Source organism: Danio rerio, chromosome 24 (genome assembly GCF_049306965.1).
Source record: "Danio rerio strain Tuebingen ecotype United States chromosome 24, GRCz12tu, whole genome shotgun sequence".
Classification (NCBI taxonomy): Eukaryota; Metazoa; Chordata; class Actinopteri; order Cypriniformes; family Danionidae; genus Danio; species Danio rerio.
In genome coordinates, this window is record NC_133199.1 from 26,995,463 (window position 1) to 27,067,551 (window position 72,089).

Here is a 72,089-nt window from a genome sequence, read left to right on the forward strand (position 1 = left end):
TTGACAAACACGAAATAATATGCCAAAAGTAATTTGATTTTCCCTAAATCAAGCAAAGCAAAATAACCTTCTCTCAAAATGAAAAACAAGATTATTTTGCTTAGCCCATTGGCAGATTATTTTACTTGTTTTTAAAAAAAATTAAGTTTAAAATTTCTGAAAACAAGACAATAGTTTTTGCTTGTTTAAAAAAGTTTCTTTTTAGCTATTTGTACTAAAAACAAGACAAAAAAATCTAAGCAAGAAAAGCATTTTTTGCAGTGTGTATATAAATTGTATATAAAGATTTACAAATTTAATGCATAAAAAACTAATATTATGTTGTGTTCATTTGTTGCTAATTCTAAAAGTAAAAATGTACACTTAAAAAAAGTGTTATTAAAAATAGAGAAATTTTAACTAGTTTTAAAGTTGACTAAATTAAAATGTTTAAAATTAAAAAATTGCTATTTGAATTTTGATTCTTCAGTACCTAAAAAAAAACTATGATGCTGACGCTGATGAAGCGTCAAGCGCGAGTTATCTACATGATAAGTCTGCTCGAATGAGGCAGCATGAATGATGTAATTCGCGCAAATGAAGCACCAAGTGTTAAGTGTATTGCGCGTAAACCTTACAGGTAAAGTTTCTGGAGGAGTTGATTAACTCACAGGTGCACCTCTAAAATCAGGACCTAGGGGACTCAGACACCGCACCAAACAAATATAAATGCTGGTTTTTAGCCTTCAAAAAGTAAATAAAGCTCAACTACTTTCTAAATAATATACATGTTAGCAACTTAGCAATGAAGCTAGAGTCACCATAGACAGAAGGCCTGACCTTGATGCGAATCCACATCTATTGTGAAGTGAATTTGACACGTAAATAAAGCAAGTAAACTCAAAATGTTCACGCATCTATTTATGCACGAATATAATGATTTATTCGTACGTTCTGTATCTGGTGTGAACACAACATAAGAAGAAGAAGAAGAAGAAGAAGAAGAAGAAGAAGAAGAAGAAGAAGAAGAAGAAGAAGAAGGTTTTCTGTATGTCACTCTTTCCTGTGAGCAGCAGGGGCTGACGGGTAACATGAGCAGCATTGAACGCCTCAGGATCTCCATTGCAGAGGCCTCAGTTATTTTCTCTCTACTCTGATGTTCACTAACTTCAAGTGGACAAATGATCTTTCCCATCTCTTCTCTCTAATGGAGTCCAAGGTCGAGCAAGTAAAACACTGGGTTTTGTTGTCTTTGACATCTTATTAATTTACTGGCGCTCATAAAGAGGAGAAAGAAATAAGAACGATCTCTTCAAAAAAATCCAAAGAAACCAAGCCTGAGAAATCAAAACGAAACTCTTGCTGAAAGCATAAATATCAGACAACGGCGAAGGGAGGAGCTGGTTCAAACCAAACTATTAATGTTATTTGTTCAGCTGCGCTAACGGAGGAACTTCTCTGGAACAAAAGCTATTATTGTTCGATGCATTTTTTCCCTCCTCCTCTCCCTTTTTTCCAACAGGAAACAGACAGTGGCGAAGTTACAGTAGTTCAACATATGAGATCAGAGAGAAGCGAAACAGAACCAGATGTGGAAAGCGTAACGGGACCCGTGCAGAATTTAACGTCTGTTTTGTTTGCCTAAGCAAGATAAAAGTGGCCGAGATTAATTGAAACCCATCGGCAAGCACTTATGTTTGCCTATACATATATTTATTCACAGGGGTCGAGAGGTTAAACGGACGCTTGTTTGCGCAGCCGAGGAATTAAACGTACATCTACTTGGTCTCAGGGAAAATTAGGTTAACCCATGTGAAGCTTCACACTTGGACATTTCCACCCGTCTTCATCTGATATTCATTTAGAGGGGAAAAAATAAGACGACAGCTTTGCTCTGTTGAGACAACACTTAAAATACCGAATCCTTTGCCAGTTAGGATTTGACAGAGCCGCGCTGTTTTCTTTCTACACAAAGCGAGTCCTCTGTGATTACAAAAATACGGTAACGTCTGCGTTTCAGTGCACGCCAACACAAATACAAGCTGTCTCTGAATGGTGAAATTTAGATAAGACACTGTAAAATTTGTGTAATAGACTTCTAAACAACACAACCTGGGAATTCAGCATCACAGGGGAGGAAAGATGTTCAGACGCTTTTTTTTTTTTCGTAAAGAAGGGACGAGAGCAAGCGAGAAAAGAGAGAAAGTCACTCTTTTTACCTTCTTGCCAGCTGCTTTCCTGGTGTCTTTGAGAGTTTGGCTTGCCCTACTTAAAGCCTCCCGCTGCTTGAGAATTTGATCTTGCAGCTGTTGAGATTGTTCTGTCTTTTCCTGTAATTTGGACTTGAGCAAGCCGACTTTTAAGCCTGGGATATTAACGTTCTCCTTGCTGGCCTGCAACTGAGAGAGAAAGACAGAATGAGAGAGAAATTAAATTCCCTTAAAATCAACATTTCAATCCTTTCAAGTTAATGTGGTGAGGTTAATAAAAATGAAGCAAAAAAGATGTTAACGTTAGAAGGTCACATAGTGTAAAACCAGCATGAGCACAAAGAGATTCTTACAAATAAAAGTTCCTGAAATTAAACCTTAAAAGTAGGGCTGCACAATTCTGGCTAAAATCAGATTCCCTCTTGCATATATAGGCTAGAGTAGTTAAACAGACCCAGCAAACATTTATTTTCATGCACATGCACAACACTTTGAAAGAAAAACATATCAAATGCTTGTCGTAATCTTAACTCTATGCACTTCACTTTCACTGCCAAGTGCACTAATTTCAAGGCTGCCGTCATTTTGAGGACAAAAAACACACACATGCAAATCACATTTCCCGCACAGCTCTCAAACGATCACTCTGTGCAAAAAACTGAAAGTTAATTACAACTTTATTACTTGTTATTCACAGCCTATGCAGGTTTATGCTAAAGAAGATATCACTGGAGAGCACTCGCATGTCCTCTCGAAAGTAAACATCAGCTGATGTGTGATTTCGTGGCCGCAAATACATCATTACATTAAGACAGAAATTACATTTTTGGTTGAATTATACGTTATACATACAGTACGGAACACTTTTAACGCAATTTGGAGACGTCCGTGTTGCTGAGCAACTTAGGCTAAAACAATGTGAAGACTTGTGCATTCGCCAACGCTTCTCTCCTGACCTTGAAAATATAACTGGCTGAATCGTAGAAAAGCTGAATTAAGATCTTGTGTGTGGTCAAATCGAGATCTTTTTTTGATTTATCATGCAGCACTACTTAGAAGCCTCAAACCACTTTTTCTTAGTGTGAAGAGCACTTATAAAATGTAAAGAACCTTTGCGGAACGTTCAAGCAACTTTAAAGTCTGTCTGAAATAAAAATGTACAATCTTTATTTTGCAAGTGCACATAGTTTTTCCCCCGGCTGGGTCAGTTGGCATTTCTGTGTGGAGTTTGCATGTTCTCCCTGTGTTCGCATGGGTTTCCTTCAGGTGCTCCGGTTTCCCTACAAGTCCAAAGACATGCAATAGTTGAATTGAATGAACTAAATTGGCCATAATGTATGTGTGTGAATGCAAGAGTTTATGAGTGTTTCCCAGTGTTGGGTTTTGGCTGAAAGGTCATCCACTGCGTAAAACATATGCTGGATAAGTTGGTGGTTCATTCTGCTGTTGCGACTCCTAATTAATAAACGACTAAGCCGAAAAGAAATGAACATTGTTTTTCTTTGGGTGAACTATTGACATGTCCATTTTAATCCTCTGGGAAAAATAAAATGATATTTGTTTTGGTAACTTTCAATCAAATCTGACCACATGCGTCTGCATACTGTATGTCAATGACAGTTTGATGGCTTCAGCCACAATATTTTCAACCATGTCCCTTTTACCATTAGTTTTCTACAAGGGGAAGATTTGCAAAAAGAAAGACATGAGCTGATTAAAGAAAAATTGAAGACAAATGTCTTAAAATACAACATCTGAAGAATATCTTTACGTGCGGTAACTATAATATAAGCACAATAAGTAACTTCAGTTCATTGAATGATTAGAAAATAATTAGATTAGATTCAACTTTATTGTCATTACTCATGTACAAGTAAAAGGCAACAAAATTGTAAGGTCTAACCAAGAGTGCAATAGCAGCAATTCCAGGATATAGCTATAAGTGCAATTGTAGAAAAACTATAGTGATATTTACAGATGGATGTAATATGAACATCATATACAGGTTGTATTAACTATGAACATTCATCTACAATAGATGAATATATTTATAGATTGCTGTTAATAATCAGAGGTATGCAGATAGATGAGTATAATTACAAATGTATATGTACAGTGAGTGGGCGAGGTAGTGGCGCAATAGGTAGTGCTGTCGCCTCACAGCAAAAGGTCGCTAGGTCGCTGGTTCGAACCTCGGCTCAGTTGGTGTTTCTGTGTGGAGTTTGCATGTTCTCCTTGCCTTTGCGTGGGTTTCCTCCGGGTGTTCCGGTTTCCCCTACAGTCCAAAGACATGTGGTACAGGTAAATTGGGTAGGCTAAATTGTCCATAGTGTGTGAATGTGTGTGTGGATGTTTCCCAGAGATGGGTTGCGGCTGGAAGGGCATCCGCTGCGTAAACAAAACTTGCTGGATAAGTAGGCGGTTCATTCCGCTGTGGTGACCCCGGATTAATAAGGGACTAAGCCGACAAGAAAATGAATGAATGAATGAATGTACAGTGAGTATGTACAATTCACTGTATGCACACTCACAATGTAATGGCCAATCTGCATCACCAACTTGGATGTCATTACCCATGTACAAGTAAAAAATAAAATAAATAATTCTAATAATTAACTAATGATTAATTAATCATTAATAATTAACATTAATAACTAATAATTAACTAATATTTATTATAATTAACTAATAACTAATAATTAACTAATAATTAACTAATTCTAATAATTAACAAGTAAAAAAAATAAAAATAATTCGATTAATTCAACACCTTGTTATGTTTTATTCCCTATGTAGATTATACGTGTGCAAAGAAGTGAAAGTTTCCAAACTGACCAAGGACCAAATTGTGAATATGTGCAAGCTAGAATGTGTTGCAATAAATATGATATAAACAAAAACTGAGTAAATGAGGATCATGCACGCTGTGAGCTTCTTGTGGAGAGCAGTCTAATGCCAGGGAGAAAACACATGCATATTGATCTGATTGCAAATTACTCATTGTCCATCTTGATATTTATCCCTTCTGACAGCGATTAACTATTAAAGATCATCATTATTTATTAACTGGATCTTGCTTTTGTGATTGCATTCTGATCTTACATTAGCGATTAATATTAAAGCAAAGACCCCACCGAGAAGCTGAATAGATAATGAGTGAAATATTAAATCTGATCAGGTGAGCCGAGGAACTTTAACAGTTGGCTAAAATCAGATGACTTCTGTTTTCTCAAGGGCAAAATGTTTGGCCACTCTAAATGAGTTATCCCATCATGCACCGGTGGAGGAAAAATCTGCAAAAAAAAAATGCTTAAAGGAAAAACCCAAAGCCAATTATATTCATCATTAGTATGCTTCCTTAATGTTCTCATTTATTATTCAATGGAAGTCATAAAACGTTAAATTCAGTATTTCACATCTCGGCTCTAAATGACATTCAAATGAAGCAAAAGTCCTTCATTTACTCTCCACAAACTCTCTGTGGATGCAGGCCGCTCCTGGTTTTGGGTTTATACAAAAATAAATGGCATTGCTGGGTTTTTTTGGAGCACACGCTGCATGTTGGCACAACTCTGAAGTTGCTAAAGCTAAAGGTGAGCTGAGGGACACTGACACAATTGATTAATACACACTCAAAAAATAAAGATTTGTGCAGCTTATTCAAGCTACTTGTTTAAATAAGTATAGACAACATAATTTTTGAAATTGTTTGACCATTCATTTTATTTTTTGTTCAATCCACTCAAGTATGAAGATACAATAAAAAAATCATTAAACTTAATTTGGGGTGCGTTTCCGAAAAACATTGTTAGCCAAATAAGGTCGCAAGTTGTGTCGTTACAAACATAGTTTATTGATTTGGCATTTCCCAAATCCATTGATTCAACAAACATTCACAAACTGCGTCGCAAACTTGTATGCTTGCAACTACACCACTAGAGCTGTAGTTAGCAACATAGCTCCTGGCTGTGTTCTATTCCCAGTTATCCCCCCTATGCCTCCTACAACCATTTAAACTTGGATTTTTTTTTTTTTTTAAAGCAGTCAACACTCTTAGGTGTAATTTTGCTTTCAAAAGTATTTTCAAAGTATTTTTACAATTCAGTTTTAGCGATCTTCATGTTTACAATTGTGCTCCCTTCGCAGTGCACTTTGAAAACATTGATGTCATTTTAAACAGCCGTGGCTTATGGCGAAAGTTATAGGTGACCCATTATTTAAAAGCTTGTGAAACCAAAAAAAACATTGCATTCGTTAATTTTTATTTATTTATAGTAGGTTATTTAAGTATCTGTACTGTTTATGACATGGGCCTGTTGGTTAGAACATTTCTGCAGTGAAATTGTAAAAGTAGACTTTTCCAAAAATAAAAATTAAATAAACAGTATTCTACTAAATAATAATAATAATAATAATAATAATAATAATAATAATAATAATAATAATAATAATAATAATTATCATCCTCATTAATATTATTATTGAAGTAGATTTTTTTTTCATTTCCTAATGAATGTAAAATTTAATTTCTTAATAAATAGCCTTATCATTTATTTATTTATTTATTTATTTATTTATTTATTTATTTATTTATTTATTTGTTTATTTATATGATTTATACATGATATTAGATTTAATGTTAGCTTTTGTAAGTGATTTTTATGTTTTAGAATAGATTATTTAATGTTCTCAATAATATTTGTAAAGGAAACAGGCCCTATATGTGCCACTTACAATTAAATTTTATAAATATATACATAAAGCACATGTATCATGTATGGCCATATACGCAAATCGTTTCATAATCATGAGGGGGGTCTCTCCACATCACCACCAGTGTGCAGCATCCACTTGGATGATGCGACGGCAGCCACAGGACAACGGCGCCAGTGCGCTCACCACACACCAGGTACAGGTGGAGTGGAGAGACAGTGATAGAGCCAACTCCGTGGATGGGGTTAATTGGTAGGCTATGATGGTTAAGGGCCGATTTGGCCAGGACACCAGGGTTACATCTCTACTCTTTACGAAAAGTGCCATGGGATTTTTAATGACCACAGAAAGTCAGGACCTTGGTTTTACGTCTCATTCGAAAGACTGATTAAGTGGTAATATCTAAATTGTATTTATCTTATTAAAACATATCTAAACAAATCTGGTTTAAAATGACAGTTAGATCTAAAAAATAACTTTTTGGTGTAATATGAATTTAAAATATATTTAGAGTAATATTTTTTAAGTAAAAGATTGTAGAAATATTTATTCCTAATTTAAACTCCATCTTGCACATTGATGCAAAACTCTTACCATAATAAATACATATGTTGTAATGAAATAAAAACAAGTTTTTATATTACTTTTAAATGAATTGTACAACTCGAAAATCGAAAAAAAAATACTTAAAGGTGCTAATAATTTTTAAATGATTTTTAAAAAAAATTAAAACTGCTTATATTCTAGCCGAAATAAAACAAATAAGACTTTCTCCAAAAGAAAACAATATTATGAGACATACAGTTAAAATGTCCTTGCTCTGTTAAGCATCATTTAGGAAATATTTAAAAGAGAAAAAAATTGAAAGGGGGTTAATAATTCTGACTTCTACTGTATATTTTTTTTTTGCGTAAAGCAAAATCCTTTTCATTTTCACAAGGTATATTAATATTTCAGTATAATGCAGTATAATAATATTTTGAATCTAATAAAAATGTTAATTTAGATGCTATTACTTTAAATAATACAAAACATTGAGCAAACATATTTACAGTAGCACATAAATTAAATGAATAATTAAAAGTGTAAACATGTCAGAAAAAGTAATAAACACAAAACTGCAGCAAACAGTCAAGAGAAGAGGAAAAAAAAAGTTTTGAGGCACTCAGATTAAGGAAAGCTCATTCTAGTTTACACATGTAGAGCATGTTGACAAATAACCCATGAGTAAATTCCCCATCACTGTCAAAACACAAAAGCCAGACTGTTTTTAAAGATAGCAGGCAGACTGGGGAATTCTGGGGAAACAGAGTTTACAGAGGAAAAATCAGCTTTCAAACGCCTTCGACTCGGAGAACGGCTTCTTCCGAAAGCTAAAAGCCCAAACCGTCTTTGACAACAATGAGTGATTTTGAACACCTGGCTCTTTTAAGTCTGCGGCAATGACAAGCGCATCTGTGCTGAATGCGAGATTAAAGCTGCGCGTTTCGCTCTGTCCATTACAAACAACACTTGTGGGAGCTGCTGGAGAAACTCTGTTACTAATACATGCTTCAGGATTTGTATTTGCAACAAAGGCTGCCTTTTAAATCGCTGTCAGAAAACATACGGCTATCAGTCTGTCAGTGCTGCGAGAGGGCAAAATGGCCGACATTTCATTATAGTGAGGAGAGGAAATTGAACATGATCATTATTTAAAAGAAAGACTTTAGAGTTTCTGTTGTAAGCTTTTATGTAATTTAAATACAGAATCATGTGAACAAAGCTGGGTCATTCCTGTTATAAGGTACAGTATCTTTTCCTTTAGATATAAATAGTACTTGTGTTGATACTAATTTGTCATTTTATCAAATATTGTGGAGGGTGCAAACAAAAAAAGCATAAAAGAATAACTATTAAAGTTGTGTTGTGGTTTTCAAATAAACAAACAAACAAATAAATAAATAAATAAATAAATAAATAAATAAATAATGATTTTATTGTTTATTATTATTATTATTATTATTATTATTATTATTATTATTATTATTATTATAAACATATTTTGGGGATTTATTGAGGGTATTTTTTCCATGTAAGTGAGAATCATAAATTAATTAATAAATTATTATTATTATTTTATTATTATTGTTATTATTATTATTATTATTTATAATTTTAGATTTTTACTTGAATGGAAAGAAAATTTCGATAAAAAATTATAAATAATAATAATAAACTATTATTATTTATTATTATTATTATTATTATTATTATTATTATATACATATTTTGGTAATTATTGGGGGGATTTATTGAGATTTTTACTCTATTTAAGTGAGAATCTAATAAATATATAAATAAATAATAATAAATCATTTAATATTATAATATTATATTATTATTATTACTATTATTATTAATAATATTATTATACACATCATAACAATAAAAATGAGCATTATAAAGAGATTATTCCCAAATAATTAGATTAGATCATTAGAAGTAATCAATATTTAAATAAATCTAAAACCTTACACTAAAAACATGTTTCATATTTAAAATAAAAGAAACACCTATAAATTCAATAAATCAGTTCCATAAATAAACTAAAATAAATAATTTGTTCACATTATTTTCATAATTAAATTGATAAAAGAAAAAATATATCAATTAAAGTTATGCATTTAATATTGTATCCAATTTCTTACATATTTTACTCAACGTACATGTTGCAAGAACACAGGAAAGGCCCAATTTAGCTAAATAGTAACGAACTGTTAAGTTCATAAATGCTTTTGCCTGGGTGATCTCGCACAGATCTCTGTGTTTGAGCAGAAAGTGCATTAAAGCGGTGTGATTCTGCAGTGTCATGAGGCAGACTGAGGTTTTATTCAGACAGAGCAGATGCGCCTCAGGAGCTTCAGCAGCAGACAGAGACTCCAGAGAACATTCTGGGGCATTGTGGGACATGTGAGGGAGTTTTTACAGTCTGCTCCTCACACACACATACACACACACACACACACACACACACACACACACACACACACACACACACACACATACACACACACACACACAGAGAATATACTGTAACTGCTGGATAGATTTAGTCAGCATAGATCCAGAGTAACATTGTAAAATTGTGGAAAAATCCCCTCACTCAGATCCACATGATATTCAATGACCAGACAGTTATCCTGTAAAACTATTTCACGCTGAACCAATAATATGCATTTTTAGAAGATTTAAGATTTAGTTGATTAGTATTTTAGTAAATCAAAAAAAATTGTTAAAAAAATCAATAATATAATATAATATAATATAATATAATATAATATAATATAATATAATATAATATAATATAATATAATATAATTCCGCCCAAAAAACAGAACAGTAAAAAGCAAGTTCTTCATTTTAAGACTGAAGCTTGAAAAAATATGTAAAATACAACAATAATGTAACTGACAGGATTAAATGTGTATAAGAAACAGAAATGAATTCATAATTAGAACAATATTCCCATTTAGGACAAAAGAAATTAAATCTTTTTGAATTTACAATTATAAAAATACATTTCAAAAAGTGTAATTTAAATAGTTTTTAATAATTTTAATGCTGTAAACAAAATTATATAATAGCAAATAATATGATTACATGTAAATGTATTTAGGTTTTGATCACGTCTTGTCTAGTAAAATAAACATATAGACAATAAATGAACTCACCAGCACAGCACACACTGTCTTTCAAGGTAAAACAAAAGCACAAGCCAATTAATCTACCAGAGGCAATTAGAGCCATTCTTGAAAGAGCATCAAATGAAAAGCTTCGTAATTTTTACCTCAGGTTTCATCAACATGTCTCGTGACTGATGGATAAGAAAGTGCAAATGTCACTTTGGAAACTGCTACTTCTTTCTTTGTGTTTCTTTGAAAAAAACGAAGGGTTTTGACTCTGCTCTCTGCAAATTTTCTCTCAGGCTATCTTTACACTAGTGTGCTTTTTTGGTTTAAAATAAAAATGAATCTCGTCCATACTGAAATTTTTATTTCAGAAAAGCTCTTCATCGATGCTGCATGGTCAAACTTAAAAGTCAGATGCTAGAAGTAGCTATAAAATCATAGTACAGTACAGTTATTTTAGAAAACACCATTTAGGAGTTTTCATTATAAACAAATAAAAGATTAATAAATTACATGTAGAAAAAAAGAAAAAAACTTACATTTAAAGAAAAGTTCACCTTTTTGTTTTACTCACCATTTACTCACACTCAAGTGGTTCTATTTAATTTGTTTGTCTTTTACATAAAACCAGATATCTTGAAGATTGTTGGAAAATATATATATAGAGGTCATAGGCTGTTTTTCCAACATTACTCGTTATATCTTCATTTTTGTTCAAGGAAACTTAAACAAGTCAAGAATAATTAAATTATTATAGAATTGTATGGGGTGGAGGGGAATATACCATTCAAGTAAACAGCAAATGCTTTACCGGTGTTGAGAAAGGAAAGGGACAAGTAAATATATAGTTAAAGTACACAACTATACATATACAATATGCATCTAGTATTAAAAAGTCATTAGTTTAGTTTTTTTCTTCTTCTTCTAAATAAGGATATTTGTTGTGTGCAAGATTCAGAATCATCAGACATAAACACAATGAATATAATAAAAACATACCTTTTTTGAAACATGTATTCAGAGGACACACGACCACTATCATCTACCACTGCAATTTACCCATCCTCAAATTCAAACACAACAGCCCACGAGAAAGCGGCCTTAAGTAAAACGTGTACAAGGCTGATTCTGAGGTTAGATACACAGTAGTGATAGGAAGTTCGGGTCTTTAACATGAACTGACAATCCTCCCATGTTTAGACTCAACATATCAAAAATATGTAGTCAGCAATCATAATTTCAGTCAGTTAAAAACCTTACCATGATCTGAAAAAAATCTTACAGTTAAGTTTTCCAACCAAACTGTAGCATGATTGACCACAAGTTTAAATTCCATTATGACTTTCTGTTATGAAATAAACTTACGTTTATTCGCCAGACCCTTTGATTTAAGTCCTCAGCTTACTTCAGTTACAGCAGGTTGTCATGTACTGTTTGTATTTGGTTCACCATCAATCACGCATGTGCATTATTAACGGTTCACCGCTTCTCAAATCTGATCTCAGTGTGATGTTTTAATGACTGAATAACATTATATATAGTTTATTTCGAGTCAGAAGGGGTATTATACGTGTTAAAAGGTAACTTGCTAGTGGATAAAAGTGCTTACTGGAGACGCAAATTGTTTTAAATGATTCAGTTTGATTTGGTGAACTAGTCATGGTGAACTTGCCACAGCCATATCACCCTGCAGCCCAAGACCGGTTACTCACTGAAGCTAAGTAGGCCTGAGCCAGGTCAGTATCTAGATAGGAGACCACTAGGGAACACTAGGTTGCTGTTGGAAGTGGTGTTAGTGAGGCCAACAGGGGGCGCTCAACCTGTGGTCTGTGTGAGTCCTAATGCCCCAGTAAAAGTGAAGGGGACACTACACTGTCAGTGGGTGTCGTCTTTCGGATGAGACGTTAAACCGAGGTCCTGACTCTCTGTGGTCATTGAAAATCCCATGGCACTTCTCATGAAAGAGCAGGGATGTAACCTCGGTGTCCTGGCCAAAGTCCCCCTTACAATCATGGCCTCCCAATCATCCCCTTCCACCGAATTGGCTCTTTCACTGTCTCCCTACTCCACCAATAGCTGGTGTGTGGTGAGCGCACTGGCGCCATTGTCCGGTGGCTGCCGTCGCATCATCCAAGTGGATGCTGCACATTGATGGTGGTGTGGAGAGACCCCCCCCTCATGATTGTGAAGCGCTTTGGGTGTATGGCCATACACAATAAATGCGCTATGTAAAAACACATTACATTACATAGTTCAATCGGTTCACTTAGAAGATCTGGTTAAAAAGATTTGTTCGTGATCACTAATACATAAATAAAACGCATTATTGGGCACAAATGTGTTAAAGGAATTATTTTAAAGTATTTAATGCTGTCATCATGCTGCTGTCATGTTTACTCTTGGTTTTTGTCGCAAGAGCAACACCGAGGATGACTGGAGGAGAACCACCTCAATCTGGCCAATGGCAGCAGGATTACAAACTCTGAGGTGCAATTCGGACCAAACACCTGCAGCGCGAAGTAAATAGATTTACATCTAAAATGTATAAAGTAAGATTATGTAATAATACATTTACATTTATTGTAAATCTTGATTTTTGCTATAATTTTAGTTTTGAATGTATACAATACAGTTTCAGTTAGTAGTTAGTTCTAGTTTTTTTTTTTTTTTTTTTTTTTACTTTTTTGGTTAAAATGTTAGTTTTCTTTTTATTTTAAATTTTTTATAATAACCTTTCATGCAAACGAAAAACAACACTCAGCATGAGGTCATGTGATCAGGGCTTGGCCAATCAAGGGCAGAAACACAATGATCCAGAATTGTACATTCACCATAAAGAATTAACCCTATTTGTTAAGAAAAATATACTGTATATTTTGAGTGGAACAGAACAGTGGACAAGCTTTTGGACCAACTACTTCCTCAGTCATTTCATCACATCCTCTATATATCTTTTATAATTAACTTCCTACCATTTTATAGATCAATTAGACAATTCATATACCATTCAAAGATGTTGCATGCACATAAAAGAGCATTATATTTATTTTTTGCGGAATTAAGTTGATTAAACATAAAACAATTAACTTGTTACAAAAAACATCAAGAATTGTGTTGGTTCAGTTCATTTCAAATGTGCAGTACAAGAAAATCTTTTTTTGCAGAGTACCGAAAACCATCCAGGCTACTTTGAAATACTCATTTAAACCCACATGATTTTGCAAGACACTATTTCTTTTTGTTAAATGTTATAGGAGGGATACAGTATAATATAAAATGGGGCCATTTTTAAAAGTCTCAAAGCAATGTGGATCCCAAGCATAACCGTAGCAAAGTTGTGTTTTAAAAAATAAACACACTAGTGTAAACGTAGCCTCATTGGAGCTCTAGACTGTGAAGTTTGTTGTGTGTATGTGTCTAGTTTGTTGAGGAAGGTCGCAGTGCATTGTGCCAGTGAATGGAGGTCAGAAAGAGTTGCTGTTAAAAGAGTGTGGGAGCATTGCTTGGGAGAATAGAAAGGAAAGGTGTTCAGAAACAAACCTCAGTGGTTAAAATGTTTTGTTCACATTGTGAGCTGACGGTTTGGGCTTGGAGGTGTGCCTGTAATCATCTACTGTACTCCTGAGTGGAACTGTCGAGCTTGCCAGATCTACACCGCTGCCTTCTGGCATATCATATTCTTGAGGGGAAAAGTAATCAAAGGATCAAATAACACATGCACGCATACGGGCATACATGCACAACAAACAAACAAATAAAACAATAATAAGGTAGAAATATATGCCATATACTTACTGTTGTCCACATTGATTATAATGTATTTAGAAATATTTCTTATTCCCACAATCCATGTATTAAAATGATTTCTGAAGTCATATGTAGGCTAATATACATGCAGTACTGGCTGCTTCTTATACCCACGAGCAAGCTTTAATGGCGGGCATGACTGCTGCCAAGAAGGTAACATAGCTTATTCACAAGCCTCTTGTTTCAAGAAATGGTTCTATATTATGCAAATGTAACTGTTACTCTGTAACTGTGTAGCTTTACTCATAAATAATACATAAAAATGGAAGACTTCTCACATAGACCTTTAATCTAATGTTCACCTATACAGTAGGTGACACTTTAATATGAGCATTAACGCCATGCCACGTCACAACAAGGGCGGAAGAGGGAACATTTTAAAGTGGTGACATCTGTACAATAGTCTGGACTGCAAATCAAAACTATCTATTATTCATCCTCATCTGGTTTAGAATGATTTCTCTGTATACATTACTAACTGAAACAATTCATTCATTTATTTTCCTTTGGCTTAGTCCCCTATCAAGGGATGCCACAGCGGAATGAACCACCAACTATTCCAGCACGTTTTACTTAACGGATACCCTTCCAGCCACAACCCAATACTGGGAAACACAGATATACTCTCACATTCCCACATACACACTCAAACCCTATGGTCAAATTAGTTCAATCTAGTCACTTATATCATGTCTTTGACACCTGGAGGAAACCCACACGAACATGGGGAGAATATGCAAACTCCACACAGAAATGCCAACTGATCCAGTTGGTACTCGAACCAGTGATCTTCTTGCAGTGAGGTGACCACTGATATTTCTTTTATTATTATTATTACTTTATTTTATTTTTGTTGATTATCCCTTTTCTTATGGTGGCTGAGAGAGCTTAACATGCTGCAGTTAAAAAAAAAAAAAAAAACGTGTAATTACAAAAAACACCAGCAAATTGAGAAAAGATCTTCATCTGTTTGACAGCACACCTGCTGCAAATTGTCACAACACAAACACATTTTTATAAAAAAAAAAAAAACATGCTGCATTATCACAAAATGCAAACAAATTAAACGCGCTTCATTTTCTCACAACGCAAACATTTTACGAAAACGCGCTGCATTTTCTCACAACACAGCATAAATGTTCCAAGCAGTGCTAAAGACAAGAGCATCGGGATATTAAAATAAACAAAAAAAAAAACTCACCTTTCAAAGATCACCTACAACTTTACAGTGCAATAGTCATGACACTTTCAAATGCAAAATGCAGCGTGTTTTCATTAACTGTTTGCGATGTGGGAAAATGTGTTTGTGTTGTGAGGATTTGCAGCACGTATGCTGTCAAACAGATAAAGGTCTTTTCTTAATTTGCTGTTGTTTTTTGTAATTGCATGTGTTTTCTTAAATTGCAGCACGCTAAGCTCTCTTGGCCACCACACTTTTTTTTATGTTCAACAAAATCTTTAAACTGTTTGTAAATAAATAGACATTCAGATGATGAATCTGTGGTGGAGGAAAGTAATTTGGCAACTTCTTCTCACAAAAGTACTTTTGAGACAAGGCACGGTTATTTTTATATTATAGTAAAACACATATGTGATCTATCTTTTTTTATTCATTTACAGTTTTATAATTTAAAGGACTGACAAATCCTAGTGTACACATTCTAATTAATGAGAGGAATTTAAATAAAAACATTTTAGTGTATTCATTTTACACTGTTCATTGCTTTCATTCAATCTTAATTTCCAAAGAAATCTCCAAGACAGAAGCAAAGCCTGTTAAAATGGTCTGGTGGAAAGAACAGTAAATGTCATGCTTCTTCTGACTCAATGGGGGAAATTGATAACCATTTAGGATCCTACTTGTGCGTAAGGCATGACAGCGAGAGCCCGACAAATCAGATGATGAAAACTTCATTTTATAATTTCTGAGGTCTCAATTGACCCCCGCTGAACGGAAGCGCTCCAAATAGAATATCAAATTGCTAAATGTGAAATGAGGGCTTAAACCTAAATATTATTTCAGAGGGCTTTGGCTAGAGAAAAGGACCTATCTGGAAAGGACATAATAAGCTAATTATTTTGCCAATCAAAGTCCCCCAGGAGATTTTTTTGCTGGGCCTGGATGTCCCATTCAGTCCGGTATTGAATCTCCTGACTGTGAAACCGGCCCGCATTAATCCCTGATTGGCCAAAGCTCTTCCTACACTCCAGATTTTAACGAGATAGAAAAGGGACAATGTGCTAGTTATACTTTGTTCAAAACCATCTGGACTTTATGAAATAAAACGATTTACCAAGGACATTTCAACAGCAAGGCGAGAGTTTAAAAGGACGGAAAAAGGTGCGTGATTTTGAATCTCTGTAACAGAGATTAAAAACTTGAAAAGAGACTTTCAGAGGAACAACCTTAGCAGAGTTTATTGTCTGTGTGGTCACACAATTCACAGATTTACCGTAGAGGTAAATACAATTCATCTTTGACCCAGCTTATCATTAATAATAACCTTCCTGCATTGGCATAGCATAAAGCATCAGCCTTCGAAATAATTAAACCATTGACGTCTCCATGTTGTTCCTCTTCACAGCCTTTTGAGTAAATACTAAGGCAACAATGGCAGCTTCTATAAAGCCCATTCATGCACCTTTTACAGAGGCCAAAGAGGTCGTCAAGGTCAAAATTTAATTTCACATCCATGTGCTAAAGGAGAGCCTGCTAGAATGCACACAAAACAGGCAGTTGAGCAACAAACAAGCACACGGTTAAAAAAAAAAAACATGTATTCACTCAGAGTTACCAGAAAGGCTTCACTGTTGTGAATAGAGAGTGTTTATTATATGATTGCACCAACAGCATAGAGTCAATATGCATATGTGCATGTTTTTTTTTAGTTTTTTTTTATGATTTCTGCAATGCAGATTTAATTTAGAATCCGCTGAACTGTATTGTAGAATCCGGAAAAAACAAAACGATGTTCAATGTCACAGAATTTGCCCATGCTTTCACAAAACTAGACATTAATTTTGGTAACTATGAAAATAGAGTTCTGAGAAATTAAAAACAGAGGCCTGCTTTACTTCAAAAATGTCATTGATCAGTAATTTACTCACCCATAAACCATCACATGTGTTATGCATCAGTAAATATAGCTTTTAAAGCTATAAGAAGTCCACCCATTCATGCTGAAAGTAATCCATATCACTTTCTCATAGGGCTGGGCGACTTGGCGTAAAGTCAAAATCTCAATTAATTGAACATTTTTACTCAATTACAATTAATGAACGATTATTTTATTTATTTATTTTATTTTTTGCTCTCATAGTTTACTGACAAGTTTTGTACAGTAAATATTCGCAAATATTACATATGAGAGATTTATGAATGAAGGGAGCATTACTTAATTTTAAACTAATTGAAGGAAACACACACTATCTATTATCTATGATAATTTATTGAACATCAACATTGAAGAGCTGATAACAAGCCGACCAATCACAAAGCTTGCGATATGCATCGTTGCAACATGTAGTTACATGTAGTTACCTTTTTCCAGTGTTTGGTAGTTACACTTTGAAAGGTGCACTTGCACCTCATGCATGCACTTGACACAGAAGTATAAAGGTTATTGCACACTAAATCAGAAATTTTCGTCTGTAATTTTTGCACGTTAAAAAATTTATTTGACCTCGAGTTCTGTTGCATTTTTTACTTAATGGATTAATTAATATGCTTCAAACTTGCATGCAAGGTGCGTGCAAGGTTTGTTTATGTGACTAATTTTTCGCATATTAATAATAAAAAATTTTTAAAAACGCATACAAATGTTTCGAATTTCAGCATGCAAAGACCCAAAATCGGTCTATAGGAAGGTCACATGACTCCACATGCAGTAAGGAAAGTGATAAAAAATATTTAAAAAAAAACGGAAAAATTTGATCAATATAGGTTCTGATTGTCGATCATCCACTATACCAACTTCATAGTTTATACAACATTAAAGATCATTTATAAACTTTACTCTAATACTTTACTCTTTACAGTAATAAAGGTAGAAATGCTGTCACTGGGTTGGTTCCTTTTCAATACACTTTTGTACCTAAAAGGTTCACATTGGTACCTTAAAGGTACTGTAAACTTTTGTACTTTAGGTAGTAATATGAAAAGGTACCACCCATGACTGCTTTTGCACCTTTTTTTCTGACTTTGCTTCAGATGGAATTTATACAGACTGCAGTAGTATGTACTATTTTACAAGCTTTAAAGGTCATCTAAAACATTTACTGCCATTGCAAGGCTGAGAATGGATAGTATTTAATAAAGCACAGACTATGCTCATCTGATGTAAGAAACGCATGTACACCTAGGATGGCTTGAGAGTGACTAAATTAATAGATAATTATAATTGTGGATAAACAGTTCCTTTAAAATAAAATTTTGAAAAAAAATAAAAGAAAATAAATGGATTTTCCAGGATGTAAATAATGGACACATTGATTATTTATTGGGAGCAAGGTGGTGCAGTGGGTAGCAAGATCGCCTCACAACGAGAAGGTCTTTGATCCGATCCCCGGCTGGGCCAGTTGGCATTTCGGTGTGAAGCTTTCTTGTTCTCATGGGTTTCCTCCGGGTGCTCAGGTTTCCCCCACAGTCCAAAGACATGTAGTATAGGTAAATTGGGTAAGCTAAATTGTCCGTAGTGTATGTGTGAACGGGAGTGTATGGATGTTTCCCAGTGATGGGTTGCAACTGGTAATGGCTGCTGAAAGGGCATCCGCTGCGTAAAACATATGCTGGATAAGTTGGCGGTTCATTCTGCTGTGTGGACCCCAGATGTATAAAGGGAAAAATCTGAAAATTAATGAATGAATGATTACCTTAAGATGAAGATAAAACAAGAAAATGAAACAGTGTGCACCCAACATGCACTCATTGCAATCTGATTCAACATGTTCCAGTGCACATGCTTGTTTTGTACATTTATGTGTTTGTCTATTAATAGACATAATTCAATTGAACACACTGACAACCTATTAGCTCCATATGTTTAAGTGCATAAAAATGAGGATCATTCAAGCACATCTATAGAGTCTATAAATGACAAACATAATGCTTTCCCAGAAACCGCAGCCAGTGGTGTGTTGGAACAGGAGGGGAAAGCTTTTTAGCTTTCAGCACAAACACTAGGTATCACTTGAATATATAATATAATCTGAGCTGACACTGGAACCAAAGCCTCGGTTATTAAGCCCTATATCTAGCTTTTCCCGAACCAGACCTTCTCCGGACAAACGCTCTCAATCAATTTCTATCCAATTGCTTAAGTCACCACAGCAGCGTAAAACATCCCTCGCCACTCCCGTTTTCACCCGAGATCCCAACACAGCGGTCGTAAAAGTGCAGTTAGCCAAATGTTCTCAGGATAATAATATACCCAATTCAATATCGTATGCTAACGTCCTAAATGAGAGTGCGGTGGGGTTATTCTCCACCGAGGCACGGTGAAATATTATTCTTAAACTGGAGAACAATGCAAACAGATTAAATGTATACGATAAACATGTCCTCCCCATTCGTGAAATGACATTATGGTATTTTCTTGTCATGTAGCAAATGGGCAAATGGAAATGTATCTGTCAATTTTAACATTTAGACAAACAAAGAAGATTGCTGGATGTGTGCAGTCTTTTTTTTTAATTAACATGCAGAGGCAGCTACAAGTAAGACATTTGTATGTAAATTCCCCTAGAAGGTTAACAATGGGCTTGACGGTGCTATCAAAACAATGCATTGTTTGTTTCAAAGACAAGTAGAGCCAATAAGCTGCTAGTTGTAGCCGTAAATAAAGTAATTAATAAAACTTATCAATTTAAATTTAATTTAGCCACCACAAAATGAATGTGGGTCAAAAGAAGAAACATCCTATTCTGGTGCCTGCATCAAATTATAAGGCAAAATAAATACATTTAATAAGCACATTTAATAGTTTGTAGACATAGATAACATTTGGGAAAATAAATATTGATGAAATAATGTTTCATTATCATATACAGTATTGTCCCTGTTATACTCACACCCCTAAATCTTACTCCCATCTGAGCTATGGCACCAATCTAACCACTCTAGTCCTAACTGCAGCACAAAGAGTAGGATTTGAAGCCAGCATGGTAGACCAGAGCACTAACGAATGATAAAAAGGCTTTAGCGTCAGTCGCTACTATATTGGGGTGAGGGGGGGAAAGTTTTAGTTACACAGTTCTTACTAGCAGACCTCTGTTACAATCAGCCTCTAAACTTCACTGCCTTCCCATCCATGACACTAATGTAAATCCCAACAGTTCTACTCGTACCACTCTGAACAGGATTTGAAGTAGCATCTCTGGCATATAATGCTAGCCTCAGTCCCATCTTGGTCATGACGATATGACCTAAACACAGCTCCACTTGTCATGTTTTTTACTTTTGGCGAGAGGGGTGTTAAGTGGGGGCTTAACAGTTCTGAGGGGGTTCTTAAAACAAATTTAACTGAAATAAGTGAACAGCATACAAATTCCAACAACTTTTTTATATACAGTAGCTTTGCCTCTGACTAAGATTGTCGACTTATGTTGCTGTTCTCATCTGAGCTATTCTTCAAAGTGTCTGAATTTTGCTTTCTATTTGAATTTAAATTCATTGTGTGACGGCTGTTGATGTGGTGAAATATTATTCTTAAACTGGAGAACAATTCAAACAGATTAAATGTTTAAAAAAACCAAAAATGAAAGCTAATTCACACCTAATTTATAGCTCCCCTATAATGTTGATTGTTAATAGGCTACATATTAGATACTTTCTCTGTATCTGCATCATTGAATCTGATTAGACAATTAGTATCTCATTCAAAAATGACCAAAGAGTTTCAATAATTTTCTTATTTAAACTCTTATTTAACTCTTCTTTTTACATTGTGTACTTAGATAACAAAAACTATTTGGTAATTTTTTTTGCGTGATGCTAATGGACTAATATGATTCAATGATCTATGCTAAGCTAAAAGTACTCCCACCAGACCATTTCCATTAAGAATTTTCAATGGTAATGAAAGTAAAAAATAAAACAGAAAAAACATTGGGAAAATGTGCCGGGAATGAGCAAGTTTCTGACAAGCGCTGCTTTGACAACACCTGCACCATGTAGGATTTGAACTGGGCAGCCACATTAACACACTGACAACTGTAGCCTCTTGTGCAGGGATGGGTAAACTCGCTCCTGGAGGGCTGCTGTCCTGCAGAGTTTTGTTCCAACCCTAATCAAACACACCTGAACATGATAATTAGCGTCTTCAAGATCACTAGAAAGCTATTGGCAGGTGTGTTCGATTAGGATTGAAGCTAAACTCTGCAGGACACCAGCCCTCCAGGAGCGAGTTTACCCATAGCGTCAATTACTAGTGTGGCTCTAGAAGGCAAGGCCAGCTAGGTTTACTTGAACAGCTCCTATTAACTTCCCTGCAAACCTCGCTCTTACCCGGGTCACTGCACCAATGGTCTGAACTGGATTCCAGCAGCCGTCTCTCACATAGGAGATGGATGTGCTAACAAGGACGGTACAGATGAGCACCCTGTAGAATCAGTTAAACAAAACATACATAAAAATTTTAAGTGTCATATAATCTCTATTTGGGATCCTATAGACCAGGGGTGCCCAAACTCTGTCTTGGAAGGGTGGTGTCCTGCAGAGTAAAGCTCAAACTTGATTCAACATACCTGCTGGAAGCTTCTAGTTTAACTAGTAAGAGCTTGATTAGCTGGTTCAGGTGTGTCCAATTTGGGTTGAGCTAAACTCTGCAGGACTGATGCTGCATCCCAATTCACATACGTATACTACGTTATATAAAAGTATGTAGTTTTTTGTGAAGGAAAATTATATACTTTTGAGTGTGTAACAGAAAAGTATGCTAGCTTTGAGACATGCTACTTCATCACTAACCGATCGTTATTTTGCTTAGTTATGAGCTCAGTCAAGCATCCACACATTATCCATGTTTCTCATGTATTTAATTTCCTATACTTACTGGAAAAGGAGAAGCAGGTTAATCTCCCATTCACGAGTCTTTCATGCAGAGTAATCTCCTTAGGTGTTTAAACAATTATGCATTCAGACGTTAATGTCCAAACACGTCTTTGGACAATGCAGATGAAATATAACAGAGAGAACGTGATCATGGAAACTTTACCGAAGCCTCTGTACTTGACGTTTGGTCTCGCACATCCATCGTGTTTGTAGTTTATTTGCACTTTTCACCCGCGCTTGAAGTTCTAATCAAATTCACATCCACGCAATGTATTGTGGGCAATATCAGCGGTTACAGTATGGACGCTTCTACACTTAAGATTTTTACCGGAAATAGTAAAACATTAGGGATCCTTTGGCATACTCTTTAACATACTACAATTTGGGACATACCAATTCTATTTTCAAACACTTTTTAGAACGGATAGTATGCAAACTGGGATGCAGCAACAAAGTTTGGACACCCAGACACTCACACCTAAAATAAACATCACTGGCTATGTTTCCATCCAAAGATACAAATTAAATTTATGGTCAAAATTGGAATATTGCACAAAACAAAAAGCACAATTTCCATCAAATGAGAGAATAAAATCGTCACTTCCTGATAAACTAGCGCCAAGTATCAAATAAAAAAGATGAAGGAACTGTGAGGCATTTTACTTACATAATAAAACTTCAGAAGACGAAGTTGAAACACAATGAATATGCAATGGCTTTGGGAGGTGAGAGACTGTTCTTTGGGAGTGCAGCCAATCAAAACAGATTTAGGAAGTAATAATTTCGAACCAGTTTAATGACAGAATTTGGCTAAAGGATTTTAGAATGACCAAATCAAATGGTTTATCCATTAATGCTATATCTTATCATGACAATTTTGGTTATCACATATCATATTTGGAAATCACATGACTTTTCAAATTTTTTTTTACATTTATGCACATCTTGGCATTTTCATTAGCATTTTTTTTGTGTGAAACTCCATAATGTGCATAAAAATACATGGATAGAAACACAGCTACTGAAGCTAGCAAATGTAATCACAGACATGCATAACAGAAGTCGAAATGAAACCACAGACACGTTGAGTGCAACACAACCAAACATTTTCTCTCAAGCTGGGTGATATAGTATCAGCAAGTGACATTCTCAATGGGTACTCGAGCGCAAACACGGCCATATGGAGCCTCCACACCTCTCATTACGAAAGCGTGACGGGGAGAAATTATCACCGGGACCAGATTTCATCAAACATACTAAACTGGTGCCAAGGCCAAACATCAGATAATGAAGACGCAGCTCAAATGGGACGACGCCACAGACAATTAATTAAGTAATTAGGCTAATGACTTCTTTACTCAAGTCCTTTTCCTTTGGCTGTAGATATGAATTAATTAGCACGGGTAATTAAATTAAGCAGGTTGTAATTTCACAGCTGCTCATGTCGGCCTCCTCCCCTCTTTGCTCTGGGGCTAATCAGTGCTAGCTCCAGGTGGGAAAAACACTCAGTTTCATCTCTGATGTCTTCTTCAGTCAAGCCCTGGCATGCCACCAAAAACCCCACTCATATGCAAATGGAGCGTGTGTGTGTGTGTTCATGTGCCTCGCACATATGCACAGGGAGCACTTTGACATTTGGAGATGAGAGGCTTCCTCAAAGGCCTTGAAAGCTCAAGCTCCCCATGCAACTACAGAAAATGAGCAAATAAAATAAATCACATATTACTGAATGATGTCAATAAGGGGCTTGATACAAGCATGGCATCGATGAGCCTATTATAATGAACTAGAGCCACTCTCGTTCCTGGTCTGTACTACAGATGCCAGCAAAATCATTACATATAACAACAGGCAGTGATCAAAGACCCTGTGCGCGAGGAGGAGAGGCATTTGCCTCCTTTAGAGAAGGTATGGGAAGAGTCTACTGCCTGTGTGTCGGCAAAAGCTGCTCCATTAAAACACTTTTGACTCCCTTTCATTCTAGTCTGGCTTCTTCGAGCGCATGGATGTGGAGGAAAATTCAGATGTCTAATTTTAATATGTGACAACTGATTGTAGCATGTACGGTTGAATGCTTGCGCTAGCGTATTTTTCAATGTGGGCCAATTGATCAGATGAGCAGGAAAGGCTACTGGAAAAGCAGCACAGCAGGTGAGTGAACGATCAAACAAAATTGAGTTTTTCTTCAATTTAGTTTCATTTATATAATTAGGAAAATGTTTTCTGTTTAATATCTATTTAAGTTCAATAATAAAGTCCATGTTAATGGAAATACATGATTTTCTCTTTTCACAGATTAACGTCAACTCAATATGTACAATTTAAACAAAGTGGGAATCAAGAAAATATGCGAGTTTCAAACACTTATGCAAAATGAAAACAAACAAATATCTTTCAAAATAAAGAAAACAAAAACAATAAATTACGATAAAAATAGTTTGTAGTCAATATTTTTTCTTTGGCCCTGTGATTCCTGTTCAATTAAATCACACGTAGAAGGTAAATTGCATTATAATGAACTACCTCAAGACATGGGCGATTTATAATTGCAGCAAACTGTTTGGAAGCATTAAAAGTGTCCATGTAGATGTCCAAAATCTTTACACGTATTGATTCTGTTCAGATGCATGTCACTGATGAGAAGATGTCAGATTTTTACTGTATGATGAAGAAAATGCCCTTAAACACCTAGCAGGCACAAGACGTCAAAAAGACGTCAGACTGATGTTGTATCCCAACATCGTGGGGACATTGCATTGTGCTTGGAAATGAAAATTGGGTTGACTTCAGAACTCAACGTCAAGCCGACAGGTGAGTGAGGTTGTCAGTGTCCAATGTCTAACCTAAAATCAACCAAATATCAACATCTAATGATGTTACAGCTTGACGTTACCACATTTATCAGATGTTGGATTTTGGTTACCATACCTGACGGATAAATGTCAGCACTTGGCATCAATATGACATCAGTTTAAGATGTTGGCTCGACGTTGGATTTTGGGCACTTTTTAACACAACCTAAAATCAAACAAATATCAATGTCTAATAATGTTACAGCTTGACGTTGTGTGGGCTTTACCACTATGACATCTATCAGACAATAGATTTTGGTTGCCATACCTGACCAATAAAATTCAGTATTTGATGTCAACATGACATTGGTTTAAGATGTTGACTTGACGTTGGACTCACTTTTTAACACAACCTAAAATCAACCAGACATCAACATAATTTGACGTCGATATTGGACATCAAAATAATGTTGTGCTTAGAGGCTGGCCAGACATTGAATTTTGTTCAACTGACGTCACAAGCTAAATCTAACCTAATTTTAACATCTTATTACGTTGTGTGCCTGCTTGGCAATAACTAAATGCACTACAGAATGTTACGTTTACAGACATCCACAAAAATAATGTAAATGTAACTATTCATACTTTGAGTAGTATTTACAACAGATACTTTTACTCTACTTCCAATAAATTTTTGGGCAAGTAATAATACTTTTACTTACATTTGATTTATCAGTATTCTTTACACCACTGTTCAAATGTAAGCAAAAAATGAAAAGAAATAAAAAAAAAAAATAAGTCAATTCAACTCAAAATACAGGTTAAAACTCAATATGCACACTTTCAACTGTTACACTGTTCAGGTGAATCGTTTCACTGTTTAAATGAATCGTTTTACTGTTCAAAAGATTGTTACACTGTTCAAGTGAATCGTTGCACTGTTCAAAAGATTGTTACACTGTTCAAATGAATCATTTACTGTTCAAAAGTTTGTTACACTGTTCAAATGAATCGTTTTACTGTTCATTTTTTTTCTTTTTTGATTGTGACCAATTATTAACAAATATACAATAAAATAAAAAGAAATAAATTAATAAATTGACAATAATATCAATACTACTGATAATAATTATAATAATATGAAAGACTGGTTCATATTGGTTCATATATTCATAAAAAGTCATGTAATTACAAATCAAAAATAAAATATATAAAAATTGTCTGTCTGTCAGTCTATCCGTCTAATCTTTCTTTCTTTCTTTCTTTCTTTCTTTCTTGCTTTCACTTTATAATTTCTTTATCATTTACAAACATTCAATTGGTTTCCATAACCTTAAAATTGTATATAGTTGGAGAACGCAAGGTAGATTGTGGAATAACAATATTTAAAAATTAAATTAATAGAAAAAAATAATAATCTATTGATAAAATAATTACTGAAATGATTATTATTTACCAATTATAATCATGGCAGTCACAGATTCCAAAATTAATTATTTGCAAAGGGTGAGTAATGCTTTTTTGTTTGTTTTGTCTTTGTGTGTGTGCATTTACAGAATGGCAATACAATACTTAAATAAGCCAAACACTTCAACCCGAACATCTCAAAAACAATATAAACCACTAAATAATGACATCACATCAACCTTGGTGGTAATGTAAAATAATGTATAGGCAGAGGAAAGGAAAGAGTGTGAAAGACAATACAGACAGATCATAGTAGCAGGATGGTAGACGGAAGGATATTACACATGCAACAACGATTCTCTATGATCTGTAGACCATCTGCTATTTATTTATCTAGGAATGACCGGCACATACAGTGTTCACAGACACATGAATTGTGATGCATGAAATTTAAAGGATGATGATTTTTCAGATTCTCTTTCCTGTTGCTTCCCCATGAGAATGAACATACATCTGGGCATCCAGCCACATTTTGGTGCTTCCAACTACAAACGCACACTGAAACCTGACTTCACTTTTTTCTTCTTCTTTTTGTGGTCTATTCTGACAGAGTTGTTAAAAAAAACTCATGCAAAGGTTGTTCAAACACACCTCCATCCCAGCATGGACCGGCAATACAGGAACAATTGGTCTAAATGTGTGAAAATGAGCAGGATGAGTGAAGTGGGGGAAAGGTGGGGGGTCCGTCTTTTGGCAGTAATGGAGCTAGTAAATCTAAGTTAATATTTTTCATCACTTTTGCAGATGGAGTTGTATTTTTCACATGGTCATGTATGAAGAAAAACTCACGGTCAAAATGAAAAACCGTTAGTTTTATAAGTTAAGTAAAGATAATTTAAAGAGCCTCTATTTTACATGAAAAAGGTTATATTTTGTCATATTTGGTTCCAACAACAGGCTAATATGTATGTAAGGTCAAAAACACTTTCATTGTCTCATAATTTGCATTTATTTGACCTAATTATTCCAACAACTCCCATATGATTCCATTAGGGATTGATTTGTTCCCAAACCCCTCCTTTGTGTTAGGCTAATCTACGCTGATAGGTCTGATGATCCAGTGGGTTGTGATTGGTCGACTGGGTTCAGCGTGAAAAATGCCCACTATGGCTTTGAAGTAGCACACAGAGTGTGTGAAAGCCCAATGCAGAAATGCAACAAAGGAATGCAGTGAAACACCAGTATATTACTCTACTCTTAACCCATATCCCAAGTAATAACAATGACACACATTCAGTACTAATCCACACAGTGGCAAATGTTGAACTATTTTGAAAATTGACTGCCCCGCATGTGTGAGGAACAGCTGATCGTGGCCAGAACAAAGACAATTGGAAGAGGATTGTGAGTTTAGAAACACATTTAAATTGGTAAAGGAAGAAGCACGCATCATGTTTTAATGTGGCTTTAGACACGATATGTGAATAGCTCCTAAAGATTTAACCTGAGTGATGCATTTCAAGCACTGATCTATAATAGATACGTGATTACAAGCCACACAGACTGACTACAAGTTACAACACACTATCAAACACATAGTTTGCAAACTGCAGAAAACGAGGCAACAATTTTAATTACACTTACGTGTTATGATCCGGAAGAAGAAAAAAGTGGTCCATATGAACTGTGACAAAGTCCCTGTCAAAGTCTGACAAAGTCTCTTACATAATAGTCTTTGCTGCTCTGTCCTTTAATAGCAAATGGCCAACGAATCCCACATTGCAGCGTAGGTTATTGTATCCAAAATCAAAAAATAAAAGAACAGGAACAAACACAGCACTAGGTTGGCTATACTGTGGTATTGTTGTGAAAATGAACTTTAACCCTTTATTTCCCACAGCCGAATCTCCATCTTTCAGTGATCATCATCTTCTTGTCACGATCAGTCATGTGATCCCCCACACTCCCACACTAGTATCTGAAGAAAAAGGCACGTTCACGTTTTACCGATACCGGCACTTCATATTTGGTGATGTAGCGTATCGACGACGACGTGTTCAAGCAAAAGATACGAACTTGACATGACTCATGTATTCAACTCTAAGTCGACTATTTTGTTAAATAATCAATAGTTTTGAACATGGTGCAAATTCATATTTAAACCTCAGCTGGATGTTTTCATTCACTTAATGCTGTTACACACTGTATGGAAGGCCATTTTCAAAAACCCATAATAGGGTCTCTTTAAGAAAAATATTACTGTAAGCACTAATTATGCATTACACATCCAATACATGGCATTCACACATCAGAATAATTAATTGTGAGTCCTGTTTTAAAGTGCAAACCACTGGGGCTAGGTAATTATTTTACATATTAGTTTCACATTGGCAAGGTCTTGAGTGGATTAGATTCAGATTTCAATTAACTTCCATACATATGTGGCTTGTACAAAATCAATAAAACATTTTCAAAGCCACTGTCCATTAAGAATTTGCAACAGAGTAGGATGTCATCTGGCCTGCCACAATTGATATTTACTTTAGTCACTGTCACTATGGTTACAGGTGATATTCAGGGCTAGATATTAGAAAAAGGGAACCGCTTGTCAGGGTTGTCCATTTATTTAGTAATAGAACACAATGTGTTAGAAAGGATATTGGTGCATTTAGATGCACTGTATGGAGACATATTCCAATTGGATTTTATCGACAGCATTACAATGATGTAAAATGTAATGCTTATGAAAAAATATGGGATAACTGAAGCGAATACAGGGTGAACAAACACAGAGCCCAAACTGGAAGCCTTTGGCAAACCACATTAAATGTACACACAGCAGATAAGGAGGTGAAGATTTCAAGTGCGACTCAAAAGTCCTTTTAGTGACGTTCCTCCTGTGTAGTCTGATGAAACATAATATGACAGAGTATTTGCAGCAAACTTACAGTTGGAGTGGAGTGGATCAAATTATATCCTATATTTTATGACTCTTTTTGTGTGCTAACAAAATAAATAGTATATATTTTGATTAACTTTAGATTCAAGGAGGACCAAACACAAAGAACTGATCTCTTAAGTAAGAGGTTGCCAAACTTTTCAGCCCGTGACCCCCCAAAATAACAATGCCAGTGACACGCAACCTCCACATTCCTTGGTGGGTATAAATATACAAAAGTTGCACACACAACAATAGGCCTATAAACACAAGCATATTGACAACACAAAAACGTGCACCAGTCTAACAATCAAAGGCTATAGTTTATATAGTCATTTATCAATTTGTTTAATTTAATATTAACCTTACCTAATGAGAATGGTGGACACAATGTTTTAGCACAAGTTACCAAGTCTTGGTTTAGTTTTGAAGACTGCCACTCAGAGACCAATGTTCACTTGTGGCCTGTATTTATTTTTAATGTATTTGATTGCCATAAAGGTGTCAGAAAGACGAACCTGGTGCTATAATATCAATCTGTGTTGTTAATCTAAAGTACAATCTAATCACAAACTCATTATCCTACAATGTTTTGTAAACTGCACAGTATTTAACTGCAATATGAACTGTATTTACTGTAGGGCAGTTATGTGGTAAATTACTGTATTTTAAACGTGAATTGTGAAAATTACTGTATACTTTACAGTAAATATATACTCTACAACAATTATGTAAATATGTATACATACATACTTACATACATTATATATATATGTCTCTTATTATTATTATTATTATTATTATTGTTATTATTATTGTTATTATTAATTCATTTTCATTGCAGCTTAGTCCCTTTATGAATGAACCGCCAACTTATCCAGCATATGTTTTAGGCAGCAGATGCCCTTCTAGCTCCAACCTATCACTGGGAAACATTCTCATTCACACACATACACTATGGACAATTTAGCTTACCCAATACACCTGTACCGCATGTCTTTGGACTTGTGGGGGAAACCAGAGCACCCGGAGGAAACCCATGCCAACGAGGGGAGAACATGCAAACTCCACACAGAAAAGGCAACTGACCCAGCCGAGGCTTGAACCAGCAACCTTCTTGCTATGAGGCGAACGTGCTACACACTACGCCAACCTTAATTTTACCAGAAAATACATCCTTTAAAAATCTCCTCTACAAGAGCGTCCTGACCAAGATGGGTCAGTTGGCATTTCTGTGTGGAGTTTGCATGTTCTCCCGGTGTTTACGTAGGCTTCCTCTGAGTGCTCTGGTTGTCCAAAAATATGTGGTATAGGTGAATGGTAAGCTAAATTGTCCATAGTGTATTTATGTGTGTGAATGTGTGTGTATGGATGTTTCCCAGTGATGGGTTATGGCTGGAAGGCCATCCGTTGCATAAAAACATATGCTGGATAAGTTGGAGGTTCATTCCGCTGTGGCGATCCCTGATTAATAAAGGGGCTAAGCTGAAAAGAAAATGAATGAATGAATGAATGAATGAATGAATAATATATGCTGTCTATCAAAAAGTGATGTTATATATAGTAAGCAGAGCTAGCCCATTTCCAGAAATAACAGCAGAAACAAACAACAGCAACACCATCAGGGTTTTGTACCGGAGGTCCTTGTGTCAAAAAAATATTATTGTCATGCACACAATAACCTTTCCTTCACCGCACAATTCTCCCTGGCAGCACCAACACATGTTAGAAAGCTACATACAGGTTTTCAGCACCAAGCGCAAAGTCTGACTAAACATAGCACAGTTTAATAAAAACAGGCCATTTGGAGCCATAAGACAAGACCCTGATACAATACATGCAATTTTTCTGTTTTTGTTTTTTTTGGTCATTTGCATCACACACACTCTCTCTCAACAAAGTAAAGCCTTGACTAAAATGTTGTTAATCAAGGTTCCGTTTCAAATGACAAAATGTGAGAAGCATGGGGTGGGGGAGCAAGTTTCCCTGATATGGTAATTTGAAGCAGATATATCATTTTGTTAATAAAATGCTGAGGCCTGTGATTAACTGGCGCTCACTACAGATAGCACTGATTAATTTCACCCTCTTCAGCCAATGCCAAGGTCCTTACACTTTCCCTGGTTGTGAAAATTAAATCAGTTCCTCTTCTAAATTTTTTCAATATCCTTGTGCCATTTCTTTCCATCTGACATGTGTTCCCAAAGAGCAAAAAACCTTCTTAAGCTTCTCGAAAAGAAACAAAAGCTGCATTTCGTGGCCCATTATGGTTAGCACGCTTGTTTTAAAGGCTGAGAACAGAACAGGGGGGTTTATTTAAACATGTTTCTTGACAGAAATAAAACCTTCTAAACAAAGAATCAAAGCTTGTTTTCTACAGCCTGAAACCTGTAATGATGAACACAGGTAATTGGGCCTTTCAGTCTGGTTTATCCCTAGGTATACCTTTGTCAATAAACACGCCAGTTACACTATCGCTGTGTATAATAAAGATATAAATAAAGCTCAAACAAAACCGCCTGCATTAAACAGGAACACACAACACATATCAATATCTCAAGGATGAGTCTAGATACGCACAGGAAACACAATGAACACAAGAAACAGGATGATTCCCTGGCGAAACGTAAGCACACACACACACATATGCTCGCAAAAACACCATTTACTCTTCAACTGCCATGTTAAATTCCATATATTCAGGTTCTAATCAGCAAACATGTTATCGCCCCTGGATTCCAGGCTCGGAAAATTGAATTTTTGCATGCACTTTTATCTAGAAAAATGATGGCAATAATGAGAAATGGGAAATAATAAGCAGAATACAATAAGCAAACGGCAGATCATTAAGGTGGCATTTGGTTGTTGATGCAAGCGGGGAATAATCAAGATCGCGCCTTAATGACATTATAGTGTCATAAGAATCACAAAATGATCAAATTACAGGATTTAGTTAATGAAAAATGGCCAAAGCGACATGAGTCTTCTTTCATTGCAGGAGCACACGGTGCACAAAATTATGCTCTTCTTCAGCGTTTTTGGCTGGCTGGGTATCTAAACATTCTTAAATAAAGACACATGTCTTAATTTGCATAATTATGAAAATAAATTATTTTAAAACTAAATGGTTTTAAAGAGTATTCACCACAAAATGAACAAAATATACCATTATATTATTCCAAACACATATTTTTGTTCATCAATGGAACACTAATGAAGATATTTTGAATCAAATCCATTCTGTCCCTCTACTGAAAGTCTGTTCACCCAAAACGCCCAATATAAAAAATGAGATACAATTCTAAATAAAAGGTTTCAAGTTTTATTCAAGCCATTTTAAAATACATGATTGCTTTATATGAAGAACATAATTATTTTAGGCTTTTTTTCATTTTGCTGTGGTGACCCCAGATTAGTCAGCCTGATCTCACGAGAAAACGTAAGTATTTTACGTTTTGGCAGTTTAGTGGCTAATTCGTACGAATTCGTATGAGTTTAGTCGTAAGAAAATGTACGATTTTAAAAAGAAGGCGTGGCACCTAACCGCACCCCTAAACCCAACCGTCATTGGGGGATACGCAAATCGTACTAAAATGTATGAATTAGATCGTACGAATTTGTACGAATTAGCCACTAAATGGAAAAGTTACGAATTGCCGTGAGATTGTGTTGGATTAGTAAAGGGACTAAGCCGTAAATGAATGAAAGAATGAATGAATGAATGAATGAATGAATGAATGAATGAATGAATGAATGAATGAATGAATGAATGAATGAACAGTGCATGCTTTATGGTTTTTGGAATCATTTAAATGTAAAAAATACACTCCAAAGTTGTGATGTGACTATTGCGGCACACACGTTGCAATATTGATGCTAAAACGATATCTTGTGCAGCCCTCTTAATTTGCATAATTATGAAACAAAATGACTTTAACTCAAAATGATTTTAAAGAGTCAGTTTAACACAAAATGAAAAAAAATTATCCTCACTTACCCTAACATTATTAAAAACACATAATATTTTTGTTTATCTTCTTAAAAGACGTGATTGCTTTTTATGAAGAACATATTTATTTAAGGCTTTTATTTACATATAAATAATGAACAACTAACAATGGCATTAAAGCTCAGAAAGTTGATGCTTGCTTAATGTGTGAGAGCCAATGAGGTTTATTCTTCAGTGTCACATGGCAAGTTTGAGCTTCTGGCAAGAACAAATGTTGTTTTGTAAGTATAGTTTGATCATAGAGTAGGACTGCATGATTTTGGAAAAATTGGACATTGCGATATTTCATTTTCCGGCGATGAATTTCACCAAATGATTGAATAGCACTATTGAGAAAGAATTTATAGTCACACTTTATTTTAGAGTTCAGTTCTTGCTATTAGCAAACCATTAAATGTGACATTTGTTTCATTAAACTCCTAATTTGCTCCTCAATAATATTGTTAATATATGATATTAAGGTAGTTTAGGTATTGAGTAATGGATGTAGATTAAGATCATGCAGAAAATGTAGATTATAACTAGGCACACATGCAATCTGTGCGTGCAGAAATCTGCCAATTTTTTAAAGCCCATAACTGAGTCTATGTATTTACTTGTTTAAATGTTTGTAAATGTATTTTTATTAGGTTTTAAATAATTTGATTAATATTATTGACTCATATGAAAATGTTAATTAGATTTATTTACAATACAGTTTGTAAAATAATATTTTCTGTAGTCTGAAAGACTTGCTTCATTTACCAAATATGTGGATCTAGTTGGATTTGCATTGTAAACATTCAATAAATTTAAAAAGGTATTACTTTTATTTCAGTTTTTAGTTATGATACTCCCAAAATGAGCCCGCATAAATCCGCAGATTTTTTTACAAAATTCTCTGTAGAAATAGCAAAAAATGTCAGCAGATTCTGTCTGGCCCTAATTATACTAATAAGCAGCCAATACCTCACAAACATGCATGCTAATAAGCAACTAGTTAATAGTGAGAATTGATCCCTAAAGTGTTATCAAATTACACATTTTGATTGATTGGGATTCTGTAAGGAAGAGTATCATTCCTAAAATGTAACAGACAAACTGCAAGCACAGATAAATGCAATGAAGCAAAGACAAAAGTGAGAGCATTCTTTATGGTTTTGTATTTTAAAATCTAAAAATACACTGCAAAGTCAACTCAACATTGCATATCTTTTGATGTGACTATTGTAGATGCACACATTGCAATATCGATACCTAAATGATATATAGTGTTTAGCTCTACCATAGAGAGTAAAAAATGTGAGTAAAATTTAAATAAAATAAAAAATTTAAATAAGTCAAAAGGCAAGCATGGAATTTTAATTATGATTCAAACAAAGATAATACATAGAATTGAATAAGCTTTTTTTTGGTTTTGTTAGATTGTATAATTGTAAAATTTGAAGTTAAAACAAAATAGTCTGGAATTAAGGTAGATAAAATGTATGGCATGCAAGAATGCAGCATTTACTTTGTTACCAGCACTGTAAACAAAGCAGAATACCCTTAACAGTAATGGCATTACATGAAGGAAACATGATCAAATTTATTTTAAGAATGTTCCCTCAAAGACACTCTCATATAAACTTCTGCCACCATTTTAATTTTTAGGATTTTCTCTCGGTCTTCTTTTTTTTTTTTTTTTTTTTTTTTCAGTAGATCATATGTAGCAAATAGTTTTTTTTTTTTATAGGTTTATAAAAATAGTTTTATTTTTTTATATTGCACAATAGGTTTCTCTCATATAAACTTCTGCCACCATTTTAATTTTTAGGATTTTCTCTCGGTCTTCTTTTTTTTTTTTTTTTTTTTCAGTAGATCATATGTAGCAAATAGGTTTTTTTTTTTCGTCTACTGAGGCATTTGTGCTCCATCTTCATGCTTACATAGTTAGTAATTTTTTTCTGCACAGTTTCTGCAAAAGTGTGTTTTAATCCACACTTGAAAGCAATGTAGTTTTTTGCAGAAAACCAAGAAAAGATGTCGCCAAAACATAAATAAAAAAATAAAAACATTTCCGTATCATGCACAAAACAGATGTGAATAATGACCAGTCAACCGATCAGTATCAGTGAATAAAAGGAAATAATAAATCTGTTCACCATATAAAGAATGTGAGTCTATTTTCTTTTGGGGGATAACTTAATGAACATTTGGAATCATAAGAGGTTTGGGTGAACAAACTTAGTGGGGCAGATATAGCTTGGATTCTATAGAAAATAACTTTTTTAAATGTTATACATTTAGAACGACATAAAGGGTGAGTAAATGATGACCAAAAAAAATAGTACTTTAAGTCTGAAGTCTTTAAAATGCGGCAACACATTGGCTCAAAGCAAAAAGGGCACTGGTTCGAGTCCCAGCATTTCAGTGTGGAGTTTGTATGTTCGTGTGGGTTTCCTCCTAAAACATGAGCTATAGGTGAATTGAATAAATTGGCCTTAGTGTATGTGTGTACTAGGTTACAGTGGGAAGGGCATCCGCTGTGTAAAAAATATGCTGGATAAGTTGGCAGTTCCGCTGTTCATTCACTGATGAATAAAGGGACAAAGCCAAAGAAAAATGAATGAATGAATGAATAAATGATTTAAAATGCAATATACATAAATTTACAACAAATTCACAATAAAAATGTGCCAATGGGGTCAAAAAATAAACATAAATCAGAGGGAAAACCAGATTATTTTATGATTTTTAATTATAATCTCATTTAATTTAATATATTGCATTTTTCATCTGCACAACATCTAAAGCCTATTAGCTTCTCATATATTTCATGAACTGCTTGATATATATATATATATATATATATATATATATATATATATATATATATATATATATATATATATATAAAACTACTAAAATAAATGTTCCCCAACCCAACCACAAAAGTCATCGGATTATTAGAAGGCTGAAAGCTACACATTTATGCAAAACCTTCATCGCCCTTATTGCCGGACAACGTTGTAAAGCCATCATCCTGTTTATAGAGGTTTAATTGAAGGCAGCATAAAACGATAAACTAAGAAACATGCATGGTTGACTTCTCCAATTCAAGCCATAAATCATTGTGATGTTCAGACAAGTCAGCCAGACACAAATTCAGATGATAGATGACCCATTTAACTTTGATTTTTGAGAGCAATGAGCTCTCCTGCAATAGCTCACACTGAGTAATGCCGCAGATGCGCGGGCAGGAGGCGATGAGAAATCCCCTTTCCTCCGCGCCGCCGATGCTTCGGAATAATCGCACAAATGACCATTATTAAAATGCTGTGGTCCTGCTCCGCCACACTGCCGGTGAGAGAGAGAGAGAGAAAGTGAGAGAGAGGATTTGCATTAGCAGGCTGTAATGTTCTGATGATTTGTGATATAAAACAGTCATCAGCAAACTAATTTATCAGCCCCTGTATCTATAATGATACACGCATATACAGCTATAAATATTAGTACAGCACCGCAGACAGGCAGAGAGAAATAAATCAGGGCTGTGCATGGTTATATGAACACTTTTACTATGAAAACAAGTGCAAAAAAAAAAGAATCAAGCTCCATTCAGCTGGCACACAATTACAGAAATTAGATGCCGCCGGTGAGTTTGCAAGTCATTATTATTTCATATCTCTGTGCTTTTAAATGAGCGAGCGTCCTGCGCGCATTGAAATCGGTCAATTATTCATTCTAGACATGCAAAGGCAGTTAGTAAAGTAGATAAAACTGTCAGTGTGTGCCACTGAAGGAAGGAAAGTCCTGCTGGTGGCTCTCTTTGCCCATTGTGTGTGTGTGTGTGTGTGTGTGTGTGTGTGTGTGTGTGAGATGGAGGAAAGAGGAGCGATTCGCTGAGCAGGTATTTTAATACAAGGCCAGAGGAGGGAGAAAGAGGGATTGGGAGAGAGAGAGAGAAGGGAGAAAGAGAGAAAAGCTGCTCTCCCTGGGGGACCTGTTTAGCCACACGCCGTAATGCCAGACTTTCAGTCTTGTTAGTAAGCAGTCTGCCAGGATATGAGGCAGGAGAGCTTCAAGAACAGTAAACATTAAATTGAATTCATTAACAAAGGCCACCATTTGCTGCTGGATGAAAGGTCCCAATGCCCAGCTCAACCCCCCTCTAAACCCTCTACGTGTCACCTGTTTTATTCATCAGTCTTTTGTTTGTGTACGCAGCTTTGTTTGCTGGATGCCGGAAAGCTGGTTGCTTCATTTGGCTTCTGTTGATGAAGGTTTTGCAGGTCTTTGTCGAAGCACATGTCTAATTGTCTGCTGGGTTGAAGACAACCGCTCTGGTCCAAAACCCTTCTAAGGGAAGTATCTTAATGGAAAGGGAAGCTCATGAGAGAATCCTTTGAAATGGATAACACAGTCTTGACAAAAACTGCAGTTATGGCTAATGAAAGACCTGAATCGTATATCTGTGGTCCTAAATGTGCATTATACACTATGCACTCTATCGCATGAATTGTGGGTTATTTTGTTGTTCGGTATTTTATTTCTGTCTTCCATTTTTTACGTACTGATATGCCATAGAAAATGTGCATACGTTTCTGTGTGTAAAATACTGTACATAAATATTTTTTAATAAAATACTTTTCTAGTATTTAAGGTCTGAATATACAGTATATAATATTTAATATTTAAGTTTTTAATTTTATGCAATCTACTTATACTCATTTATTTTTCTTCGCCTTAGTCCCTTATTTATTAGGAGTCACCACAACAAAATGAACTGCCAACTTATCCAGAATAGGTTTTACGCAGCGGATACCCTTCCAGGCGCAACCCAGTACTAGAAAAAAATCCACTGTCACATTCACACAGTGGGGGAAACTGGAGCACCCGGAAGAAACCCACACCAACACAGGCAGAACATGCAAACTTTACACAGAAGCAGCAATTGACCCAGTCGGGACTTGAACCAGCAACCTTCTTGCTGTGCTGCACCCATCTACATATATATCCACCTGGGGATACTCATCCCGAGGCCCTCAGACTATGCAGAGCTACTGATTTGATCCAAGACCAGCGACAAGATGATCCCAAGGTTTCCATAATCCTGGACCAGGTCATATCCTGAGCAGCTGCTGTGGGGGTCATGGAGGAGTGGAGAGCATCAGACTGATTCCTGTGACAGACGAGTCTTCGCTGAGGAATATCATTCTCCAGACTCCAGCGCCTAGACTGCAGCTCTGCACAAGACGTTTGGCCATAGGAGAAATGTTCGTGCCCAGCTGAGCCTGGTTTTTCTCAAGGATTTTTTAAATTCTTTACTTTCGCCAATTGGTAAAGTTTTTTTCCTCGCCGCTGTCGCCACTGGCTTGCATGGCTCAGGATCTGTAGAGCTGCGCATCGATGGATTTGCTCTTCAGTGTTTGAACTCTCAGTAGTGATTATTAAACCACACTGAATTGAGCTAAACTGAACTGAATTTAAACACTGAAAACTGGACTGACAAAGTTTCAATTTAATGTGATCTTCTATGTGAAGCTTTGACACAATTTACATTGTAAAAGCTTTATACAAATAAAGGTGAATTTGTAGGGTCAGTTGGCGTTTCTGTGTAGTTTGAATATTCTCACTGCATTTGCGTGGGTTTCCCCCACAGTCCAAAGACATGTGGTACAGGTGAACTGAGTAGGCTTAATTGTCCGTTGTGTATGAGTGTGAGTGTGTGTGGATGTTTCCCAGAGATAGGTTGCGGCTGGAAGGGCATCCGCTGCGTAAAAATGTGCTGGATAAGTTGGTGGTTCATTCCGCTGTAGCGACCCCAGATTAATAAAGGGACTAAGCCCAAAACAATGAAAATGAATCGCTTTGCAACCATTGTTTTCAGTGTAGAATTTGTTTGTAAAAAAATAGTATAGTATAGTATAGTATAGTATAGTATAGTATAGTATAGTATAGTATAGTATAGTATAGTATAGTATATATTGGTTAAATAAAAACAAAAAGAAGTGTAATAGTGATGAAAAAAAAAATGTTGTCAAATGCTAAATGTTCAACATTTTACTACAGGGTGATTCAAAAAGAATACCACAACTTTGAAAATCTGTATTTAATCAAAGAAACATGACAGAACCTCGAGTAATTAAATAAATGTCAAGAGTACCTTTTTTTTTTTTTAGTTGACAACAAGTTCATAGATGTTCAATATGACCCCCTTTAGACACTCGAGTGACATCAACTCAAAAGTTGTATTCTTTTTGAATCACCCTGTATAATTATTATAATTTAAGTAGTAATCATACCACTGAAAACATTTTAAGAGGCTGATAGGTTGACACTTCTAACATTAATAAATAAACAACTAAATTAATTAATAAAAATAAATAAAATTATACATTTATTGAGTAGGGGGGACAGTGGCTCAGTGTTTAGCACTGTTGCCTCACAACAACAAGAAGGTTGCTGGATCGAATCCCGGCTGGGTCAGTTGCCGTTTCTGTGTGGAGTTTGCATGTTCTCCCCATGTTCAAGTAGGTTTCCCCCACAGTCAAATAACATGCGGTATAGTTGAATTGAATAAACTAAATTGGTCGTATTGTATGAGTGTGTATAAGTGTGTTAAGATTTTTCCTAGTGCTGGGTTGCAGCTGAAAGGGCATCAACTGTGTAAAACATATGCTAGATGAGTTGGCGGTTTATTCTGAGGTGGTGATCCTTGATGAATAAATGGACTAAGCTGAAAGAAAATGAATGAATAAATGAATGAATGTTCCATTTTTTTAAATCTTTAAAAATGAAATAGTGCTGTTTTCTCATTACTTTGTTTTTGTTTTAATGTATTCATTCATCAGCTTTAGTCAATTAAATTAAAGTAGCCTACACTGATTCAAAACGGAAATATTGTCACATTTTACAGTAAGGTTTCATTAGTTAATGTGTTTACTAACATGAGCTAATCATGAACAATGGTTGTACAGCATTTATTAATCGTAATTCAACATTTACTAATGCATTAACATCCAAAAAAAAAATGCTTAACATAAGTTAATGCACTGAGTTAACATGACCTAAAAATCAACTAACGTTAGCTAACATAAACAAATGCTGTAATAAATGCATTGCTCATGGTTTGTTCATGTTAGTAAATGCATTATCTGACATTAACTAATACAACCGAATTGTAAAGTTTTACCTATTCCTTAACATCAAGCGTGTTCTTTCAAACACAATGGACTGCTCTGCAGGTGGAACACTGGTTGAGAGCGGCGCCTGTGTATCTGAAGGTTTTGTTGTTTTAGCGGAGGCCCTGCAGGAGTGCTCTGGGTCAGGTAATTTTAGCTCTTGCTGAGGAGACCCAACCCACCGCTTTCTTCTTCTTCCTCTTCAAATCTGCTTCTGCTCTTCTGCAACAGAGCTCTCTTCACAACCTGCAGCGCTGTAATGAGCGAGCCGCTAAAGCCAAGGTAAAGCTAACGATGCTAACAGACTCATCCTAGGAAAATTATTGATGCCTTGCCACATTTCGTGTTGGCAAACGAGACATAATGTACAAGGAATAAAAGTAGTGTTTCATGAATTTAATAATTGATGTAGCTCATATGAATTAAAGCATTTTCTCAAACCAAGCTTGCTCTGTCAGCCTTGAAATATGATGTTTTCCTTTTCTTACATCCACCTTGGTCTCTGGCATCCTTTCATAATGCATAACAAATCTATATAGCGTTAGCTCATTAGGCTCTGATCTGTTTTCCCACACGCCAACCAAGGACAAGCAGCCCGTTGTTTGGCTGAAGTCTAAAAACAATAATCATCTCTGTAATAACATGGCTAATGACCTTTAATTGGAATTGAGCTGAGGCTTAATGACTATTAGCACCGGCTGACATTACGCCTACTCCCCCGGGTAAGCGTGCATGTGTGAGGGCGCACGTGTGTGTGTGTGTGTGTGTGTGTGTGTGTGTGTGTGTGTGTGTGTGTGTGTGTGTGGCCAAGACAATACAGTAAATAGTGAATTGTGAGACGCAGCCAAGCTTGTAGAAAATAACTATTTGAGGGATGGCGCATGAACTGAACGCTGTAATTTTGACAGCTGGCAAGGTGTGGTGAGGCGAGAGCCGGGGTGAAACCTCGTATCTCAAGACCGTTGATGAATGGCTCTAATTAAGGGATGAAATCAAGCATGTGAAGACAGGGGATCGCTTTAGGTCGCTGTTTGGTAGTTTTCTGCTCCCGCTGCCGGACTCATCCATCTAAATATCAGTGTTTTTGCTCTCTTCTGAGTGCTGGAGGAGCTGTGATGGGTCAGGGACGGGCAAGAGGCCTGCATGGGTGAGGGTCACGTTTCACATTTTTTCTACTGTGTCCTCTCTAGATGCTTTATTTTGCGGTCATCAATTTTATTTGATGTATGTTCACTTAATCTTTGTTTTGCTTCATATGGTTTGGTTTGTCCGAGCATTTTCTGTTGGCTTCCCATTTGGGGAATTGCTTATTCAGTCCTTGGCCTCTATTTCTTAATGTCTCTTATATTCTAGAGCTCTGTTTTAAAACCTATGTACAGTAGTAAACTGCCTATTAGACAGAATTTTAAGTCAAATCTCCATTTCTTTCTCAACAAACAATGCCAGAATTTTCATTTCTGGGTGTAGTGCTGTCCCTTTCATTCATTCATTTATTCATTCATTTATTCATCCATCCCTTTATTGTGACAGTCTACCTCATCACCTCATTAATTCAATAATTGATCCCATTACAATTGTGACAATCCATCTTATCGCTTTATTCACTCATTCACTCGCTCGCTCGCTCGCTCACTCACTCACTCACTCACTCACTCATTTATTCATTCATTCATTCATTCATTCATTCATTCATTCATTCATTCATTCATTCATTCATTCATTCTTTCATTAATATAATCCATCCCCTTAAGTGTGAGTCTACCCCATCATCACTTAATCAATTCATTCATCCCATCAAAATTGTGACAATCCATCTCATCACTTCACTCACTCATTCACTCATCCATTCATTCATCCTTTTAAAAGTCAGAGTCCACCTCATCACTTCATTAATTCCATCCCATTTAACTCACTCGCTCATTTATTCATCCATTCTTTCATCCCTTCAAGTGTGACAGCCTGCCTCGTCACTTTATTCATTCCTTCATTTATTTGTCCCATCACTTTGTGACAGTCCATCTAATCTCTACATTCATTCATACATTCATTCATTTATTCATTCGTCCTTTTAAATGTGAGTCTCCCTCATTCATTCATTCATCCATCCATCCATCCATCCATCCATCCATCCAAGCATCCCTTAAAGAGTGAGAGTCATCACTTAATTTATTCATTCCATCCTCCTAGTTGTAAGTCTACCCCATCACTTAATTCATTAATTCATTCATTCCATCACAATTGACAATCCATCTCATCACTTCAGTCACTCACTCACTAATCCAATCATTCAACCCTTTAAGAGTGAGTCCACCTCATCACTTCATTCATTCATTCCATCCCTTTAAGTGTGACAATCTGCCTCATCACTACATTTATTAATTCCATCTCAATTTGTGACAATCCATCTCTACACTTCACTCACTCACTCACTCACTCACTCACTCATTCATTCACTTATTCATTCATTCATTCATTCATTCATTCATTCATTCATTCCTTTAAGATCGAGAGTCCACCTCATCACTCCATTCATTCATTCATTCATTCATTCATTCATTCATTCTTTTAAGAGCGAGAGCCTACCTTATCACTTTGTTCATTCATTCATTCATTTATTCATTCATTCCTTTAAGAGCGAGTCCACCTTATCACTTCATTCATTCATTCATTCATTCCATCTCTTTAAGTGTGAGTCTGCCTCATCATTTTATTAATTCATCCCATCACTTTTTGACATTCCATCTCATCACTACATTCATTCATTCATTCATTTATTAATCCCTTTAAGTGTGACAGTCTGCCTTATTCATTCATTAATCCATCATTCATTCATTCATTCATTCATTCCATTAATTAAATAATTAATTTACCCCATCCCTTAACTGTAACACTACACCTAAACATTTCATCCATTTATTCATACTTTCATTCATTCATTTACTCATTCATCCCATCCCTTTCATGTGACAGTCCATCTCATTGCTTTATTCATTCACTCATTAATTTATCCCATCAATTTAAGGATGACAGTCACATCACTTCATTCATCCATTCATTCATTCATTCAATTAAGCATCCCTTTAAGTGACAATCCACCCCATCACTTCATTCATTTATGCATTCGTTCATTCATTCATTCATTCATTCATTCCTTTAAGTGTGACAGACCACCATCCATTTATGCATTCATTTCATCTGTTCTCCTCCACACATTTCAATCTCAAGCCTCTAAAGGCATCAGCCATTTGTACAGGGGGAATTGTAGATTCAACAAAATATATATCTATATTTCAATCTGTCATAATTACAACTGGGTATTAATAACACCGCAAATATTAATCTTAGAAGTAAACACTAAGCGGCTTAAAGAAAATTGCAAATAAATCAGATTATCCTATAGGAATATCCTTACAAAGGGTAATGAGAAAGTCAGCCGTGCTTTTTTTCTTCTTCGTTTTTCATAAGTATTTGTAATAGGTAGGCAGCACAGAGCAATTCATGAGGTATTTGGCTCGGGCGCATACATATTTCAGCTTCAATTTCATTTTTTCATAAATCGCACAGCCACAAGGTAGATTCAATTAGGTTTTTTTTCTGATTGGGTCACTGCCATTCTGTCGGGTCATTCAAAGGGTAAGGAATTCGGCGCTACAAACATGATTAGGCCACGGCGGCATCTGATCAGGCCTTGTGTTTATCATTCGGGCCCGCTGGGTTTTTCACAACTGACAGTAATGACGGCGGAAAGCCTTGCTGCAGGTAACGGCCAGGTTGTTTTACATCCTAAATTGCTTTATTACCACACTTTTGCGTTTTAAACACTTCAAGGGGGAGAGAAAGAGAAAAGGAGTCACCGCAGGACTGACATCACTGCTACGCCACGCTGAAAGCGGAGTATGTATTAAATCATTTTTATGTACTGAAGGTATGGGCAACATAATGTCATTTCCCTTCAATACAGGACTACAGAGAGAGAATGAAAGCAGAAAAGAAATAATTACACACATAATTCGATCTGTCTGGACTCCTGTGTCCATCTGCTCCATGTCCATGGTTGCCTCCTTTTATACGTCATGTTATAAATTCAGCTTTTATTGGGAATAAATTGTACATAATAATCAGGGATGTGTAGAATTTTTTTCCAGAGGAGCAAGATGAAGTGCAGCAGATGTGAATTACAGTCAAGTGCGATTACACAAACGTGTGTTTTCTCTAAAACACACAGGGCAGTGTGCTTGATTCAAACAAATAATTAAATATTACTTTAACTTAAAGCATTTCTTGGGAATTTTGTGTAATATAAAAAAATGATTAAATTAATTTGATGTTGGTTTAAAATACCTTTTTTAAAAACATTTTAAATGATTTGTGTGTGTGGTAATATTTTTATGTTAAACAGTTATTGTTTTGTATACAATGTGTGTTTTTTGTAATTTAATAAATTTTTTATAATATACAGTTACAATAAATATTTCTTTTAAACAAAACAAAATGTAAAAATGTACATTTCCATTCATTTCTATGCATTACGTTTTTGATGCTAAAATATATTTGGTAATACTGTATAAGTAATAATAATAATAATAATAATAATAATAATAATGATAAGAGTATGTATGGGTGTTTCCCAGTGCTGGGTTGCGGCTGGAAAGGCATCTGCTGCGTAAAAGATGTACTTTGTAAGTTGGTGATTTATTCCACTGTGGGGACCCCTGATTAATAAACAGACTCAGTCAAAAAGAAAATGAATATTATTAATAATAATAATAATAATAACATTAATAATAATAATACGGGCAGCACAGAGGTTCAGTGGTTAGCATTGTCGCCTCACAGCAAGAAAGTTGCTGGTTCGAGTCTCGATTGGGCCAGTTGGCATTTTTGTGTGAAGTTTGCATGTTTACCCCATGTTCACATGGGTTTCCTCCGGGTGCTCCGGTTGCCCCCAGAGTCCAAAGACATGCGCTAAAGGTGTATTGATTAAACTAAATTGTTCATAGTGTATGAGTGTCAGCTGCATAAAACATAGGAATAGTTGGCAGTTCATTCTACTGTGGCAAAATAAATAAGGGACAAAGCCAAAGGAAAATGAATGAATGAATGAATGAATAAAAATACATCAAATAATAATAATAATAATAATAATAATAATAATAATAATAATAATAATAATAACAAAATGTTGGCCTCAAACACGTAGTTAAATCATCTAAAATAAAACTATTTATTGTGAATTTTTTAAAAATACAAATAAATTATTCAATTTTATGTTATTCACGTATATTATACAGCATTTAAATATAGAATGTACATAGATATTCACTAATGTTACCTGCAAAATTATATTTTTAAAACTTGCCCATGTTACATGGATTTAACAAAAAAATAGAATGTATTTTTTTATTAATCCTAGTATCACTAGTATAATAATACTAGTCAACAATAAAGTTGAATGTTACATGTTAATAGAGTCTATCAATCTGCCAGCATGCTCATCAAGTCATCTCTTTTTCATGTCCTACAAATACACATCTGTCTCTCACTCTTTCTCTTTCTCTCTTTCTGTCTGTCTGTCTTCCTGATACCACTACTGTTCCCCTGATGATCCATCTACCTCAAACACACACACACAAAACACTCCAACAACAAGGGATTGCACCGACTCTGAATAATGCATGAAGCATTTTATATTGGGATTGATGCTTGTCAATCACGTCTGCTTAAATCAAGACAGCACAGATCATTTCCATTGCTGCTATTGGATATTGGAGTTGAAAGTGCTTTTTTTCCTGAAGCCACACATAAGCAAGTCAATCTAAGCATGAGATCCCTCGTCGTGCCTTAATTAACATTGTGAAGACCAAAGTCTCACCCAGACCTCGCTTATTCAACCTATGCATTCAATATCTGTATTTACATGCCAGCATTACTGAGCAAACAAGCTCATTTAAAAGTTCATATGCTAATGTGTGACATTTAAAGCAAACTTTACACGACCAAAGGACATACAACAATAGGCTTTGATTCTTTTTCCGTGATGTGAACTTATGCCGTTTCCATATTTATGACTTTAAAAAGTGTGACACCTTTGGAAAAACGCTTGCAAGAGGTGTTTTTTCGTTCATTTTTCGCCATTAAAAAAGATGTTCACTTTTTTTAACATAAGGATTGTAATAGGGATATAATACAGCTGTTATGAAGCAAAATCTGTACAAGACACTGAAAAATAAAATTATGTTTTATTAGTTTTTATTAGTTTTGGTTTTATAAATGGTAATTATACTGTATTATACTGTACTGTAATAATTGTACTGTATTATAAAGTATTCTTTTTACAGTAAGTTATTCTCCAACTTAAGTGGGCTTATTATATATATATATATATAAAAAATTATATATATATATATATATATATATATATATATATTTTTTTTTTTTTTTTTTTTTTCATATTTAATCAAATTTTTTAAAAACAGAATATTAGATAAATAGATTAATGATTATTATCAACCAGAAACTATCCAAAAAGCAGGGTAAAATCAAACAATACTCACCCTATCATTGCACAATACAATTTGAAAGAAAGAAAGAAAGAAAGAAAGAAAGAAAGAAAGAAAGAAAAGAAAGAAAGAAAAAAAGAAAGAAAGAATCACCCAGGATTTGTGTGTGAAAGTGTGTATTTTTGAGACTTTCCTGGCTCCTCTCACGCAGGTCACTCATGACCCTTTAGCCAATCAGATGTGCCGCAGATATCACTGTAATCAATGTGCATCACACTGCACACCTTTTGTGCAATTTAGAATGGAAATGAGCCATTTAATACTCTCTATCCAGAGAATAGGATGCAAAGGGTTCCTACTTTCAGCCAAATATAAAATTCTCTGACTTTTCCATGACATTCAGTGACTCAAAACATCTTAATTTCCATAACATCTTATGAACATTAAAAAACAGACTGCTATTGTGCTTATATATTATTAATATAATATATTAAATTCAAATAAAGACATAATATTAAAATGGTTTTAGCTTGAATATCATTTTGCATGACTTTAATAACCACTGAGAACAACGGATTATTTACCCCAAATTTAAAGGTCAGGTATTTTACCCCTTTTTCAAGATTTAAGATGAGTATTTTGTGCCTCTAAAATGTGTCTGTAAAGTTTCAACTCAAAACCACCATCAGATTATTTATTAGCTTTCAGAATATTGGAATTTTCTGCTCTATTATAGCTGTTTTTGTTGCCTGTCCTGTAATGCTAGTTCTCTTTGCTCACTGTTCCCAAATGCCTGTCAGAGAGTGCCTCAATCTCCGGCGGTGTCAGATAAACAGCACAGTGACAGACATGAAGGAAACAGATCTCACGTAACGTTTGTGAGAAATACTACAGTGAGAACTTTCCCAGTGAGTATTTGATGTATTTGTTGTGGAGTTAATAAGCCATTGAGAACGATGAGTCACACACAATGTTGTTACAAAGTTCGTGCACAGACACACACACAACACATGTTTAACTTTGTTAATATCCGCTGCTGTATGGATATCCCTTAAGTTAATGTACAAAATAAACCTGATTTAATGCACACAAACTGATTTAATGCGGCTGTGTTGATAGAGATGGTAAAATTACTGCATTCATTCATTACAAACATGCACTGTTTTAAACTTGTAAAACTCATTCTCGATCACATTTGATGATGATTGATGATCACAGCGAGCAGATCAGATCTTTTAATGCCTGTTACTTTGCGCACGTCCTGTCTTGTTGATATAATTATACACGTTACTATGGAGACACGTTAATACGCAGCTGTCAATCAATTTGGTGGGCCGGGAAAGCACACTCCTATGTCATGTTGTGGTGGGTCTCAAAACAGGAGGGATTTGGATCCTATTTGGTAACACTTTACAATAAGATTCATTAGTTAATGCATTTACTAACATGAACTAATTATAAACAAATTGTACAGCATTTATTACTCATAATTGAACATTTACTAATGCATTATTACCATTCAATTCCATGCTTGTTAACATTAGTTAATGCACCATGAGTTAACATGAACTAACAATGAACAATTGTATTTTCATTAACTAATGTTTATTAACATGAATAAATACTGCAGTAAATGTATTGGTCATTGTTTGTTCATGTTAGTAAATGCATTATCTACCATTAATTAATGAACCTTATTGTAAAGTGAGATCTCCTATTTTAACATTAGTAAATAAAAAAAGAGACTAATTGTCTGTATATCACCCCAATGTGACAGTGGACACCTACACACAGTTTTTTACAAACAGCTTACAAAAAATGATTTCTATCATAGGTGCCCTTTAAAAAAAGTTTAGTCTTGCTGTTTGTGTGGCTGTGAAGTGCTCGCTCTCCCATGTTTATCCTAATACATTACTAAATACAGCTTTAACATAAGATAATTGTATGTTGTGGCAACAAATAGAGATCCATGTGTATTACATATATAGGTCTGGGTCACTAAAGATGTAAAAACAATTGAAAAAACTTTCATATACAGCCATTTGAAACGAATCCCCACCTATTTGGCCAACGGCCACTTTTAATTATTTATATAAAGAGTTTAATTATTCAGTCACAAAGAAATTTGAGTCATTTTCTTCAACACAATTCAACTCAGAACTTCAGTCAACTTTTAAAGTAAAGTCGGGAAGTTGGAGTAGGATTGTAGTTTTTTCCACTTTTTAACAACAATTAAAACTGTGTGTGAGTTGAGCGTGTCAGGTTTTTAAGCGCACAGCAGGGGTTTGTTCTGTTCCAGGAGATGCAGTAGGTGTTCTATATGGGAGGTCAGACTCACATCTCCTTCTCTCGCTTTCCTCATTGATCTAAACCTACTTTCACTGCCACAGTCAGACAACCAATACAAAAGTCGAGACAAGATAAGCCATTAAAATTCAAGACCCAAATATTCACAGAGATACATTTAATCAAAACAATCCCTCATATATTTCACAGTCTGTGCACAAACAGCACTCTTAAATCTCCGACTGGCTTTTCATACTTCACTGAGCACGACGGAGAAACCGGCAGGAACGAAGAAAAAAAAACTCCTGTTGCGTCTTTGACTGCGCTTCACTTTCCGAAGGCTGTACGCTTTGACGTGAAGGATAAACCACAATGTCAACCAATTGGGTTTCGCTTAAAGACCTTCACGATCGATCGACCGGGCGGCAGATGAACGGGGGCCCATTTCAGCAGTTTGCTGTACAAACCGCTCGTTCATTAAAAGATGCTCTTCCTTATTGATTTTAGCTTAAGTAATGAGGAAGCTTATCCAAAAATCTTTAGCATTTGGTCTTAAGTTAAGGAAATCAATGGCGCCATTCCCATATGAACAGCATATTTGAAGTTTATGTGCAAAAGACAAGGCAAATCCAAATTGGATAAATCAATAGGCCTTGTCGATTTAATGTAAAGCTGACCTATGGCTTTTTAGCACTTAAAGTGAGCTGTACATACATGAAGACTAATCACTGCTGATGTGTTTCTACCATCAGGGCTTTAATTATTAACCCTCACACTGGCCACAAACACGCTGCATCGAAATTTGTTTGACAGCTTTCCTTGTAGTGCTTAATCCTGTTCTGTACACACTGCTCAGGAATGTATCAGTAATAAGCACATTTGTACTTTTGCGCAGTGTACAGAAACAAACGAAACAACTAGTTGTTAATGATGTACAGCTGAAGTCAGAATTTCTGTTTAACAGAGAGATTTTTTCAACACATTTCTAAACATAACAGTTTTAATACCTCATTTCTAATTACTGATTCATTTTATCTTTGCCATGTTGGCAGTATACCATATTTTACTAGATGTTTTTTCAAGACACTTCTATACACTTCTATACAGCTTAAAGTGACAATTAAAGGCTTAACTAGGTTAATTAGGTTAAATAGGCAGAATAGGGTAATTAGGCAAGGTATTGTAAAACAGTGATTTTTTCCATAGACAATTGAAAAAAAATATATAGCTTAAAGGAGCTAATAATTTTGACCTTTAAATGGTTTTAAAAAATAAAACCTGCTTTTATTCTAGCCATAATAAAACAAATAAGACTTTCTAGAGAAGAAAAAATATTATCAGACATACTGTGAAAATTTCTTTGCTCTGTTAAACATCATTTTGCAAATATTTTTAAAAGGAAAAAAAGTTAAAGCAGGGCTAATAATTATGACTTCAGCTGTATTTAAATGCATAGCTGTGTCTCTTCTGTATTCACAGTGCAAGCAATCAAGGAATGAGGTACACCGTTACTCATTAACGTTGCCAGATCTTGCTAGAAAACAAGGCAATAATAAACTTTAATCCAAATGCTTTATCATAAATTGAAAAGCCACATATAAAAATATTGTCTGTGATTCTTTTATTAACTGCATAAACTGGATCACTTTAGATCGAATATGATTGCACTAAGTGGGAACGGCAGCACTCAAAGACTGCGCTCTGCAAAGCAGCTAAATAAAACACATTTCTGTTGATGTGGTCTAGTTAAACTCACTAACCATAACAAGTCTGTAATCAGACACATATTTTTAGTTGAAAACAGAAGATTCCAAATGTGCAAGTCATGCTATGTACACTGTAAAACTTAAAGTTACTTAAAAAAAATGAACAATTCCTTTAATTATGCACACAGCTCGTTTACTTACAACTGGTTTACTTACGTTTTCAAAGAAAGTCAATTAAATGCTTTTTACAGTGCATACATATGGTGTAATAATTTAGTAAATTTCTTACAGTTTTAAAATGTGCAATAGCAATGCTAATATTATTGGGTTAATATGTTAATATTTTTATTATTATTTATTAATAATATTGTTATATTATTATCTTTTTATTGTTTTGTGAAAAAGTGTCTAATTTGTATGAGTACAAATTCATACAAAAAAGTATAAAAAGCCCACCCCTAAATATACAGTTAAAGTATAAAAAGTTAAAGTTACACCTCTTCAACACAGTATGCATTCTTCAGATAAAATACATTTTAGTTTCCTGTTTATGCACCTTTCATTAACTTGAATTTGCAAAAAAAAAAAAAAATACAAACAATTACACACACTCCACATCAGCCCAGAGAGTCAAAGTTTTCCAGGCAAATCTAGTCTGAATCGTTTTTTCTGTTACCAAATTCTATGACTAAAATATATGTTATGGACAGCTTTGTAGGAAGATGACATCTTTAATGATAACTGTGACTTTAGCAATACGTTGGTAAAGAAGATGAGACTAATATGTGATAAAAATAAAAACAACGGCAAAAAACCTTTGATATTGAAAAAAATGACAAAGCCTCTTCATAAGCCTTTACAAGGAGCTGCCTGATGTCTATAGTTTAAATCCCCAATCAGAGATTTTCTGTTAAAATAATATATCAGCTCTTAAATTATTTGCTTAATTATTGCAATCTGGCAACCATTTACACACACACACACACACACACACACACACACACACACACACACACACACACACAGACACACACACACACACACACACACACACACACACACACACACACACACACACACACACACACACACACACACACACACACACACACACACACACTTTCTATCCACACAGTGGGGATTGTTTATAGTTTTTATACATTGTTATCAATAAAACCTCTAAACATTCGTAGCCACGTGTATTACTTTTGTTTTGCCTGTATTAGTTTTTTTTTTCTCTTTCTAAAAAGTGTCAGTGACTGCTGACTTGCATTTTATGAAAGATCACAGTTTCAGCTACAAATCTTATTTAATGACTGATAAAAAGCCACCTTCATCTTGGATGACCCTAGTAACCAAATGAGCACCAAACAGACATCTAACATTGGCGTCAAAATTTTTTGACTTGTTTTGTTTATGCCAATGTTAGATGTCTATTTGATACTGTGTTGACAACAAAAGTTTATACACATTGTAGGGATGCAAAATCCAGATAATTTTGTAATTTGTAATTGAAGTTTTCAGATTAATACAACTTAATTCATTCATTCCTCCATTCATTTTCCTTCAGCTTAGTCCCTTAATTAATCAGGGATCGCCACAGTGGAAAGAACCGCCAACTTATTCAGCATATGTTTTACACAGCGTCCTTCCGGCTGCAACCCAGTACTGGAAAACACCCACACACACACTTATTCACACACATACACCACTGGCAATTTAGCACATTTAATTTACCTATAGCGCATGTCTTTGGACTGTGGGGGAAACCAGAGCATCCGAAGGAAATCCATGCCATCATGGGGAGAACATGCAAACTTCACACAGACCTTCCTGCTGTGAGGTGACAGTGCTAGCCACTGAGCCACCATGTCACTCTAAAAAAGCTTCTCTTATTTTAAATACTTTTTGTGTCGTTATTTTGGTGGTCAGAATGGAATCGATGTGTGGATGTCAAATGGACGTCAAGTTGGTCAACATTTTGACATCAAATTAATTAGCATTCTTGACATGTTTTGAGGGCGAGGCAGTGGCGCAGTAGGTAGTGCTGTCGCCTTACAGCAAGAAGGTCGCTGGATCACTGGTTCGAACCTCGGCTAAGTTGGCGTTTCTGTGTGGAGTTTGCATGTTCTCCCTGCCTTCGCATGGGTTTCCTCCGGGTGCTCCAGTTTGCCCCACAGTCCAAAGACATGTGGTACAGGTGAATTAGGTAGGCTAAATTGTCTGTAGTGTATGAGTGTGTGTGTGTGTGAATGTGTGTGTGGATGTTTCCCAGAGATGGGTTGCGGCTGGAAGGGCATCCGCTGCCTAAAAACGTGCTGGATAAGTTGGTGGTTCATTCTGCTGTGGTGACCCCGTTTTAATAAAGGGACTAAGCTGACAAGAAAATGAATGAATGACATGTTTTGATGTCATTTTGACATCAAGTTGCCCGCTAGAAATATTTATATAATCTTTAAAGATTTATGTAAAATATTTTTTAATAATAATGTTATCACGTGCTTCTAATACCTGAATTTTAAGCATGGGCCAAACTGACCCGAAAATGTAATATTAAATCAAGTTCACCCCTCTTAACGCTCAAACTTTCAAATTAAAGAGGTCAAATTAAAAAAGACAAACAACTCCAATTTGTCCCACTTTTCATACAAGTCGAAAGTTCTTAAAACAAGTCAGACGTTCAAGGTGAAAGCAGACTCGGGGAAATCTAATCCTTCAATAAAGCTCATACTGGCATTAGCATTAAAGTGTGAATCTTGCTAAAGCTGGAGGAGGAGAAAAGTGTAGGAACGTGTAGGTATAAGCTCAAAGTGTGAGGAGCTGCGTATTAAACTCCAGTCACCTTTGGAGTTCTTCTCTGCTCAGAGAGTTCTTTCAAAGTTCAATCAATGGATCTAAGCTAATCTCCACGGCTGACTAGCGTACAGTTTTGAGCAAAGGTCCAGCAGGCGGCGGAGCAGAAATTTGATAACTTTCAGATAGGAAGAACTCATTAAAAAAGTCCACCGAGTTACAAAACATCAGCATGGGGGAACCGTATAACGCAAACAATCTATTGTACCATCCACAGACATTTCCTATAGGTAAATAATGAAACCACTATTTGTTGTGTTAATATTGCCGTATGTATTACAAAATATCCCACCTGACATATAACACAGCTCTCAATTCCACAGATATTGCAGGCAGGAGATTTGCTTTCGCTTGTTTCATATATATCTATATAAAAAAACAACAACAGCGGTGAGGGAGGAGAAACAGAGTGAGGGAAAGAAAAGGAAGGCAGAAACAGACTGATGGAGAGCGAGGGCAGAAATGACAACCAAATATAGAAGCAGCTGGAGAAGAGATGCCTGCTGGGGATTCCTTCTCTGATGCCACCGAGCCAAAGGTGAGGTGTATGTTAGTAAAGCTAAGCTGCAGACAACATCTCCCAGAGGTAATTGTTCCGCTCATTAATATTCATTTGAAGCTGATTTCCTTTACATCAGTGACATGTTCTGGCTTTGATGTGCCATATCGCGTGCCTCATTTTTTTTAACTCCCTACATGCCCAAATATTCATAAGCCGTTGCCGCGTCTTTAAGGCATGACTTTAAGGCTGGAGGTGATTTGGGTAAAAAAATAAAAATAATTAACTACTGTAGTAGCTTTCGCTATACTGCCCCAGCTGGGTGAATACATTAAGCAAATATTTTCTGAATGACATGTTTATAAAATTATATGTTTAAATATAACACGCCATTAACTCAATGTGACCCTAAACAACAAAACTAGGCGCAAGCATTATTGTTTGGAAACTAAGATTTATACATGTACATTAGGGTGACACGGTGGCTCAGTGGTTAGCACAATAACCTCACAGCAAGAAGGTCTCTTTTTCGAGTCCCAACTGGGCCAGTTGGCATTTCAGTGTGGAGTTTGCATGTTCTCCCCTTGTTCATGTGGGTTCCCTTCAAGTGCTCAAGTTTCCCCATTAGTGCAAAGACATGCACTATAGGTGAATTGAATAAACTAAAATGGTTCGTAGTGTATGTGTGTAGTGTGGGTGTGTATCGGGTGTTTCCCAGTACTGGGTTACAGCTGGAAGGGCATCCACTGTGTATAACATGATGAATAGGTTGGTGGTACATTGATGAACAAAGGCACTAAGCCGAAGGAAAATGAATGAATGAATATATTTACATAAAGTCATTTAGCAGATGCTTCTGTCCAAAGCAACTTTACTGACATCACCTGAATAACAATATCTGACAATATTTGTCCAAGATAAAATTATTTGATAATCTCAGGTTTAAAAAAAATCAAAATACTGAGGTGTTTGCCTTTAAAATTGTCTAAATTAAGCACTTAGCAATTCACATTATTAATCAAAAATGAAGATTCTATCTATTTACAGTACATTATTTACATCACATAAATGATGTGACAGAACATCACAAAATGGAAGTTGATGAAAGATGATTTTTCTAAACCTTCTAATAATTTTGGCATTACAGGAATATTTTAATGGGCTATTCCTGCAATAATATTTGTGCAACTTAAGGCTGTTTTAGTGGTCCATGGGGTAGGTTAGGTTCAAATCTTTATGTTATGAAGTACACCCTCACAAAACAACATGTACAGTATTGATATCTGCTTCAATATTTGCACAGCATCCGTAGTGTAGGCGTTACTGTTTTTGTTCTGTCTTGTCAGTCCTGTCTTATTTGCACTAAATGTTGCACAAACCACACTTTGCACTCTTATTCTTAATTTATGTATTTTTATTTTAGTTTATCTTATTTTATTTTATTCTCTAAATTTTTATAGTAGTAGTCCTGTGATATGTTGTCAATGTATGTCATTTGATATCATGTTGTCCTGGAGGAACATTGTTTTCTTTCACTGTGTGCTGCACAATATTGTTGAAATGGCAATAAATCTTTTAAATTCATTTTTTTAACGGGAAGCTATACAATATTATATTTGTGCATTTACATCAGATTAGTCAGTACTGTAGCCAAATCTAGAGCTTATCTAAAAAAAATAAATAACTTACGATAATGGTCTAAAAACTAGTACACCCAAATTTTTATGTTATAGAAAAATATTAAATACTAATTTAAAAAGGAGGAACAATTAAGAGAAGCAAAAAAAAAAAAACATTAAAAAATCTATATTTTGCTTAAATTTAATTGAATTATCTTTCAAGTTCTAAATATGTTTGGTGACTAAAATATAATTTGAATGAATATATATGTTTAATAAATCTGTTTTTGTCTATATTTACAAAGAAATGGATACAAATTACTCATTTTCAAAATAGGGCACACTCAATTATGCTGAGCACTGTACTGTATATCCCACACATATTACTTTCCCATTATGTTTTACTGAGAGGATTTAGAAATTATGACAAACATTTAAATTACTGTCAAAAAAAAATATTTTCCTAATTTTAGTCAAATAAAATGTACACTATAATCAGGCAAGTTATATGAACATTCCCTCTGTAAAAAAAAAAAAAAAAAAAAAAAAAACCTTCAGAATGTAGATATGATAAAAAAAAATATATATATATTTTTATGTTAGTAGTGCTGAAGTGGAGCTCTGTTTACAAACATTTACTGTAATTCTAAATTTACTGTAGTTCATCCATCTGTAAATATCACCATAGTTTTTCTATAGTTGCACTTTATAACTTATATAGTTGAAGTCAGAATTATTATCCCCCCTTAATTATTATCCCCCTTGTTTATTGTTTCCTCAATTAAAATTAAAAAATTAAAACATTTCTAAACGTAATAGTTTTAATTACTCATTTCTAATAACTATTATATCTTTGCCATGATGACAGTAAATATTATTTAACTAGATAATTTTCAAGACACTTCTATACAGCTTAAAGTGACATTTAAAGGCTTAATTAGGTTAATTAAGTTAACTAGGCAGGTTAGGGTAGTTAGGCAAGTTATTGTATAACAATGGTTTGTTCTGTAGACTATTGAAAAAAATATATATTGCTTAAAGGGGCTAATTATTTTGACCTTAAAATGGTTCTTACAAAATTTAAAACTGCTTTTATTCTAGCTGAAATAAAACAAATAAGACTTTTTTCAGAAGAAAAAATATTATCAGACACATTTCCTTGCTCTGTTAAACATAATTTTGGAAACATTTAAAAAATAAGAAAAGATTGAAAGGGGGGCTAATTATTAAGACATCAACTGTATATCCTGCACTTGCTGCTATTGCACTCCTGGTAAGACCTAAACTGCATTTCATTGCCTTGTACTTGTAAGTGTGTAATGAAAATAAAGTTGAATCTAATTTAATCTAATATAATATAATATACAGACAAACTGATCAAATGGACAAAGGGGTACTTAAAATGTGCATTTATTTACATCAGAATAAATAAGCACTTTCTGAAAACTCCAAAATCTCAAAATTGTCATGTGCATGAAAAAAACAGTGTTTTGCCTATAGAGTGAGCACCGGATTTGCTCAGTTTGTCTGTGTTTCTCTTCTCCCCATTTTGTTGTCTGGTCAGGCAGTGTTTTCCATTTAGCAGGGATGGTTTAATCACACGTTAAAAATGACAGGCTCCTCTGTTGGCCAAGCATGACATTTCAATTGTGCAGCAAATAAAAGTCCTACATGAAGAGGCTGAGATGATGGACTCGCCGCAAAGCCTGGAGGATCCAGGTTACCATGGTGAAGCACCTTTTCCATGTGTGCAAGGTCAAGACGCTGAGGCTCCTTTTACTGGCAATATTGGAGAATTCTAATTTTGATTACTGTTCTAGGAGATAGCATATTACCAGCATAATTAATCAAGACTAAAATATTTTTATAATTAATAAACTGAATATAAATAATATTAAAAGTGGAATGTAAATCATTTAAAATAATATAACAATTAAATTACATTATTAATAACAAATTTTAAATATAAAATAATTTATTAATATGTAATTTATCTACAATATGCAATATTTAAAAATAGTAATTAGCTATATTATTTAGCAATTATGTATTAAAAATTGACATGCATTAAATTATTGAGGCCATCTCTTTTATATATTTGGTTTAATAGAGAGATTTATTTCAACACATTTCTAAACATATTTGTTTTAATAACTAAGCAACTGGCTTAATTCATTTTTGCAATGATGACGATATATAACATTTTTAGATATTTTTCAAGATACCAGTATTCATCTTAAAGTGTAATTTACAAGATTAACTGGATTAATTATGTTAGTTAGGCAACTTGGGGTAATTAGGCAAGTCAATGTATAAAAAAAAAATATATATATATATATATATATATATATATATATATATATATATATATATATATATATATATATATATATATATATATATATATATATTAATATTGACCTTAAAATGTTTTGTTTTTAAAAAAAATAAAAACCTGTTTGTATTCCACCTGAACTAAAACAAATAATACTTATTTAAATAAGAAAAAAAATATTATAAGAAATACTGTTGTGGAGGGCTAATAATTTTGACTTCAACTGTATATATACACTCACCGGCCACTTTAATAGGTACACCTGTCCAACTGAACGTTAACACAAATTTCCAGTCAGACAATCACATGGCAGCAACTCAATGCATTTATGCATGTCGACATGGTCAAGAAACTCTGCTGCAGTTCAAAATAATCATCAGAATGGGAAAAAGGGTGATTTAAGTGACGTGAGCCACTTTGAATGTGGCACGGTTGCGGGTGCCAGGCAGGCTGGTCCGAGTATGTCAGAAACTGCTAATCTACCGGGATTTTCACGCACAGGGTTTACAGAGAATGGTCAGAAAAAGAGAAAATATCCAGTGAGCGGCAGTTCTGTGGGTGCAAATACCTTGTTGATGCCAGTTGTCAGAAGAGAATTCAAAAGTCCAAACTGAAAGAAAGGCAACAGTAACTCAAATATCCACTTGTTACAACCGAGGTATGCAGAAGAGCCTCTCTGAGCACGTCTAACCTTAATGCAGATTAGGCTGGTGTGGTGTAATGGTGTGGGGTATAATTTCTTGGCACAATTTGGGCCTGTTAGTACCAATTGAGCGTCATGTCAACGCCACAACCTACCTACTTGATACCATGTCCATCCCTTTATGACAACAGTGTACCCATCTTCTGATGGCTACTTCTAGCAGGAAAACGCACCTTGTCGTAAAGTGCGAATCATCTCAGACTGATTTCTTAAACATGAAAATGATTTCACTGTAATCAAATGGCCTCCACATTCACCAGATCTCAATACAATAGAGCACCTTTTGGATGTGGTGTAATGGGAGATTCGCATCATGAATGTGCAGCCGACAAATCTGCAGCAAATGCTGTCATGTCAATATGGACCAAAATCTCTGAGGAATATTTCCAGTACCTTGTTAAATCTACACCAGGAAAGATTAAGGCAGTTATGAAGAAAAAAGTGAGTTCAACCCGGTACTAGTAAGGTGTACCTGATAAAGTGGCCAGTGAGTGTACGTAGACATTTGGAAATATATACATAAAAATGTGAAATTGAAAATGGAATAACAATTAAATGTCATAATTAAGTTTATCAATGCTTTTACTACTTGCTAAAAGTTCTAATAATGTATATAAATAATTCACATGATTACAAATTAAACAATTTGACAATGTACTCAAACAATTTTGTTTTTAAGACTGGAAAAGTCTAAACAGGAGTTCATCTGCTCAATGTCACTTGGCCTAGAAAATATTTAAAAGTATTTCTTATTCACTTTGCCAGATACTATTGCCTCTTATACGTGTATAAAAAGCAGATCTCACCATCAAAATATCATTCATCCTGAGAACTGAAAACCCACTTCTTCAAAATCCTAAACTACTTAGGTACGTATTCAATTTCACTTTAAAAATTGCCATATGCCATAGAGGAGGAAAAAAAGAAAAGCTTTCTGGGTTTTGATTTTTTGGAGTTTGGAGATGTGGTTATAAAATATTCAGGACAGATATGCAGCAACAGATACCAGCTGTCATGTGTACGCCAGTGAATGTTATGACAAGAGTTTTAAAACATTTATGTGCACAGTACAGTGTATAAAAGACTCATTAGGTCCAAGGGACAAGGCCATCTCTGTCTGCTAAGTACAGTTACCAAACTAAAAGAAAAAATCAAGATGCATCGAGAACACAAGCAAAAAACTACAAAGACGAGACATGTTCATCTCTGACTGAAACATTCACCTCTGCTTGTTCAAAATGAATGATGTGTAGCATTATATTGCACAGTTATCTCAAATAACATAAAACTTAAATTTATTGTTCTAATATCTATTATACTGTATACAGCAGGGAAAATAAGCATTGAAAAAGCCATAATATTTCTAAAGGAGCTGAACTGAACCAGATTTTGGTAAAAACTCACAACACATAACAAAAACATAAAAATAAAACAAAACAAATCTGAAAAATTCCTTTTGTGTTATAACAATGAAATGACAAAAGGAGAAAGTACTGAACTACTGAACCGTATTTAATACTTTATATGAAAGGCTTTTTTTGGTGATGGCAGCCTCTCATATGGGGAATGAAGTCACATTAATTGCTCAGGTGTGAGTTTTTCAGACTTCAACAGAGTATAAAAATCTTGATGCTTCTGTGGGTCTCGTCTATCAAATCTGATCTTTTTTTTTTTTTTCTATTAGATCACAAGCATTTGGGAGTTTCCTTGGCTGTTTTTGTATCATTGTCTTGCTGAAATGGGTTGCCGAATAACTGCTGAGAGATTTCAGCTGCTGTCTGGGCTTTCTCTGTCTTTCTACACCTGCCTTTCTTCATGTGATTAATACTTTTTCACTGTGTAATGTTTTTTAATGACTGATGTTTTCTGTTCTTCTTTAACCAGAAGAGTCCCAGTTTGCTCCCTTAGTGAACACCAGTACAGTTTTAGGTGTTTTATTATTCTAAACATCCTCTATATTTCCACCTGCAGCACTGAGACTGAGAATGATTGTGTGTTGAAGGCTCCACATCTTGTTCTTAAGGACTAATATATATTCCATCTAATTTCTTAAGCAAAGATGCTGATGCCAAATTTTACTCTGTACTGGCATTACTGGTCTTAGCATTGTGCAGTATACTTTTTCAATGATTGTTGACTTTTGTTGCCATTAATCTGTTATTTTCTTTGTGTGTATATTGCATAATTTCCATGCATACTCCACCTTCTTAATTAGGCTTGGGCGGTAACACAGTTTTACAGTATACCGAGGGGTTTCAATACAGTTACCGTCATAAAAACATTGCACTTAAATAGGAGACAAGTATTAAATATTAAAATTATTTATTTAATGCCTACAAATGTGTATGCGCTGATTGTCATCAAGGGACAATGTAGAGAGAGAGAGAGAGAGAGAGAGAGAGAGAGAGAGAGAGAGAGAGAGAGAGAGAGGAAGACGGAGAGGGAGAGGTGGCAAGTCGTGCACCAAGTGACCTGCAGTTTGGCAATATTTCGGTTTTGACCGAACGAGTAGGGAGACGTGGTAAATATGAACTAGAGATCTACATGCTCGCTGCTGTACCGTGGGAGCCAACCAGATTTCTTGCGGTGCAGGAATGAGTTTCCGAATAAATCGCGGGGCGGGAGCGGTCGGTAACTCTGGTGTAATTTGAAAGGGAGCGGCCGCGTAGATGCTGTTTGTTTGTTTGTGTGTGTGTGAGAATGAGAGAGAGCTTAGTGCTGTGCGTCTCTCTCTCTGTGTGTGTGTGAGAGAGAGAGAGAATGAGAGAGATAGAGAGCGTAGTGCTGTGTCTCTCTGTATATGTGTGTGTGCGTGCGTGTGTGTGTGTGTGTGTGAGAGAGAGAGAGAATGAGAGAGAGAGAGAGAGAGAGAGAGAGAGAGAGAGAGCGTCCTGCGCAGATCTCTAATATACGAACAATTTTTTTATTATTATGCACAGTAATACCGGGGTAAAATAGGGAGGAGGTTTGACGGTATCAAAATTTGGATACCGCCCAAGCCTGTTCTTCAAAAATTCAAGCCTAGACAAATAACTAAGAAGGCATCAATTTGAGGCCACATTTTTAGGATGTCATGATGTAGACTTCTTACAAAGTATTTTACAGTATTTTAAAATACAAAAGTACAAGACACTAAGGTATTTTGATACAAAACATTAACCCATTTTCACAAACCCCATAAAATACAAATTTTAAAATATTATTTTGTATTTGAACTACTTATTTTGAAATACATGTGTCAGAAATACTGCCCATCCCTGATGGAGAGAACATGCAAACTCCATACAGAAATGCCAACTGGCCCAGCCGGACTTGAACCAGCGACCTTCTTGCATGTGAGGCGACAGTGCTAACCACTCAGCAACTTTGTCGTCCAATATTGACATTTATGATGGAAATTTTAAATGCAGTAGAAAAAGCTTACAAATAATTCAAAACAAAAACTCTTGAATGCCTAGCATGTCAAGTGCAACTAAAATAACTTAGTATAGTGAAAATAAAAATATATACAAATAAAAACCATTCTCAAACCATTAATTAAACTAAGATCGTCCCAATGTCACTAAAATAACACTGTTCTGCAAGCATTCAAATGTAGCCCGCATGTTTTCAGAGTCAGCTTGAAATAAATCACAGAGCGACCCGTATAATCCGATCAAAGGAAGACATTAGACTCGTTAGGAGAGTAAATCATTCAGACTAATGTACATCTCCAGAACCCTACTTTATCTTCCGCCGAGATATGACGACATTTAAAGTCAATCTATTATCTCCCCTTAACCTTCCATCTCCCACCACCCCAAAAAAATAAAAAAATCTACCGCCCACTTCTATCCGGATGGCAACTATTTTGCAATTCTGATAGGATGGACTGTAATTAGAGAGCGGATCATTTTACACAATCAGACAAGGGCACAGGACTGGTGAATCAGCGAATCTGATAAATTATCTTTTCATGGCAATGTACTCCCATTAGGCGCAGTGTGTTGGTGTGCTTTTTAGAGTCTGATGCAAAGACCCCGAGCTCAATTCAAAGCACACTTTCCCATTAGTGAGCGTAATGGACACTTCTTATGCAAAGTGGCCGTGAGTGAGGACGCGACGGCAGAAATGGGATTAAATCTTGCTAACTCTTCAAGATTTAACGGAGGAAGCGCAGCGGGACAGAAGCGTAACTCTCTTATTTTCCATCCAAGAGAACAACAGTGTTTTTGAAAGGCGTCACCTAATAACTCTGTGTCTTCTTAAAGGGCCTCGGGGAACATGCTTACCTCCACTAATATGCTCTAATGACTTTCAACTAACTTTCATTTCTGCTGCTTTGCATTTTACTGTCCTGAGGATTTTCAGAGGAGCGGATTTTATCATGATGGAAAGAAAGACAGTTTAGCAGCCACAGGTCTGGAGATGAGGGAGGATTATTTGGTTTAATAGAGAGTCGTCAGATCAGTACCGATATTCAAATATTTCAGAGAAAATGTGAGATAAAATGATGGGCTGTTTCAACCCGATCTGGGCTAAGTATGAACAAGCCCAACGGTTGATTTAATTTTTTTATTGACTTTGTTTTAAAATCCTATTGCTATTAAAGTTGCAGTTAGTGATTGTTATCAGAAATATTTTTGTTGTGCTTGTTAAAAGGCTTTTCACATTCCGATATTACTGATTAATATAAATGAATACCTTTTACAGCATCGATAATATTATTGGTTAAAAAGACCTGAGCATTTATTTAAGTTCAAGTGTAAAATAAAAGATGAAAACAAGCAATATACAGTTGAAGTCAGAATTATTAGCCCCCTTTTTATCTTTTATCTTTTTTCAAATATTACCCAAATTATGTTTAACAGAGCAAGGACATTTTCAAAGTATGTCAGATAATATTATTTCTCCTGAAAAAGTCTCATTTGTTTTATTTTTGCTAGAATAAAGCAGTTTAAACATTTTTATTTCACCATTTTAAGGATAAAATTATTAGCCTCTTTAAGCTACATATTTTTCAATAGTCTACAGAACAAACCATCATTATACAATAACTTGCCTAAATACCCTAACCTGCCTAGTTAACCTAATTAACCTAGTCAAGCCTTTAAATGTCACTTAAAGCCATATGGAAGTGTTTTGAAAAATATATAGTCAAATATTATTTACTTTTATCATTGCAAAGATAAAAATAAATCAGTTATTAGAAATGAGTTAGTACATCTATTATGTTTAGAAATGTGTTGAAAAAAAATGGTCTCTCCGTTAAACAGAAATTGAGGGGGAAAAAACAGGGGGGCTAAAAATTCTGACTTCAACTGTATGTAAGGATCAGCGAGCATAATTGAAAATGAAAAGCCTCTGTTGACTTTGAAACGTAGGTGTAATGTAAAAAGATAACAGGATATTAAAATAAAATAAAATAAAATAAAATACAATAAAATAAAATTAAATTAAATTAAATTACATTTTGGCCACCCATATCAAAAATGAACTTGACCCCAGAAGGAAAAGAAAAAAAACAGTGTATAACAGAAAAACCAAACCAATTTCCAAATGTGTTTAATTGGGAAACCTCAAAGCTGTAAACGCAGTAAAACATGTCATGTGTTTTGTCTACAGTATTCACAGTGTGTCACAACAAATTACACATTTGGCACGAACCGTGCAGACGAGTTCCTGTAAGACATAAATCTCAGTCTTCATCGCCCTCAATCCCACTGTCTTTTTAAGCAGATGCCTGTGGTTCTTACACCAAATTTCATGTACTGTAAAGAGGAACATACACAGGACTGTGCTTTCTCCACCTCAGTAAGCAACAAAAGCATCTTGTCTCAGTCCCACATTCATAAAAAATGTCAAAAAAACTGTGGTTTGGTTTAAAAATGGCTCTACATTTTGCTCTCTGACCACTTTTTTTGAGCAAAAACACTGACTCTTTCATATACTCAGATGCAATAACAATCACTGTGCTAAACGAAAGGAAATAAATCGCACAATTAGAGGTAATTTAGCCTTAATGTGTACATAAACACAGGCCACTTCAGCCATATTAAATAACCACACGCCGTTCATCCTCACCATGTACACCTTACTCAACAGTTCTGCCACTCTGTCAAAACAGAAACGGCTGAAAGAAAAACACAGAAAAATGTAAACATTTGTGGCTAAACTTGTGCTGCAACAAAAATCCAGAGACAGCGAAACAACACATGCATTAAAGCTGCCTTACTCGCAAGAAGAAGCTGGTGTAGATTACTTGAAAGAATAAATACAGTAAATTTGGGCAAGCAGCTAGTTACAGAGTAAAAAAGTGTAAATCAGCAATATTCAGTATTTTACATTGTCATTTCTTCTTTTGAATTGAATTATGGGATCCTTCTGGTGTTAAAAAGTTTGAAAATGTAACTTTTACAGAAATGTTTAGTTTGAATTGATATTGGGTTGTTGCTGCTACAGTATAGTACTCTGCACTAAACTACTAGTACTTATTTCTGTAATGTTGCTGACGTTTTGTTTCAAACTTTTAAAATGCCAATAAAAGTCACACTGTTAAACTGCAGAGCTGAATTTGCAACATCAAAAGTCAACAGAGCAGAGATAAAGGTGCCATAAACAACTCATAACTATAAAAACAAAACAAAAACACTTGTGAATCACAAAATATGAAACCTGTTGATTAATGAATATATTTTACAGTTAGTGTAATGTAATATGATACAAAATTATATGATATATGATATAATATCTCATAAGTGCTGTTAAATGATAATCAACAATTTCAAAATCAAATTTTTAAAAATTACATAACATAGGTGTACTATATTATTTATGAATACAAACATGCAATAAATACAAACATTTGCAATACCAAAACAATTACTTATATATTTATATTAATATACCACTTGTATAAGATAAAAAAAATATACAGTTGAAGTCAAAATTATTAGATTTGTTTTTTGTCTTTTTAAAATTTTTGCCAAATGATGTTTAACAGAGCAAGGAAATTTTTAAAGTATGTCTGATAATATTTTATTCTTCTGAAGAAAGCCTCATTTGTTTTATTTCGGCTGGAGTAAAAGCATTTTAATATTTTTTTTTTTAATTGTTTTAAAGTCAAAATTATTACCCTTTTTAAGCTATATTTTTTGATAGCCTACAGAACAAACTATTTTTATACATTAACTTGCCAAATTACCCTAACCTGCCTAGTTAACCTAATTAACCTTGTCAAGCCTTTAAATGTGTCTTGAAAATTATCTAGTCAAATATTATTTACTGTCATCATGGCAAAGATAAAATAATAAATCAGCTATTAAAAATGAGTTATTAAAACTGTTATGTTTAGAAATGTGTCACTCCGTTAAACAGAAAATGGGGAAAAAAATATGCAAGAGGGCTAAAAATTCTGAATTCAACTGTCTATGTTTGTGTGTTTTTAGATATGTAAATAATATATATGCAGTACACTCACACATACAGTTGAAGTCAGAATTATTAGCCCCCCTTTGAATTTTGTTTTCTTTTAAATATTTCCCAAATGATGTTTAGCAGAGCAAGGAAATTTTCACAGTATGTCTGATAATATTTTTTTTCTTCTAGAGAAAGTCTTATTTGTTTTATTTCACCATTTTAAGGTCAAAATGATTAGCCCCTTTAAGCTATATATTTTTTCGACACTCTACAGAACAAACCATCGTAATACAATAACTTGCCTAATAACCCTAACCTGCCTAGTTAACCTAATTAACCTAGTCAAGCCTTTAAATGTCACTTAAAGCTGTATGGAAGTGTCTTGAAAACTATCTAGTCAAATATTATTTACTGTCATCATGGCAAAGATAAAATAAATCAGTTATTAGAGAGTTATGAGTTATTAAAACTGTTATGTTAAGAAATGTGTTGAAAAAATGTATCTCTGTTAAACAGAGATTGGGGGAAAAATAAACATGCAGGGGCTAATAATTCTGACCTTAACTGTACAAATAGGTAAATACAAAAATATGAGCACATACATATATTATGGAAGTATAAACGTTTTTTATTATTATGGATTTAATTAATAACGGTTAAATGTTTGACTGCACTAATATCTATTTATTATATATCTGTTATCACGGAACTTTCACTGAACTGAGACAAAACATAATGTATTGTTTTTGGCATCTCAGACCTGCCTAAAGGGTTACCCTCAAATTTTCTTAGCTTTAACCCACATTTTAGCCAAGTAGTTAAAACTTTGGGAGTGAATTTGGACTGTAGTTTAAATTTTGATAATCAGGTTAATTCGGTGATCAAGGCGTGATCTAGAGAAAGTAATTTATGCTTTTATCATCTTTTTTCTTGACTATTGCAATGCACTTTATGTTGAAATAACCAAACCTTACTTCATCAATCACAACTGGTGCAAAATTCTGCTGCTCGCATGCTAATAAATAATCGCAAACGTGAGCATCACACCTGTCCTTTACTCTCTTCACTGGCTTCCTGTTAAATTCAGAATTGATTTTAAACTACTGTTGTTTGTTTTTAATTCAGTTAATAGTCCTGCACCTTCATATTAATGTGAGATTTTAAATCCCTGCCTTTAGAACTTTGCATGCCAAATGTGGCACTGTTTAAAGCTAAAGTTAAAACCTATTTATTTACACTTGCTTTGATATTCGTTAGTACAAAACGCTGTTTTATTGACACTTGTGTTCTTACCATCTGTGTTTTAATGTTTAATTTTGTTTTAAATACTGTAAAGCACTTTGTAATTAAAGCTTGATTGATTGCGTAGCCTGATGATATATCTATATACAAAAAAAATCAGGGTGACTTCATTTATTTTTCCAGTTTGCTTGTTTGTTTATGTACTTCCATGGTTAATTTTGTTGCAGACACTCTTGATAGCGAACAATAAAGAAGTATGCTACTTTTTTCTCTTCCTGTATATCCATCTGATTACACATTCGCATTGCCACCGAAGCGTGCAGATTACTCACAGAAGTATTGATTTTCAAGCAGAAGCACTACTATCTGTCTGCATATTAATATGAAAGTCCTGTCTTTCTCCCCATGTTTAATTTCTTTATATCTTCATAATTGATTAATGTTCTTTTGTGAGGAAGGAATGAATAATTTATAAGCCCAATAGCCTGGGGCTAATGAGAAAATGCTTAATTTCTCTGAATGTGTCCGTGTTTTAAGAGCCCCACTGCTGTGTTGATACTTCAGACGAACACTTCTGGAGGAAGAGAAAGCAGAGCTGGCATGTAAACTGGCAACGGGGATAATTACGGCTAACTGGCATAATGGTAATGGAAGATTGAAGAGATCTTGTTGAGAGAAAGCACCTGATTGTTAGCATCTGTTTTACAGATTCGATGAATGCATTTTTAATTGTCTCCACTCCCCGACAGGCCGGCTGGCGGAGTCCCATTGAAAACGTGCCAGCTACAAAATGACGCAAATTGAATGAACAGCACTTATCGTTAACAAGGAGCGTAATTAAATATGCAGATAGGTGCAATAATATCATTAACCTCCTCGTGGACGTTCATATTCTGATCAAAGTGCCTGCTGGAAATACGCCAACAAGATGTTTCGCATTTGTCGCCGCATTAACGTCTGCATGTTAATGAACTGGGGATTTGGCTAATGACTGTATTATGTGCTAAGCCTGATATCCACACTTCACCGCTGTGAATTATCAAAGCAGAAGTGCGGCGTCAAATTCCTGATACAGAAAAGTGTCAAGCTGTCAGAACAAATATTTATCTGCCCAAATGCCACGATTCGGCATGTGTTTGCCTGAAGTGGAGAGAGGGGCCGCTTGGGCTAATTACCTCATGATGTGGCATATTGTGATAAGCTAGCAGGCGTCGAAGCGGAGGTGTTTATCCACCGAAACTTGACACTGTGCCAACTGGCGCTGGCTGGCATCGCTACCCTCCTCCACCTGCACTACACAGGCGACACAGATGCCCTCTTAAGAGGCAGAGGAAAAGCTCACTTGTGTTTGCTAAGGGCTCTAATGTGCGCGGCAGGGAGAGCTAATTGTATTTGCATCTAAATGGGAGTTGTAATTCTCATCAAGCGCAGATGGAGGCCGAAGCACCACGTGTCTTTGTAAGGGCAGAAATCTGGGACAAAAGGCCCTCTGCCTTCAGGTTACAGTGGCAACATGGCCATATTTATTCTATTAACAAGCAGACGGCCTAGGTTACTGTCTATCCATCCAACCATCCCTGTGTGATGTTATATAGTTAAATCAAAATGATTAGCCTTAATGTGAAATTTGAATTCTTTTAAAATATTTCCCAAATATTGCTTAACAGAGATATTTATTTTTTAAACCCATTTTTAATAACTAACTTCATTTATATTTACCATGGTGACAGTAAATGATATTTTTCTTCTCATTTTACAATATATTAGTATTCAGTGTATTGTAAAATTCAAAGAATTCAGATTTTTGGTTACCAAGGCAAGTTATTGGATAACGGTGGTTCCCCTTTGGATGAGGAACTTCAATGCTATGTGGAAACTTCCACTAAGGGGTTTTCGTCAGAAACCAATCATCTGAAAGTTTAAAAATCGGGCCAATCAAGTGACAATGAGTTGGCGGTGTCAGCGTGCACGGCTGCCTTCAATGACAATCAGTCATACTATAAAGACGCGGCTAGTGCAATGCTCAACATCCTTTTCGCTTTCAGAGCCTTTCACAAGCTTCTGAGAGACTCTTTGAGGGTGTCTCCAACCTGTGTCTACATAAAGAGATCGAGAAGCAGCTTCTCTTGGTCCAGAGCATGGATACGCAGTGGGAGATGGTCGAGCTGGGTTTTTCTCCCTTGTCTGGTGTTCTTTGGGTCCGGTCCTCCAAGAACGGTTTGTATATAGTAAAGAAGCTTTGCTAAAAGAGGAACTTTTTTTTTTCAAACGCAAAAGTTTGGTATCACTTTAAAGAAAACCCTTTGAATTTTCATAAAACACTGAGGATAGTGATTAAAATAAATGTATATGTTGTCTGTGTTACAATAAATCCCTCCAAAAAAAAGAGGCACTTTTTTTTGTAAACTTAAACTTGAAAGTGTACCTATAGGTTTTGTGTGGTATAGGTTGCTTTAATTAAATTTGGTGGCTCCTGCATATGTCAATAATCATAGGAAAAAAGAAAAATGTCATAATCTATGCAAACGTTATTCTTTTCCAACTGATGAGAAAACAGAACCACTTATGGGGGTATCGGGCCAGTACAGACCTTGAAAATTGAAAGAATGCGGAAGAAAAGGACATCACGGACCTGGTACCCGGTCCCAGAGTTTAGAAGATTAAACAAAAATATTGGAGGCTTAGAAAAATGCTCATTTTAAAAGAAATTTTCAGATGGCACTTAGAGGTTTTTGCATTTAAACTCTTATTATTATTATTATAAGATATTATTACTCCTATTATTATTATTATTATTGTCGTTGTTGTTGTTGTTACAGTACATTTTTTATCCTAAAATATTCAAAATAAATATATTTCAACATGTACAATTAAAGAATAATTAAAATATATGTAAGAATTAAAGTTATACTTTATACTAATTTTAATTATACTTTATATATAATTGTATATGAATTTTTAAAAAATCTAAAGTTGTTATTGATTATTTGCTAAATTAATCATTAATATTAATACTGTGGATGGATGGATGGATGGATGGATGGATGGATGGATGGATGGATGGATGGATGGATGGATGGATGGATGGATGGATGGATGGATGGATGGATGGATGGATGGATGGATGGATGGATATGGGATCTTAGGTCTGAATGCAGAAGAGGGGCTTTTCTGTTTTATCATTCACTGTATAAAGCATCTGCAAAAAAATTAACACCGTTAGTAAATAAGAGACACAAATAAAATCACCTTTGCAGAAAAGCGAAAAATGCTGCAAGTGGAAATTCTGGCAGACGCACCACCAGGGACCGTAGCAGAGCGAGCCATGCAATTGGTTTGAACCCCGTGCCGCACAAATTTGTTTTTAATGCATTTTTAAAGTTTTACTGGCATTCAAGGACACTCGGGGAATAAAACTCATCCATTCAAAGTGTTGACCTGATTGGTATTAACATCTGAAACAAATCTGCTCAGCTCTATCAGCACTCCCTGAGCTAAGAGACACAGGCCTGTCTGCTAAGAACGAAGAGGAGAATTACATACTCTGTTGAACAAACCATTTAAGTGTAGCGACCAAATAACTGCACACATGTATGATTACTGATTGAAAATGATTTAAGCATTTAATGATTCTGTCTGTGTGTGCAAATTACTCTTTGTTTGTTTGAATGAAAGCACTGTTTTAGACATATCATGCTGTAAACATCACATGACAATGCTCATGCTTACGTAAACTCATGGTCAGCTATGCATACAAACATTGTGCCAATTTAAGCTGAGGGGCACATTTTAAGCCAAATGAATTTATAAAGAAAATCAAATAAATATAAAAAATAAAAAATGTTATATAAACAATGACTAAAATAGAATAGAATAGAATAGAATAGAATAGAATAGAATAGAACAAAACAGAATAGAACAGAATAGAATAGAATAGAATCTGAGGAAGGCAAAAAACTATGTAATTACATAGCAATATTATAGTGGGTTAAAAGGAGATAAATATAGAAATGTTAATAAAAAACAAAAAAATTAAAATAAAATTAATTTTATAAATATAAAGTAAATGTTAAATTAAATTAAATTAAATTAAATTAAATTAAATTAAATTAAATTAAATTAAATTAAATTAGGCAGTTCATTCTGCTGTGGCGACCTTTGAAATAGAGACTAAGGGTGTTTCCACACCTACACTTTTGTTTCGGAACCTGTCTCGTTTGCCCAGTT